Source organism: Vombatus ursinus, unplaced genomic scaffold, assembly GCF_900497805.2.
Source record: "Vombatus ursinus unplaced genomic scaffold, bare-nosed wombat genome assembly UNPS02000580.1, whole genome shotgun sequence".
Taxonomy (NCBI): domain Eukaryota; kingdom Metazoa; phylum Chordata; class Mammalia; order Diprotodontia; family Vombatidae; genus Vombatus; species Vombatus ursinus.
The window spans coordinates 3,528,597-3,600,685 of record NW_020940358.1 but is presented as its reverse complement, the minus strand read 5'-3'; the positions used below and the strand labels follow the sequence as shown (position 1 = coordinate 3,600,685).

General features: G+C 41.9%; 2 protein-coding genes across 3 annotated transcripts in view; both read right to left on the bottom strand.

The window, feature by feature from the left end:
- Positions 1-20,153, bottom strand: part of RGS19 (regulator of G protein signaling 19) — a 25,850-nt gene extending 5,697 nt beyond the window's left edge. The window contains exons 1-2 of one of the 2 annotated variants that reach the window (XM_027851078.1): positions 19,802-20,153; positions 8,650-8,822 (exon numbers count right to left, since the gene is read on the bottom strand). The gene's annotated coding sequence lies outside the window, so the exon portion shown is untranslated. The remainder of the gene's footprint in view (positions 1-8,649; positions 8,823-19,801) is intronic. The other variant, XM_027851088.1, reaches the window with a different exon arrangement.
- A 7,750-nt stretch (positions 20,154-27,903) lies between these two features.
- LKAAEAR1 (LKAAEAR motif containing 1) lies at positions 27,904-55,172 on the bottom strand. The gene is made up of 4 exons (XM_027850325.1): positions 55,109-55,172; positions 29,913-30,499; positions 29,427-29,549; positions 27,904-28,037 (listed from the first exon to the last, which is right to left on the bottom strand). Exons 2-4 carry the CDS (start codon positions 30,486-30,488, stop codon positions 27,981-27,983), a joined length of 756 nt encoding a protein of 251 aa, XP_027706126.1. The 5' UTR covers positions 30,489-30,499; positions 55,109-55,172; the 3' UTR covers positions 27,904-27,980.
- Between the last annotated feature and the right edge of the window lie 16,917 nt (positions 55,173-72,089).

The window sequence follows — 72,089 nt, the reverse complement described above, 5'->3', positions numbered from 1 at the left end:
GTATAATGCAAGAGGAAAGGTCTGGTAATTTGAAAACATCAAATAAAAGCAACGGCAATAAAACCCAGAATTTAGATGGTTATACACAAAAATATGTAAAACAGACATAATGAAGTAAATGATGACAGAGGTATCAGTGAGAGCTGTTCTTTTCCTTAAGGCTAACTTGCTCAGTAGGATTTTAGACATGATGGTTTGTGGCTCAATGATTAGAATATGGCTATGAAAGGTTACATCTTATTCAAGAAGATCAGACTAGGCAAAGGTGAAGGGTCAGCAGCTTGGTACTTCAAAAATGTGGGATCCTATGTGGGAATGCAAGAGTCTGAGGGGAGGAAGCCTGGTGGAGAACATCTGGGTGCTGATCAAAGGAGAAGAAGTCGGTGATACAATGCCTACTATACTACAGGCTACTAGATAATGGACGATGCAGATGATGAGTTCCTGACAGATGACCTGAAGACATGGAGGCAGGATAGAACTATAATGGGGTATTTCAACTAGACAATTCATTCAACAGCGGTTAAGAATTGATTAAGCTCTACTGTGTGCAGAGCACTATGTTAGATACTGGAAGGTATGGTGGTAATAGTAGTGGTGGTGGGAGTAGTGGGTGGTTGAAAAGCTTAGAGAAAGCTTGAAAGCTTAGAGAAGACTTATCCTTGCCCTCATGAAACTTAAATGTAGGAGGGCAACATAGCACAAACATACACAATACATGATAGGTGCATTGGAGAGTTGTAAAACAGTGTTATATGAGATTTGAAGGGAAAGATTATTACTGACCATAGGGCATTAGGGAAAAGCTTCCTGAAGGAGATGGCATTTGAGGCTTTAAAAGAATGAGGAAGGCCAGAGGAGGACAGAGGGCATTCCACGGGCAGGGTAGGTCAGCCCACTAGTGAAGGAGACACAGGAGGAGGGGTTAGAGAAGTAGGAGAAGCAGGAGGATGAGGAATCTTTGAAGCCAAGGCAGTAGTCAACAGTGATGAAGTATGCAAAGGGAGATTTCATCGCTCTCCTTATTTCTCACTTGGCTGCACTATTTTGGTTCTTCTTGACTGACTTCCCTACTATACCCCTCCTCCCAACCCCGTCAGGTCCCTTCTCCTTCCCTCCACTCACTTTTTAGTTTCCATTTATATGTTGTCTTCCCCAGTTAGATTGTAAGCTCTTTGAAAGCAGGGTCTATCTTTCTTTTTTTATATTTGTATTCCCAGCACTTTGTGTAGTGCCTGGCAAATAGTAGGTGCTTAATAAATGTTTGTTGACATTGAGAGGCAAAGGAGTAGTAGACTAAAAGAAGACCAATGGTTTTGGTGATTCAAAGGTCATTGGGAACATCGGAGAAAATATCTTTTGTTGAATATGTGTGTGTGTGTGTGTGTGTGTGTGTGTGTGTGTAAGACAGAAGTTGTAAGGGGTTAAGGAGAGAATGTGTAGTGAGAAAATAGAAGCAACAGGTTTTTTTTTTGTTTTAAAAGACATTTAGCAGTAAAGGGAGGAGAAAGAGGAGCTGGTAGCTGGATCGGGTAGAAAAGTCAATGGAATGCATTTTTTTCCCTTTTTTTTTCTTGGCTAGGCAATGGGGTTAAGTGACTTGCCTAGGGTCACACACCTAGTAAGTATCAAGTGTCTGAGACCAGATTTGAATTCAGGTCCTCCTGACTCCAAGACTGGAGCTCTATCTACTGTGCCACCTAGCTGCCCCAGTGGAATGCATTTTTAAGGACTGGGGATACTGAACATGTTTGGAGGCAAACGAGAAGGGTCATTGGAAAGGGAGAGATTGAAGATATAAGAATGAGGCAATATGATTAAGAAAGCAAGCTAAATGAGAAGAATACTGCTTTCTTAAAGCTATGGGGGACATGGAATGGGTGGTGATGCTGAGAAGTTTTAAGGAATGGAGGAGAATGACTGAGGGAGTTGATGTCAGATGGCCTCAATCTTCTCAGTGATGCAGTAGGCTAGGGTCATCGGTTCTATGTATAGGAAAAAGGATTGAATTTGGGGGAAGGGTAAAAGAGAAGAAAAGGTTTGCATCAGACATTATGGGGAATGAGATAAAGAACTGGTAAAGTTAGAGTAGGATTTTTGAACGGCATCCGGGACTCAGCTGAGTTTATATAACATAAATTTGTGATGGGAGAAGTCAGTTGAATTTGGGGATTTTCTTAAGTAATACTCAGCAGCTGTATTGGAGAAATCACTAAATCTCAGACATGAAAGGGACCTCACAGGCCATCCAGTTCAGCCCATACCAGAGAAGGAATACCCATGACAACATCCTCAACAATTAGTCCTTCTTATGGGTTCAATGATAATTTCTACATAGACTGCCCCCAAATCTATATAGCCACCCCTAATTTCCTATGTGCTGCCTTGTATCACCGACTGTCTGCTGGCTCTCTCTACCTGGATAGCTCATAGGAACCTCAAACTCAACATGTCCGAAATGGGGTTCATCATCCTCTCCTAAATCCACACCTCTTCCAAACTTCCGTCATATTCTAGTCATCCAGGTTTATTCTTTTTCTCACCCCCCTCCCCCCGCTACCCCATCCAATTAGTTGGCACTAGCTCCCCAACATCTTTCACATTTGTCTCCTCTCTATTTCCCATTTGTTACCCTTGTCTGGACTATTTAAAATAGCCTCCTAATTGGTTTTCTTGCTTCCAGTTTCTTCCTCTCTTCAATCCATCCTCCATACAGCTGTCAAATGAACATTTCTAAGCTACTGGTCTGACCATATGTTCCACATGATGGCTATTTATATACTTCAAAATGGCTGTCAAATCTCCACAAGGCTTCTTTTATTCAGGCAAAACACCCCTAATTCCTTCAACCAATCCTTGTGCCTAATGGTTTCCATTTCCTTCACCATTCTGGTCACCTTCCTTTGGATGGGTTCCTGTTTGTAAATGTTCTTTCCCAAGTATGATACCAGGTTCTGAACACTATAGTTCAAATGTGGTCTGACTAGGACAGCACTAATCTAGCCACATGGGATAGGATTTAGAGTTAGAAGGCATGAGTTTGAATCCCACCTTGTTTGTTAGCTGAGACACCCTGGGCAAGTAGCGTGGTGTCTCTGAGCCTCAGTTCTCTCACAAATAAAATTCAGGGTTGGGTCTAGATAATCTTTAAATTCTTTGAACTACAAGTCTCTTCCAATTCCAAGAAACTTAACTCTAGACATTGGCCTCTCACTGTAGCCTGAGATTGCATCTACTTTTTTGGCTGCCTCCTTCTCTTAACTCATATTGAGCTTGAGGTCAACTAAAATTCTCAGATTTTTTCCCACAAAGCTGTTGTCTAGACATGCTTCCCATATCCTGTAATTATGCAGTTGATTTTTTTAACCCCAATGTATGACTTTACATTCATTGCAATTACATTTTTCTGATTAGATTTAGTGTATCATTCTAGTCAATTTTCTTTGAATCTTGACTCAAAGCTCAAGTCTCACATCAACTGCAGATGTTATCTATGCCTTCATGCAAATCAGTGATAAAAATACTGAAGAGCACAGTGAAAAGGATGAGATCCTTGGGGCTCTCTATTGGCAACTGACTTCAAAGCTGACATGGATCAATTAAGAGCTAACTTTTCTTCAGTTAATCACTCAGTTCTAAATTTACCTAACTCTATTATCTAGCCTAAAATTCTCCATCTTGTCCACAAGTCTTTCTCAAATGCCTTGTTGAAATCTTGGTATCTTATATTTCTATGGCATTCCCATGGACTACTAGGATAGTAACCCTGTCAAAAGAAGAAATGAGGTTCATCAACTATGGCTTGTTTTTAATGAAGCTATTTTGACACTTGGTGATCAATGTTCTTTCTCTTAGAATTTTGCTGCAAATTAAAGCCAAGGTTTAAGGCCTATTGAAAGAATTTACCCCCTTTCTTATTTTGTAAATGGTGATATTTGCCTGTTCCTTATCCTAGAGTGGGTTTTTGGGTTTTTCATGAAAAGATCACTGACAAGGATTCAGCAATCACACCTGGAAATGCATTCAGTACCCAAGGATATAGGTCTTTTGATTGTCCTTAACATTCATTATCAGCCTGAACACATTCTGAATTTTAGCAGTCCTGAAACTCTTTTTACAGGGTGATAGCACTCTTTTTGTATTCATTCTTGCTTACTTGCCCTTGCTTTATAACAAGATTAAAAAAATCTTGGTCAGTGAACTTTCTATGTATCCACTTTAGTGTTCCTAGACAGCTTCCCCTTTTCTTCCTTACTGAAATTGTCTGTTTGTATCTTCAGAACTGCATTCTTGAGAGCTTTCTACCACTGAGTACCATGGGAGTCTATTTATTCTTTCCCTAAAATCCTTGAAATTCGTTCTCCCCAAATTTAGGGTTGTTGTTGTTTGTTCAATTATTTTTCAGTTGTGTCTGACTTGTTGTGACCCCAGTTGGGGTCTTCTTGGCAAAGATACTGGAGTGGTCTGCTATTTCCTTCTACAGCTCATATTACAGATAAGGAAACTGAGGCAAACAGGGTAAAGTGACTAATTTAGGTTGCAATCAGACTATTCCTGTTTTCTCTCCTTCTCTATGAAGAATTGCTTTCTCCTAAGGTTCACGTCATTTTTTTTTTTTAACTTTTGCAACCAGTTCTTCCTTATTGGTCAGAATCTGGTCCAGAATAGCAGTTCTATTCCTTTTCTTCCACATTCTGAAGTATGAAATTATCATTAAGGCATGTCAAGAATATTGTTTTTGGCAGAGAGAACAGCATGCTGGAGTGGAAAGATCACTGGATGGGGATTTGGAAGACCTGGGTTGGGATCCTGCCTCTGCTGCTCACTGTGGAACTTTCTATTCAAGTCACTTGACCTCACTCTGGGGTTTGGTTTTCTCATCTATAAAATGAGGGAAGTTGTACTAGATAATTTCTTAGATCCTTTTTTAGCTCTAAATCCTATGATCCTATGAATCTGTGTCTGGGGAGTTGTCTCCCATCCCTACAATCGTGCCTCCATGTAAGGTTTGAGATCTCTTTCCCCAACATCCTTGTCCATTTTCTTCTCCTGGCCTAGTCATCAGCTGTAAAATCCACAATGCCACAAGATACCCCAATAGTGCATCTATTTCTCCCTCCAAGTTCAGCCTAGACCTAAGTCTGAACAATTGGATAGTAAGGATTACTCAGGGTTGAGGACTCACAGATCTGGAACAACAGAAATATTGCTCAGGGGAGCAAGGCATTCTAGAGTAATAAGGGAAGGAAGGGAATATTTATTTATATAGTGCTTAATGAGTGCCTGGCACTGTGTTAATAAGCACCTTATAAATATCTCATTTGATAGTACTAATTCAATAATAAATTTGATAATAGTTGGTAAAACATTGAAATGAAACCATTTTGGGGGAAATGGACTGAGAGAAGAGGATGATAAAGTACTGGAAGTCACAGTGAAGGCAAAGAGCTTGTTTAATATGAGTAGGAGAAGTGGAAGGATTCAGTATGGTACATTTTTGATAGATAGTGAAGTCTAATGTATGATTATGTCAATGTATGTAAGAAGCAGGATGACAAAGTTCATTGCCATTAAGGAGGCTGAGGAATTGAGAAATCAGGTTGTTGTAGGGATGATGACGAAGATGAGGTATGCATAGACTGTGGATCAGGTGTGCCAATACAGGCTTCTGCTCAATGAATGCCTATAGTTATCAGCATGAATATGGAAGTCTGTCTGGATGATGGCAAGAGACATGAAGGAAAGGAAGACCAAACCTTTATATTAGATTAATTGTGAAAGTTGGGAAAGTGATCTGAAGGCCAATAGATGACAGCAAAATAAAGAGAAAGTAGTTTAGATGGATTGTACAGACCTCAAAAAGATGGAAGAAGAATGGTCTGAAAACAACACTAGAAAGCAAGGTGTATGCTTAACTCTCCTCCTGGCCTTGTCAATCAGGTAGGGTGAGTAGGAAAAACACAAGTGATGTGGTATCCTTGGGGAGATGTATGTTACAGTTAAAGCCAGAAGATGCAAAGATGTTAGTTGAATGTTTGAGTATATAAGGGAATTTGTTGAGAATATACCACTGTTGGAGCTCTCTGTTAAAAGCAGAGGAGATAACAAACTCTTAACTTCTCTTACCGATAATTTCATCTTTCAGAAGACAGAGTAAACAATGAGAGAAACTTTTTTTTTTTTAACTAGTTAGTAATGCACAGGAAGGGGCAGGAAGGTGGTGCAATGGATAGAGTACCAGGCCTGGAATCAGGAAGACTCATCTTCCTGAATTCAAATCTGGCCTCAGACACTTACTAGCTGTGTGACCCTGGGCAAGTCACTTAATCCTGTTTGCCTCAGTTTTCTCATCTGTAAAATAAGATGGAGAAAAAAATAGCAAACCACTAGTGTTTTTGCCAGGAAAACCTCAAATGGGATCATGAAGAGTTGAACATAATTGAAAACAACTGATGCACAGGAACTTTGGGGAGACATGGCCATCTTAGAGTTAATAGTCAATTTGATGAACAGCCAAGTTTTTGGGAAAGCAGACTTCAAAAGGTTCAAGGAAAGGATAGGTAAGACTCTGTGGCCGAAAACTCTATAAGGGAAATTGGTCCAAAATGTATTGGATATCTTTAGAACAAAATTCTAAGAATATAAATACATTATTCCAATGAGAAAGTAAAGGACGGGGTAGGTGGGGTGGGAGGGTGGCGGGGAGAGGGGGCATTTATAAAGATAGATGTGTGTCCATAGATTGGGAAATGGATGAAAAAATTGTGGCATGTGAATTAATAGTATTGTGAAGTAAGAAATGCCAAATATGAGGAATTCAGAGAAAATGGGAAGATCCATATTAATCGATACACAGCAAAATAAGCAGAACCTAAAGAACAATTCACACAATGACTACAATGTAAGTGAAAAGGCCAAGAGGAAGTTAAACTCTGAGTTAACAATAACAAAAAAATAACAATAAAGGTCTTGGAGAAGAGGTAGTGAAACATGCCACTATCATGGCAGAGAGGTGGGATTCTACGAGTACAGATATTTTATACTTTGTCAGTCAAGGTTTGGGTATTAGGTCTTTTTTATTGAATTGTTTTTCTTGGTCACAAGGGAGGGTTCAATCTGATCAGTGGTGGGAAATTACTTTGAGGTTAGTGAAAAAGGCATCAATAAAGCATTAAAAAATTAAAAGCTGATGCGAAGGTACAGAGAAATCATTGAACAACTTAGATTTTTAAAAGACATGTTTAAAAGACTGAAGCAAGGGCAAGGAATTGCAGATGAACACAAACAGTGGCATGGTCCCATTAAGAAGAGTGTCATGAATCCAAAATCCAGAACAAGCCAACTGATGCTGGCAATGGATGCCATGCTCAATAAGAAGAACATTTTTTTTAAAAGCTAAGCTATGGGCAAGAAAAGATACAAGAAAACACTTAGGGTGGATGGGTCTATGGTAATGGATGATAGAGAAAAAAAACAGAATTGCTCGACTCTATATTCCAACCTGGGCAGATCACATCTGGAGTTTTGTATTCAGTCTGGTGCCCCCATTTATGCAGGCCACTGGTAAGATGGAGAAAAGCCAGACGATGATAGCCAAGATGGTGAAAGGCATCAAGTCCATGTCACATGAAGATGCTGTTGAGTCATTTCAGTCGTGTTTGACTCTTCATGACCCCTTTCGGGATTTTCTTGGTAAAGATGCTGGAGTAGTTTGCCATTTCCTTCTCCAGCTCATTTTACAGATGAGGAAACTGAGGCAAATAGGGTTAAGTGACTTGCCTAGGGTCATACAGCTAAGAAGTGTCAGAAGAATTCATGAAGATGAGTCTCCCTCATTCCAAGCCCAGCGCTCTATCCATTGTGCCACCTAGCTACCCACATGAAGAGAGACTGAAGGAATTGGGGATGTTTAGTTTGGAGAAAGGTAGAAGTATGAGAAGTGCTAAGGTACTTGAAAGGCTGTCATATAGAAGAGGGATCAGAAATGTTTTGTTTGGCCCCAAAGAGCAGAACCTGCAGTAATGGATAGAAATGGCAAAGAGGCAAATTTAGGTTTGATATCAGGAAAAACCATCCTGAAAGGTGTCAGAAATAGAGACTGGGCCTCCTCAGGAGGTGGTGGATTTTCCCTTCTGTGGAGGTCTTCAAGTAAAGGCTAGAATGTTATAATGGGACTTGTCAGGAATGTTCTAGTGGGGATTCTTTTTGGGTGTGGGCTGGACTAACTGGTAGCCGAGGTACTTTCCAACTCTCAAATTCTGTGATAATTCCATTTTACTTCTGTTTTCTCTGACAATGAGAATGATCTTCAGATTAGGATGAAAAATGATGACTTAGGGAATTGATATGGAAGTGAAGAAATAGGAAGAGAGTACCAATCTGCCCTCCATGAGTTCAACTCATCAGATCAAGATGAACACATCTTAGGGGACCAAAAGGACTTATGGATGAGATTACTGAGCTCTCTAAAAGACTGAAAGGTGTCAGTGATGGGGAAATGGGCATGTTTCTAGTGTCTCACTCTTTCCTTTTCTAAAGATTAAAAAAAATCCTTTAGTCATCTTTTCTAGAATTATGCCAAGAATAAAACTTAAGTCCATAGGCCTATCAATAAAAAATCTTAAGTTTTTTGAAAATTGAGACATTTACCTGTTTCTTGTCCTGCTGCACCACCACCACTCTTCACTATTTTCATCCAGAACACGTTTTACCACACAGATCTTATTTCTCTTTTTGATAGGGTTACTGGGCTGGTAGGTCAGAAGAATGCCATATTATGTCTGGATTTCAGCAAGACATTTGATGAAGTCCTTCATCCTATTCTTGTAGACAAGAGCGAGAGATGAGGATTTGATGATGGTACAATTAGATAAGATACATTAAAACTCCCCCCCCCTTTTCCTTTCCCTCCCCCAAGTGGTGATTTATGGATTGATGTTACAGAATCATGGTGTAAAAAAACCTCAGTAGGTTAGAGCAATGGGTTGAATCTAATAAGACAAGATTTAATACAGACAAATGTAAACTTTTCAATTTGGGTTGAAAAAAATCAACTGCGCCAGCACAGATTAGGAGCAGTGTGGACCAACAATAGATCAAGTGAAAAAGATCTGGGGGCTTTAGTGGACTGCAAGCTCCATATGAATCAAGAGTAACATGCTAGCCAACCAGCGTTCAGAATGAGGGAAATGACAGTCTTACAGTATTTTGCTTTGGTCGGGCCACATTTAGAGCATTCAATTCTGGGTACCACATTTGGGAAAAAGGGGCATTAGCAAGCTGCACTCCATCTGAATTAGATTGATTAGGAAGATAAGAGGACTGCCAGATAAGGAATGACCGAAGGAAATGGGAGTGTTTTGCTTTGAGAGGAGAAAATTTATAGCTGTTTTCTAAGTGGCTGAAGAACACTTATGTGAATGATGTATTAAATTTGTGCTGCTTGGTCAGAACTTAGGTGTATTAAGTAGAAGTTATAGGGAGGCAGGATTTAGATCAATATAATGAAGCACTAGTTGATAATGAGATCTGTCCAAAAGTGGAACTGGCTGCTTTGAGAGGTAGTGAACTCATGGTTACTGAAAGCGTACAAATAACAGTCAAGTGAGTAGTTTGGCTGACTTAGCCTTTTTCTGTATACCTTTGACTTCTGGGTCAGTTTTTTATATGGGAAGAGGTTGCTGAGAGTCCCCAGGCCTCCCTCTCCTTCTCCTCCCTCTTCCACCCTTAGGTTAGCAATATCCCACCCTAGGTCCTTTTTGTCACCTTCCAGATATCGTATCAGCTTGGAGCCCTGGGGAGAGGGGACCCAGCAATCTGGTATCAGGGACCTCCTTCCCCACCCCTTGCCATATCCCATTGCTTTCTGAGTCTCTATGGAATTTTTTGTTTGGTAATGGCCCCCTCATAGCTCCTGGATGTTCACGTGGATATACTTTATTCAAGAGGACCAATTATAACTCTGGGCACTGACAGAACCTGAGAATGGGATTGCTGAGCTGCTGCTGTGAATCTCTTTATGGAGAGGTCATTTCCCTCAAGGAAACTTCCCAGATTCACCCAGATGATTCTCCGACCTGACTGTTGATCTGACATGCCCCCCAATCCACATACGAAGGTTATTATTTGATTAATATAGATTATAAAGTATACTTTATGTTGCCACCCCTCCCCCCATTAGCCTGAGACCTCTCTAGAGCTTCTGGGACTATATCTCCGCCCTCCCCATGGGTTTGCTCAGTCATTTCTCTGCCGGAAACCCGGAAGAGAAGGTTGTTCCTCTTTCCACGCTTCCTGCTCTCTCAGCCCCTCCTTGATCCTATTCTGGGGAGGGGAGGCTGGGGAGGGGGGTGGTGGTCACTCACTGGAGACACTAGGTCATGTTAGCCCTAAGGAAGCCAAAGAAGAGTAGGGTCATGTTGGAAGGGGCCAAGGGAATGCATGGGGTCACAAACGTGTTCCCTCCTGGTCTCATTCTGGCCACTCTGCCTCTAGTTCTTAGAGGCCCAGGAGGTGGAGGGGGGTGTGTGTGGAGAGAAGAAAGGAGGGGGCCCAGCTGTTTTTAGTTCACTGTTTCTCAACAGTCCCAGGAAGTTGCCGACCATCTACTATCCTCAAAGGACTGAACCTAAGAAAGTGAGATGAATTACAATGCAGATTTATGCATGAGGAGAAACCCTGGTCAGGCATTCTTACTATAAGATGGGGGAGGCTGGACCAAGGAGCTTTTTCCTTAGAGGTTTTGAAAAAAGTAGTCAAGGGGATGGATGAAATTACTTTCTTTCTTTCCATCTCTAGGGCTCAAGCCTTCTCCTTCAGGTAAGCCTATGTGGGGCATCCAGACCCTGAGGACCCCATTTCCTTCCCTTGACTGGCCCCTGACCGCTCCCTCCCCCAGTCATCTGTTTGGCCCATCCTTACCAGGATCCCTGCTTCTTCACCAGTCACCCCCTGCTAGTGGAGCTTGATACATCCGCTGCGGGGGCGGGGGCTTGCCAGGTTACGGGAGGGGCGAAGGGAGCTGGGGCATTCACATAAAGCTATGGTTTCTTTTTAAGCCTCCCCCACAGTGATTCCTAGCCTGGCTCAGCCCTAGGATCTCCCCTCCCATGGCTCCTAATCTCAGCCACATGCCTGCTTTGACTTTATCTTCCACCTTTCCTTCTATTATGAGTTCCCCTCATCCCTTAAGAATAGGGGCCAGAGAAGGGGACAGATAGCCTAGACAGAAGGTCTCTTCTTTTTCCAGGTCAACCTTGGGGCTAGGCATAAGCCATCGGCGGGGTCCCTGGGCATCCCAAGTTTTAATTCTGGGTAGAGAAAGGAGGCCAACCTGGGTTAACACCAGCATGGATAAACTACTTGCAGAGTCATTTTTCAGTTGTGTCTGACTCTTTGTGACCCTATTTAGGGTTTTCTTGGCAAAGATACTGGAATGATTTGCCATTTCTTTCTCCAGCTCTTTTTATACATGAGGAAACTAAGGCAAATAGGGTTAAGTGACTTGCCCAGGGTCATATATCTAGTAAGTATCTGAGGCTGGATTTGAACTGAGGAAGATTTCTGCCTCTCGCTCTATCCCTTTTGCCACCTAGTTGGCCTGATGATCCATAATGCAACCAAAAATGGATGAACAAGTGAATTTGGAGGCTCATCAGTAGGGAATCCCCAGATGCTCTGGGGCAGGGAGGAGAGTCTCAGCCAATCAAATCTCAGATGACCCAGGCAACTGGGGCCTTGGTGGGAAATTTTCAAAGGGGTAGACCTGGGTGTGGCCATACCTCCCTTAGTGGCTCTAGCTTCTATTTTATCCAGACACCTGGGTTTTTAGAGCAAGGCTTTGAAGGAGACTCAGAAGGGCTGGGAAGACCTGCAGTCATGCTCCAGTAGTAACTGTCTGGGATTTTGGATCTTGCTAGTGGAATAGAGCCAAAAACAAATGGTTGCCCTGATATTTTGCTCTGAGAGGTAGTTGATATGGTATCCCACATGGGAATAGCAAACCTTGGGCTGCAGCTGAGGAGCTGATGGGCAAAGTAAGGCAGCCCAATGTGAGTTCTTAGAGTTGTCTGAGTTTTAACAATGAAGGAATGTCTCAACGTATGAGACTTAGGTCCTGGTGTCCTGGACCTCAATAGTGAGGTTCAGAGATTGGGGGAAATGTCAGAAATGTTAGCAACATAGAGATATGGGAGTCCCATTATGCCTCCTGCCAGTGCCCTCCTTGCCTTGTTGCTGGGGTACCTGGTTCAGGGAATGAGGTCACTTCCAACTGGGCTCTGCTATCGATGGTCTAGTCCTTGCTGAAAAAGACTGAGATCTCTGAAGGATGGACAGTGTTCTGGGCAACTTTGGTCCACCCCCACCCAGTCCTGATCAGGTACCCAGACTGACCTCCTGCTGACTTCCTTGTTCTTTAGGGTCCCTTCTTCCCACTTGCCCCACAACCACACTAATTCAGGTCTGCATCACCTCTCTCAGACTCTTCCAATAGCTCCCTAACTAGTTTCCCTGACTCCAGTTTTAACTCTTTCCAATCTATCCTCCACAAAGCTGCAATTTTGATATTCTTAAAAATATGTTTGACCATGTCACTACCCTGCTCAGTAAGCTTCAGTGGCTCTCTATTGTTTCCAGGATAAAATGTAAACTTCTCTCTTTGATATTTAATGCTGTTACCTTAATAATGTGGTTCCAGACTGTCATCCCAGTCTGGTTATACATTACTCCCCCTCATACATTTGATGTTCTAGTCAAACTGGCTTCTTCACTGTTTACCATGCAAGACATTCTGTCTCCTGCCTATGTGCCTTTGCATAAGGTGTCTCCCTTGCCTGGAATGCCTTCCCTTCTTACCTCCTACTCTTGGCATTGGTAGCTCCCTTCAAAGTTCAGCTCCTAACCCTCCTATAAGAGGTTTTCCCAATTCCCCCTCTTGTTACTGCCTCCCCAATTTATTTTTATATTTTCTATATGTTACACATATGCTTAATATATTAATGCCCCCCCCCTATTAGAAGCTTCTTGAGGGCAGGGGTTTTTAAATTTTTGTCTTTGTATCCCTGCTCTCTAGCACAAAACCTGGGACATAGTAAAGGTTGCATAAATGCTTGTTGATTTGAAGTGGGGGAAGGGCTGAGACCAAGTGTTTGGCTCCCCACCACAAAGGCATATACGGTTAGCCGTAGGAAGTGATGGGGCCGGATGTGGGAATATCTTGGGCCAGCCATGGTACTATAGCCCAATGTCCATCTCTATCTTTCACTAGCTCTGCTCGCCATTCCTCCACTTTCTACTTGTTTCTATTTGTTATCTTCCTTTCTCTCTCTGATATGTTTTGTTTCCCTCTCCTCATCTTCCCTGGTTTCTTGGCCTGTTCATGATGTTCTCTTTCCTTCCCATACCCACTCTCCATTCCAACTAACCCCTTCATGTATCCCTTTCATTCTCTGGAATATCTCCTTCTCCATCTCTGACTTCGATCTCAAACTCCTTCTTTGGGTTTCTAAATGCTTCTATCTGGGTATCTTGCTGGCATCTCCAATTCATGATTTCTAAAACTGTTTATTATCTATTTTCCAAACTAGTTTCTTCCTCTTCTGTCCCTGTCAATAGCACCATCAACTTTAGTTACTCTGACTCCTCTCCTCTTCTCCTACATCCAATCAGTGACCAAATCCTCTTAATTATTCTATCTAAATCTTGCTTGGACTATTTTTCTACTGTCCATTGCCACTGCATTATCCTAATTCAGGCCTTCTTTACTTTTTGTTCCCCAACAAGTTTTCCTACCACTTTTCCTCCTCAATTAGTCAATAAGCATTTTATAATGCCTACTATGTGCCAGGTACTGTGAGGTGCTGAAGATACAAAGAAAGGCAAAAGATAGTTCTTGCACTCAAAAACCTCACAATTTACTGGGAATAGACAATAAGTAAGCAAATATGTACAAACAAGCTATCTGTAGAAAGGTTTCATGTTGAAGGTTGGATTTTAGTTGGGACTTGAAGCCAAGAGACAGAGATGAGGAATGAGAGCACTCCAGGAATGGGGAATCCCTACCATCCATCACATTACTGCTGAGGGAATCTGAGGGTTTTTGAGCTGGGAGGGACCTTTAGGAATCATCCAATGCCTTCATTTTAGAGTTGACAACAGGGAGGTGGAGGTTCTAAGATATAAAATAAAGTGATTGTCCAAGGTCACACGAGGTAGTAAGTGACAAGGGCAGATGTAAACATAGGTCTCCTGATTCCAAATCACAGCCCTGAATTGTCACTCAGTGCTCGCAGAATAAAATGCAAATTCCTTAACCCACCATTTAAGGCCCTCCTGTCTGGCCCCAACTGACCTTTCTAGTCTTATCTCACCTTATTGTCCTTCCCATACTTTATGATATGGTCTGGACGTGTCCTCAAGCCCATCGTTCACCTTTGTTGATGCTGCTTCCTATGCTCAGACTATGTTTCCACTTACTGAAATCCTACCCATCCTTGAAGACCTAATTCAACAGTGTTGTTGTTGTTCAGTTGTTTCAATGGTATCTGATTCTTCATGGGGTTTTCTTGGCAGATAGTGGAGTGGTTTGCTGTTTCCTTTTCCAGCTCATTTTACAGATGAGGAAACTGAGGCAAACAGGATTAAGTGACTTACCCAGGGTCACACAGCTAGTAAGCCTCCGAGGCCAGATTTGAACACAGGTCATTCTGATTCCAGCTCTGTCCACCGAACCACCTAGCAGCCTAACTCAACAATAATAGCTAGCTAATTTTAAGGTTCACTAAGCCCTTTACCTACATTTTCTCATTTGTACTTTAAGTGAGGATGGTGCTGCAGGTATTATTGCCTCCATTTTACAGATGTGAAGACTATAACTCAGAGTGACTTTTCTATTGTCAAAAACTGGTTTCAGAGGGAGAATCTGAAACCAAGGTCTCTCAACTTTCTGACTTCAAGTCCAGCATGATTTTGGTTTATCACACAACCTTTCCAAATGCCACCTTCTCCACAAAGACTTCACTGGTTGTCACAACTAATCTTTCTACTCTGATTTCACAGAACTGGGATATCATCCATGTTCACCTTCTGCCTTTTATTATAGTTGTATCTATGTGTTACCTCTAGAGGCCCGGGAGGCTGTAAGTTCCCCATGCACGTAGCTTAGTCTTTTCCTCTTGTCTCCTCCCAGGCTGTGGGCTCCTGGAGTTTAGGGCCCAGGTTGGCTGTGTCTGTCTCTCCTAGACTGTGACCTCCCTAAAGGCAGGGATTGGGTCTGTTTCTCATGTGTAACCCTCAGATGATGAGCTCCTGGAGTTTAGGGCTGAGGTTTGTTCCTCCTCAGACTGTGAGTTCCCTAAAGGAAGGACCCAAGCCCTGGTTCCTTCTTTGTTTTCCCCTCAACAAGAGCACCCCAAGATCAGGTCTGCTCCTCCATAATGTGTCAGTTGGTTAAATGCTTCCTGAGGGCAGAGCCTGAGTCTGCTCCTCCAAACTTCCTGAGGAGAAAGTCTAGGTCTGTTTTTCTCTCACCCCCACAGGCTATGAACTCTCTAAAGGCAGAACCTGGGCCTAATTTATTTCTATCTTAAGTGCCCTGTCAGTAAATGTCTGTTGAACTGAACTGAACTGAATTGATATTAAAGGCAAATAGTAAAGGCAAATCAGTTTTCTACACTGAGACACAGATAATTCTAAGCCATTTCTTACCTATCCTTGGGTAGCAAATCTCTCCAGCTTTACACTTAAATCAACTCAGGCCCAGGCTGGGCTGATGGATAAGTTTAGCCCTTCCTGAGCTCACAGGATGGGGGTGGGGCCTGGATTTAAACTTTTGGGCCCAACAATCCTAAAAGTACCTCCAACTGTGAAGGGAAAGGATATTGCCCTAAGATCTTGGTTGCAACTTAAGCCTGGTGGGAAAGTTATTATCCACCAGAGCTGGTGTTATTGATAGGACCCAACCTCTGGAACCCATGGCTCCATTGGGGAGGGGGAGTTTAGCCAACTGACTACCCTCAATCAGGCCACTCCTAGGCTCCTTGGAGCATTCTCTATCAGACACCAATAAGACCCAATTGATTCTTTCCTTGAGAATCAAAGAAATCTAAGAACTGGAAGGGACTCCAGAAACTAACTTGGCCAATATGCAACTGAACAGAAATCCCCTCTATAATATCCTTGACAAGTAACATCCTTGACACCTAGCCTCTTCCTGAAGACCTGAAAAGGAAACCCACAACCTCCTGAAGCAGCCCATTCTACCTCTGAACAGCTCTGCTCAACAAGAAGCTTTTCTTTTTCTTCTGATAGATCTTTAAATACTTGAAGACAGCTATCATTCCCTTCCCACCAACCCACTAGCCTCCCAGTCTTCTCCAAACTAAACATCTACTTCCTTCCAATTACCTTGCATGGCTTGGTCTCTAGTTTTGCCGCCCTGGGTACTCTCTGGAGCCACTCAAATTCGTCTTTGACTTTTCTAAAATGTGGCACTTGTAACTGAACATATAATACTCAAGCAGTAATCTGACTATAGAATAAGCCTGTCACCTCCTTTATCAATGGTGCTTAAGATCACAGCTTTTTGGGTTGACATGTCCCAGGGTTGACTTGATTATATTGAGTATGCAGTCCACAAAAATCCCAAAATCTTTTCCATAGGTATTGGTGTCTGACCATGAGTGTTCCATCTTATAAATGTAAATAATGTGGTTTCTTTTTCAAATGCAAGGAATGACCCGAAATTATGGATGTTGTATTAAGGGTCTGACCTTCCGCAGATGGGCTCTAATAGTGGTGAGGATCCAAGGACAGATTTTTCGTCTGTCACCTCTGAGCCTTTCTCAGTGTTCCTCCCACAAAGTGGAGCAATGGAGGCTCCTGGCTGAAACCCCAAGAAGGGCCCAGCTCTGAAGCTGCAGCAGGGACAGAGGCATCCTCCATCCCAGGTCTGAGGTGGATATGGATGGAGAGAGACAGCCTGCTCTCCACAGGAGGGTTCTCTGAGTGACATCAGCAGCCTGATCGGAATCACAACATAACACTATCAACCTGACCACAAGGGCTGCCTGGGTAAAAATCACTGTTCCACCTGTGTAACAGTACTAATCTAATGATACAGCACAATCAACCTGACCACAAAGGGTCCCTGGGTAAAAACACTGATCAGATCATGCAAGGTCCCTGCGTAACCCTTTTGGCCTGACCAAAAGGTCCTGGCAAATCAGGATGGGAAAATCTCCCCAGGGAATTGCTCTCATACCCAGGGGAGGTTTTGGCTCCAAACAAGGAAAAAGAAAATTCCTAGAGTCAGCGATGTCCAAACAAAATCGTAAAATGTGACAGGCCTGGGAGGACTGTCCCCACTGGACTCTGGAAACTGAGTTCCGGCTGGCCCCCAGACACTCGGGTTGGCGTGACTGCCTGATACTGTCCTCAACTGCCCTGGGCTCCTTCCCTATACATAGCTGCCCCCATCCTGAAGGACCCTGAGATATGTCTACTCTGCAGGTCACAGATCTTATCCTAGCTCTCCCCTCAGAGGGTCTTTTTGTTGATCCCACTTAACCCAACTCTGATCTATGCTTTATTACATCCCCTTGCACCTAAGCTTAAACTTCTATGTTTCTAGATTGAGGGCTCCCAGAGAGGAGGGCTGTGTCGCTTCCCTTAGGCAGCTCTCCCCAACAGCCTTCCACCCTTGATTCAGCCCACACTAGAGTTAAGGGGAAGTTTGTCCCTGTACAGAATTTGTCTCATGGGGACCTGTGGCTCCTTGCAGGATACTTCTATCTCTCTCTTCCAAACTTCCCTGTTTCTACCGAGGGCACCACCACCCTTCAAATCACCCAGGTTTGCAACCTTGCCTCCATTCTTCACTTTCTCTCACCCCATATACTTGATCAGTTGCCAAATCTTGTTGACTCCACCTCTTCAACATCTCTCTCATCCCTTCCTTTTTTTCTTCACTAACATGGCCACCACCCTATTTCAGGCTTTCATTACCTCTCCACTAAACTATGCAACAGCCTCCATGTCTCCAACCTCTTTCTTCTCCAATCCATCCTCCACAGAGCTAACAAAGCGACATTTCTAGACTGTAGGTCTGACTGTATCACTCCCCTGCTCAAGAAGCATGAGTGGTTCCCTATTGCCTCTAAAATAAAATCAAACTCCTATCTGGCATCTAAAGTCCTTCACAACCTGTCTCCCGCCTACCTTACCAGGCTTATTGCTCTTTATGTTCTAGCTGAACTAGACTTCCCGCTCTTTTTCACATAGCATATTCCATCTCCTTTGCACAGGCTGTGTCTCCCATGCCTGGAATGTGTGTGCTTCCTTTGCATCTCTGCCTCTTGGAATCTGGCTTCCTTCAGGCCTCAGCTCAAGGGCTGCCGCCTTGCTAGGTCTTTCTTGATCCTACCCCAGCAGATAGGGCCTCCCTCCCCAATATCCTTGTATTTGCTTTATTTATTTTATATAGACATAAGGGGCACATGTCATATCTCCCAATAGAACAGTAAAGCTTCTCGAGGGAAGGGACAAGACTTGGAACATAACAGGACCTTAATAAATGCTTTCTTGTGGGTTGTAAGCTGTTTAAGCTGCAAGGGACATTAGAAATCATCTAATCCAGCGACTCCATTTTACAGATGAGGAAAATGAGGCCCAATGAGAGCCCAATGTGACTTGCCCAAGATCACTCAGGTAGGAAATAAGCAGAGGCAAATTTGAGCCCACATCCTCTTGATTCCATATTCAACATCCTTTTCATTATACTATGCTGCCTCTTATGTGGATTGAACTGAACAGGCCAGGAACAGCTCAAGAGAATTACTCCTTCCACCCCTTCCCCCCTTCTACCCTTTCCCCAAGCACCCTCAGTTGGGGGATGGGGCAAAGACAGGATCCACATTAAAGCAGAAATACAGTCCAGCATAATTAGGGTGGTTGAGGAGGAGAGAAGCTTAAAGCACACAGCAGTTTTGCAAAGAACCCCTGGGGGCTTCCCTGGAAGTGGGGATCCAGTCTCTCAGCTCAGGCCATAAAGGCACTCTAGCTGTAAGCACTGAGTGCAGGCAGAGGAAAGCCAACACTTCCTGCCGGCGGGGAGGGGCACATGTCTTCACAGTAGGGGAATGGATGGGGTAGACCCTTAACCTCTTTCCCACCCTGGACCCTGTGCTTCTCCCACTATATGAAGCTGCACCTCCTCCCCAAAGAGTGAATTATTGGTGCCCTGGACACCCCCACATCAACTTGGTGGAAACGAAGTAGAGTCCAGTGTCTCTTGGAGGTTCTGAACCCCTACTTTCCGGGGATGGGGAGAAATCCTGCCCTCCTGTCCCACAGGTGGAGGGCTGGAGGTACTGGGGCTGGGACATGGGAAGCCAGGAAACCTGGGGCCTCATTGCACCCCTTTTGTGCAATCACTTCCCGACCCAACCGCAGAAAAGGGGAACCTGTGACCAGTATGTAGCAACGCCTGCCCTTCCCTTCCCCGCCGTCCCCCTTCTACCTTATGCCCTTCCCGTCCCGCTGCAGACCCTCACAGAATCCTCCCCCCTTTCCCTGCAGCAGCCCCCCTGCCCTCCCCCGGATCCCCCCCCCCCCCCCCCTCCTTCTCCCGACACTCCCACAGGCTTCTCTTCCTTCCCTGAAGACCCCCACAGACTCCTCCCCCTCGGCCCTGCAGACCCCCACCGTTACTCCTCTTCTCCCTGCAGACTCCCCCTACCCCCCACCCCCCACTCCCCACAAACATACGCGGGGCATGAGCACGGACTGGCAGATCTGCACTCACCATCGGGGCGTCCACAGCCCGGCCTGCGCTCTCTCCCCGTTTCAGAGGTCTCTCAATCTTTCTTCAGGGTCCCCGTGTCTCGGAGTCTCTTGTGTGTCCCTTAGTATCGCTGACTCGGGGTGCCTGCGTGTCTTTCAGCGTCTGGGGGTCCGTGTGCTCCTCGGGGTGCGTGTCCCCAGATCTCTCAGGGTTACTTAGCGTCTTTCAGTCTCGGAGTCTCAGGATCTCGGGATCTCGGGATCCCGGGTTCCCCGCGCTGCAGATAGAGACTCAGGCTCCGGAGTCGCCCCCGGGGTTGGGGAGGAGGGGGGCTGAGGGGCTCACTGCGCAGGCGCCAGGGCAGCCACCAGTGACTTACCAAAAGCGACGGAGCCGAGACTTCCTTACCGCTGGGGGCCCCGCCCGCCCCCGCCCCCGCCTCCGCCCCCGTCCCGGCCCCCGCCCTAGGACTTCACTTTGCAGCCTCCGGGTTCGGCTGTCCTGGAGTTTCTTCTTCTCCCTCACCCTCCCCCAGGCTTGGCGGGGGCTCGGGATAACGCTCGGGCTCGTCTCCACTGGGCTATAGTGGGTGTGTGGGTGTGTGAAGGTGTGTGGGTGGGGGACCGGATGCTGGAGTGAGGGAGGAGACCCACAGAGACTCGCTGGAGCAGCCGGGGTGGAGTGGGAGGAGAGGCGGGGAAGATCTGTTCTTCTCCCCCCCCCCCCCCAGGTGAATGGTCCCAGAGACGCGTGTCCTCCTCCCCCCTCCACAGCGCTGGTTCTGGACAAGGGATGGGGACAGGGGGTCCTGAGGCCTGGGTGTCTATGTCTCTGTCCTTGACTCTTGCCTCAGTCGAACGAGTTTCATATATCTGTGTCCGTGTCTCTCTGAATCTCTGTCTCCGTCCGTATTTCTGCATCTCTGGCTTCGGGATTATGTCTCTGACTTCATATTCCTCTCCCTACGTGTCTGCCTCCGTATCTCTGTTCCTGTCTCTGTGTCCGTTCATGTCTGGGTCTCCTTATCCTCGTGTCTCTATGTCTCAGTGAGGGGGCAGATCCTACTGGTCTGAGGGGGAAGACGGCAGAAGCTGCCATGTCTGGACTGCCCAGCAGGTGGTGACCAACTCACACTAGGAGAATAGTGGGGCTCTAAAGGGTGGGGGAGAGGGGTGCAAACGGTCAGGATCTAATCTTTTACTGCACAGGGCTGGAAAAGATTCTAAGTGGCTGAGTTTCTCTAAGTATAAAAATTTATCCTGGCCTCAGGTCTCTTGTTTGGCAATAGTCAATAAATATTAAGCTATATGAAATTAACTGTGCTAAATGTTGGGGATGCAAAGAGAGGAGAAAAGCTCTGCTGTCAAGGTGCTCAGAATCTAATGAAATGACTGCTAATAAGGAAATTATATACCTGGTCTCTGGAGGAGGTGCGTGTGTGGGTAATATTGGGTAGGAGCTTATGCCCTCAGGTTTTTGGATTAACAAAGCCACTACTTTCTCCTGTGCCACCTTCTCCCTGCTTCTCTCCCTATAGCCTGTACTGAATCCATCCCTAGGAGTAAATCTCATCAGACTAAGATACCTCAACTAAGGTAGCTTTGGGAGATAGTAGGCGTAACCACAGGACAGTAATTCCTTTCTCCATTTCATCGTGGGGCATATTTTTCCATATCCCCCTCTCCCCTGTCCTGTGGGGCTTAGCATTTGCCACAGACTCACAAACTCAGAAAGTGGGCCCTTAAAGAATGAACCCGACCTCTTCATTTTACACAGAGGGAAATTGAGGCTTGTAGAGGTGAAATTACTTGTCCTAGGTCATAGGAAGAGTAGAAAGTTCTAGGCGCTAAGGGAAGGGGGGGAGTGGAGGGAAGCCTAGTGCAGCAGGAAAGACTATTTTTTTTTTCCCTCTATCTTGCTCTGCCTGAAAGAAAAATAGGCAGGGAAGGTGGGTGGATGAACCCTTCATTTCTTTTTCTCTTCCTTCTGGGAAAACCCCTTTGAATCCAGGTTGTGAATTGCTATGAATTTCTAGACAGAAAAATGGGAAGCCAGTCCTCTCCCAAAAGGGCTGGGAAAGGAATTGGCTAACCTTTCCAATAAAGGCTTTTCAAAAAGACCATTTTGACTTCTTGAGTTTACTTTCTCATTTTCCCAAGTCTGAGTGCCTTTCTCCTCTCCTGTAACCCCTTTCAGTAGAATTCCTACACATATTTTAAAGCATAACTTAAATGCTACCCTTTCTATGTATCCTTACCAAATTCTCTAGTTGGCAATAACCCGTCTGCCTTCACACTCCACAAAGCACTTTTATTGTTTGAGTTCTAGTATGTAACTTCAAGAAATGGGCCAGTTCTCATCTAAACTCCCCAGCTTCTCTGCACATGGCGGGAATAAATGTTTGTTCAGTTGAATTAGTACTCCATTGTGCAGAATATTCAATTACATTTAATATCCAGTTACCAAGAGCCTAATGTGTGCTAGGCAGTATGCTGGGCACTGGAGATATAAAGAGGCAAAAGTACATTATTTTGACTTGGGACCCTGACATTGCAGTCTACCTGTCTGGATTCTACTGTGATCTCCAGATCCTCTCTGGTGGGAAGAGGGCTTTGGTTCATGTAGGTTCAGAGATGCTTTGATGGAGACAGGCTTACATCTAAGATGTCTCTGATACTGAGCGCTGGTTGTAGAGGAAGATGATTTGGGTTCAAATCCTGTCTCTGATGATTACTACCTATGTGACTCTGTGTAATTCACTTATCAGTTTCCTTATCTGTAAAATGAGGAGGGGGTTGGACTGGATGGCCTCTCAAGTCTCTTCTTCAAGCTCTGGAACTATGGCCTTATTATTCTAGTCATTGAAAGTCTCCAGACAGGGAAGGTTTGTTAAAGTATTAACGATAGTAAATGGACCTGTGATTTCATTGGCATAGAGAACTTTCAAGTGAGAAAATTCCCTCCACCAAAGCAGGTGGATAACTCCTCTGTAACATAGTCTCAACAGAGTTTCCTGGGGTGTTGATAAGTTGATTTACTCAATATCACACAGCCAATATATGTCAGAAATGGGACTTGAAATTGGGAGGTAGAGCCAAGATGGCAGAATAGAGAAAGCACTACAGTCCAGCTTTCCCAACATTCCCCTCCAAACAACTTTAAAATAATGCCTTGAAATCCAGGTCTCCCTGGCTTGTGGCCACATCTCTATGCACTATAACCTTAACCATTAAATATGGCCTCATTCCCCAAGTCTCTGGCCTGGGCACCCTTCTATCTGCTGTCTTTTGATGACAGTTTTATTAGTTTCTGTGAAGTTGTATGCTCAGTGAACTACCTCAGCTAGATGTACTCAAATGTATCTCAGGGTTGCCATCAAACTCTGGCAGAAGTGAAGTTCATCCTCAGATTCTCTTCTGCCTCATTTCAATGCTCTGAAAATCACTCGTCCTGGAGTAGAATAGTTTGTGATCTGTATACAGCTGCCTGAACATATTCTGCACTATAATGGGCCTGATGGGGGAGGGTCATTGCAGAGCAAAGGAAAGACAAGGGCTTTAAATCCTAGGATTAAAGTCTTTTGAGAAATCTTCCTCTAGCCCAGTCACTCCCCCTCACCCCCCCCAATGGCACTTGGAAGTTTCTTGGGAACTCTCTCCTTTGTCCTCCACCCAATTTTGTCGCTCGGCTCCTCCCTGCTCTCCCAGTCCATAACCCCTTTCTCTGGCTTCTCTTTTCTCCTTTCACAGTATTGACCCTCTGGTTAACTAACTCAATTTTACACTGAGCCCTCTGTTTGATCCCCTTCCTCCCTTGTCCTTATTGATGCCTTGCTTAAATTCTGACCTGAGTTACCTCATCTGGTTTCTCTGCTTCTACTCCCATCTAGCTCAGGAAGTCACCATCTAACCAACTGGGTCCACTACACTAATCTCAGCCAGCCCCTAATTACTGCAATGATAATTTTTTTTTTGGTTTCTGGTTGACTTTCTATCGAATTATAGCCCAAAGTTCCCAACCTCTTTTTAAACCTCCTCTACTACTTTTTCCTTCTCCCTATCTTTACTGACATTTACTAGTAAAAAGAGGTTATTCATTGAGAACACCCTGTTCTCCCTTAGTCCACAACTCAGAATCCCTCACCACTATTCATCTATTCTTTTCTCTTTTGCTTCAGCCTCTGAAAAAAAGAGGACTCTTCTTACCAAGTCAAACCTCTTTACTTATGCTTTTGATTCCAATCTCCTCACATGTCCTGGGAACTCACCCCCCTCAATCATTCCTAATCTCTCTTATTTTTAGTCTCTTCTGATCTACTGGTTCTTCCTCTCCTCTCAATATGCTCAGGTTTCCCCATCTTAAGGGTAAAAACCCCCCAAATCAAACCCTGCATGTGTTCCAAGTGTTTTCTCAAACCTCAACCACTACTTTCTCCCTCTCTATTTCCCAGTACCCGCCATTTAGTCTACTAGTAAAAGAGGCTATCCATTGTGATCTCTGTTATCCCTTAATCTATACCTCAGAATCCCTCACCACCAACCATCCATCCATTTATCCACCCATCCATCCCTCCATCTCTCCATCCATCCTTTCCTCTTGCTTCAGCCTCTGGAAAAAAAGAGAGCCCTTCTTACCAAGTCAGCCCCTCTATTTGCCCTCTTGAATGCCTACTCTTTTTTCAGTCTCTTATCCACTGGTTCCTCCTCTTCTGTTAATATGCCCAAATCTCTCTATTCTAAAAACCAACCAACCAACCAAAAAACCTCTGTACACAACTGCCATCTCCTTAAGGGGCACCTTGACATCCCCTTAGTCATCTAAAATTGTGGTTAATACAATGTTAATCCAATGGCCATTTCTCAGGGATTATACTTGACTTCTTTGCATCTTTCAAAACCACTTACCACTCCCTCTGCTGGGATTCTTTATCTTCACTTGGCTTTTGAGACATTGCTCTCTCCTGGGATTCTCCCTGTCTGGTTGTTCCTTCTTTACTCCTCCCTGCCCTATCCAATAAGCATGGACAGCATCCCCTAAGCCTTCTGTCTTGGGCATGCTTCTTTCTGCTCTCTTTTGGTGGTGATTTCATTAGTTCCCATGGGTCTTCTCTATTCAGATGACCCCCAAATCTATATATCTAGTCTTAATCTCTTAAGCTTCAATTCTTATTTATTTATTTATTTATTTTTTTAAGCTTCAATTCTCTATCACCAGCTGGCTGCTAGACATTTCTATCTGGATATATTACCAGCACCTCCAATTCTGCCTGTCAAAAATGGAACTCATTTCTTCCCTGACCTATCTCTCTTCCACATTTCCCTATACTTTTTGGGGATACAATCATCCTTTCAGGCATCCAGCTCCCCAACGTTGGATTCCTTCTTGACTCTTCGCTCTTTTTTATGCTCACATACCATCAGTTGCCAAGTACTATCCAATGTACTTCTACAACTTCTTTCATTTTTTTTCTTCACTTTCTCTTTTTCTCTACTCATAGGCTTTACCATGATTCAGGGCTTTGCAACTTTTCACTTAGGCTATTGTATTAGGTTACTAATTGTTCTCCCTGCTTCTATTCTCTCCCATAACCAATCCAGCCTCCCACCAAACTGACATTCCCAAAGCATATATCGGGCTATGTCAGTCACCTACTCAAAACACTTTAGTGGTTTCCTACTGCCTATAGGATAAAATACACAATCCTGAGCCTGACAGTTAAAAAGTTTTCTACTACTTGATATCTTACTTTTTCAGTTTGATTTATGATTTTTCTCCTTCACAGAGTCTCCATTCCAACAAAGCTAGCCCACATTCTATTTCCTGCCTCCAAATCTTTACATCCCCCCCCCTTACCCAAATTGCAGCTCAGGTACCACCTACTGTAGAATCACCTACTATATACTATAGAATGCTTTTCACAATCCTTCCTGTTGTACTCTTTCTTTTGACATTACTTTGTCTATATTTGTTCTTGCTTATCTATGTATATATTATATTCCCTTCCCAAGCCCCCAACCCAGGATTATGAAAAAGCCTTTTGTTCTTTTATCCATAGCCTAGCATAGTGCCCTGTAATAGTTAATGTTTGTTGATCTAGACTTGGGGGGCAGAATGTCTTTGGAGGAAATCTTTGGGGTTGTTTCATAACAAATTCCTGGAATTAGGTAACTTGCTTTCTCCTCTTACTGGAAGCTCCCTGAAGGCAGAATTGTACCTCCCCCTCCTCACCTAGGTTCTCCCGAATCCAGAGACCTATTTTTCTCACCCCCATCCCCTTCCCATTCCTTCTTCCTCTTGTCTTCAGTAGTTATAAAAAAGAATCTTTCTCCTTCCCTCTAAATTGAAGGGGCCTTCCAATATTCTTCTGTTTCTGAGCTTGGAAAACCGTGGATTTGGATGGAAGCCAAAGGCAGCAGAGGCCTCAGAGAGTGAAGGAGTTGAACACAAAGACAACCAAGACACACAGAGAAAGAAGAGAATCATTTGCTGTTGTTGTTGTTGGCAGCTAGGTGGCTCAGTAGTAGATAGAGTGCTACGTTCAGAGTCAAGAAGACCTGAGTTCAAATCCAGCCTCAGTCACACACTAGCTGTGTGACTCTGGGCAAGCCACTCAACCTCTGTTTGTCTTAATTCACTGGAGAAGGAAATGAACCAGTACCTTTGCTAAGAAAACACCATACAGGGTCACAAAGAGCCAGATATAACTAAACAACAACCACAACAAAGACAAGACACAGAGAAAGAAGAGAATCATATAGAATCTTCAAGTTGGAAGGACCTTCTCTATTTGAAGACCTCTAGTTTTGAGAAATGTGCTGTCTCCTTTGGCATCCATTCAGCATTTGGATAGCTCTAATTGTTGGGCTGGGATCTGCCTCTGAAACTTCTACTTGTTGTTCTAAGGTTGGCTAAGCAAGTCAAAGTTGTCTTTGACATGGGCAGATCTTCAAATATTTATGTTCCCCTTAAGTCTTCTCTCTCTCTCTTTTTTTTTTTTGGTTAGGCAAAGGGGTTAAGTGACTTGCCCAGGGTCACACAGCTAGTAAGTGTTATGTGTCTGAGTTCGGATTTGAACTCAGGTCCTCCTGACTCCAGGGCTGGTGCTCTACTCACTGCGCCACCTAGCTGCCCCCAAATCTTCTCTTTTCCTGGGTAAATATCTCCAGGTATTTCCATTGATTCTCATGGAGTATAATCTCATATTCTCCTTTATACACACTCTAACTTATCAGTGCCCTTCCTAAAGTGTGATGCCCAGGACCTAATACCCCAGATGGGCACTGATCACATCAGTACTACATTAGAGTGGAATAGAGTTGTACTATACAACTTCCTTCATTGGAGACACTCTACTTCTATGAAGATCACAGTAGCCATTTTAGCTGCCATGTCATTCTGTTGACTCATATTGAATTGTATCCAGTAGAACCTTTGATTTTTTTTCCCACTTGAACTGTTGTATAGAAAAGTTTCCCCCTGCTTCTGGATTTGTGTATTTGTTTTTTTGGAGCTTGTTTCAGAATTTATATTTATCTCTATTAACCTGCATCTCATTAGTTTTGGCCCAACCATTCTAGCCTGTGGAGCTCTTTTTGGATTCTGGCATCCAACCTGCTACCTGTCTCTCTCAGCTTCAACTCATCTACAAAGCTCTTTTGATCAGGATTCTATGGTATTATTCAAGTCACTGATAATAATATTAAATAGTAAAAGGCCCAGGATTGATTTCTCTTGAGACTTTCCATCAAATGGACTGCCCTTTGGGTCTAGTCATTTGGTTAGTTCCAAATTTAGTTTGGGATAGTCATATAGCCCTTATCTTTCCTCCTTATTCCTAATTTTAATGTTCAACTTTTTCAGATATTCTGATGAAATCCATGGGTTTTTTTTGTTTGTTTTTTGTTTTTTACAGCATTCCAATCTAGATTTCAGCAAAGTGCTATCTGGTGCCTAATATTCACTATATGTGTCTGTGATCTTGCCTAGGCCAAGGAGGCTTGTTTGTGTGGTGCTGAAACCAGACCCAGGTACCCAATTTATGGTTACAAAATTAAGAGTCTTAGGCATGCCATAAGGGAACACTATGATAGAAGATAAAAGTCTCAGGTGGAAAGAATTCTTCTCTCTCATTTTTTTTCTTTTTCTTTTTGGTCCAGAGCTTGAAGTGTAGGGAAAATGATCCCCAGCTGACTCCTCCAAATCATCTGAACAGTGGATGGATGTTGTCTTCTTGCAGGATGGCTTCTACACGATGCCTCTAGGATGGTGGGGAAGGGAAGTTGGAAAGACAGAAGAAACTAAATGGGGATGGGGACTATAGTAACTAAAGAATAGGAATGACTGAAGGGAGACAGCTGTGTCTGAGAAGGGTGGGTAAGTGAAATCAAATATATCAAATATAGACAAAGTAATGCCAAAAGAAAGAGTACAACAGGAAGGATTGTGAAAAGCATTCTATAGTATATAGTAGGTGATTCTACAGTAGGTGGTACCTGAGCTTCAATTTGGGTAAGGGGGGGGGATGTAAAGATTTGGAGGCAGGAAATAGAATGTAGGCTAGTTTTGTTGGAATGGAGACTCAGTGAAGGGGAAAAATCATAAATCAAGAGTAGAAGTGACAGTAATAATTGAAGAGGGGAAAGAGTGAATGAAGGAAATCAGGAATGGTTGAGGTGACATGATTGACTTTGGAAGACAGGTGTGGCTCAGGGCAACAGAAATGGATGAGGAGTTATGGGAGTTATTGAAGGAATAGGAGTGACAAGAGTGATTTGCAGTTTCAGGAGCAATCAGAATAAAAGAGAAGGGACAGGAATGCATAAAGTGAGACTGGAGAGTCTGAGGGTTAAGAAGTAACTAGAAGGGGCTGACCATCAATGACTGGAACAGGTATGACTGAGGGGACAGTAATAACTCAGGAGGAGAGAAGTGACAGGAGTAGAGTCTATTTGAAAGACATGAGTGACTGAGGTGACAGGAATGTCTCAGGGGGAACAAGAGTTAATTAAGGGGACCGGACTAAGGGGGAATTGGGGCAACTGGGAGGAAGCCAGAGAGCCTGAGAGAACAGAGGTGACTGTAGGAATGGTAATGTTTTCCCCACCTTCTTGTCCCCCTGCCCAAATCAATATGTTATGAATTTGTGGAAATCAAGAGAAACCTTGGGGTTTAGGAGGACAATTGAGGATGAGAGTTTGCCCCAGGGAATCCTGGATGACCAAAATCCAATGTACAAAAGGCATATTTTAAAGCAAAATACTGCTCTCTCATAGTCCTCTTGAATTCTAGCTCATCTCTCCTCTCTGCCTGGCTTTACTGGGGTTGGGGTAGGAAGTCCTGGAGGGATATTCCTGGGGGTGGTTAAAGGTTGGTCCTTCTTTAAGTAAAAGGAAAACTAGATTTAAGTCAATGTGATTAGGGACAGGATTGCGGTTGTTGGGTGGAGGGCGGAGAGTTCTTTCTTCCCCTCCTGTACAACAGGATTCAATTTACACTATTCAATTTACACTATTTTTCAGGACTCCACCAATTGCATAAATTGAGTTATATCACATGCTCTCCCTATTCCCCTTCCCCAAGGATCTCCTATTGCCACTGGGGTCCTATCTATGGCATTCCCTCCCAGCTTCCCTGGGGCTTGGGGCACCTCACGTCTGTCCAGACAGTCCGGGATCTTCGTGGGGTTCAGATGAGGGGGCAGGAATAGTTCAAGTCGGATTGCTGCCCGGGCTGTTTTCTGCCTGCTAATCAGGTGCTTTATCTCCTCAGCCTGTGGACCCAACACCCCACCACCCAAGACAGTGTTGCATCTTCTTGTGCCCCATTCTTGTGGGAACACACATCCTGTGGGGGGCATCCCCCCACCATGTTCCCCCGGGACTGGGATCTTGAATCCTGTGCCTGTTTGTTCCAAGCCATCCCCTTCCCTCCCACCCCAACCTCCCAGACTTGAGGCTATCCCAGGGATGGCTGGTGTGAAGAATCTAGGATTCACAACACGTGGGGTGGTGGGTAAGTGGGCCAATCTTATTATATCCCCAACCTCGTCCCCAAAAAGGATCCTTGGTAATGTCTAAGAAGCTTCCCGTGAAGTAAGAGATTTTTTTGTTAGTGTCTAACCTGCATCTCTTACCCTCATCCGCGTATATCGGAGTCGTAGCGCTCGGACTCGACTTCGAGCCTCAGAAGCCTTCAGCACCCCAATAAGGCGGTTCTGCTGTTCCGTTTCTGGCTCCTCAGGAAGCTCCCACCGCCTGCAGCCTTGACTGCTGCTGACGCTATCAACCGAATCACTGCTGAGCACGTCTGTGGAGCCAGCCCTCTTGGGTTCCACAAAAAGCAAGTAGCGCTTTGCCTCGGCTGGAGATAAGAAAGTCAGGTCCTTGCGCATCAGGGCATCTGGGTACTTTTTCAGAAACGTGGCCATCTCCTGCGCGGTAGGCTCCCCCCACTCGCTTTGGTGCTTTGATAGTTGTTCCCTTGTCATGGCGGCGATTGTTTTCGCTGCGGCCTTTGCTGCCATTATCTTCTTCCAGTCATTGGTTGCTTTTGATGATGCTTTCTTCATTAGCTTAGATTCGTTTTCTGCCACCACCTTCTTCTCTGCTGAGGTTTCCTGCCCTGGTTTCCTTATTTCACTCTCCTTCTTTATGGAAGATGACTTCCTTATTTTATTCATTTTACCTGGGTACAGCTGTGCTTCTGGCATCTCCCTGGCTCCTAAATCAAAGAATAAGGTGGGATAACTTCAGGAGATCCATACCACTTAGGCTTAGAGCAGGTAGGTTATGGAGCTCGTAAGGAAAAGACATGGCCCAGCCCTTAGGGAGTCCCTGATGTGAAGGGGGAGACTTTTTACTTCCTAGAGGAACTTGCTGACCTTGTGCGTGGCAAAAACCTGCCCTTCTTCCTCCCCAGGACTCCCAGTTTCTACCCCTAACCTTCCTTCCAATTCCTCCTTTCCCTAGAACTGACTACCCCTCCTTTCCCATCCCTACTCTTGCTAGAGGGAACTTTTCATCTAACTCTTGGAATCACTGTTGTTGTTGTTTAGTTGTTTTCAGTTGTGTCTGACTCTATGTGTCCCCTTTTGGGTTTTTCTTGGCAAAGATACTGGAGTGGTTTGCCATATCCTTCTCCAGCTCATTTTATAGATGAAGAAACTGAGGCAAATGGGGTTAAGTGACTTCACACAGCTAGTGTCTTGAGGCCCACCAGATTTCAGGCCCAGTGCTCTGTTCATTGTACCATCTAGCTACCCCTCTTAGAATCACTCCCCCTTTCCAAAGTGGGCTTAACTTCCCTAGGTACCCTTTCATATGATACCCTGTGTATCCTAAGGATGCCTGGGCCTTTCTCTTCACCCTGCAACAGAACCTTTCTATAACTGTTTCTCACTATTAGAATGTGAGCTCCTCAAGAGCAGGGACTGTCTTCTGTTTGTATTCCCCCTGCTTAACAGCTTAATGTTATTTCATTCATTCAAAACTGTGAATTTTTCATGGATACTTATGAAGAAAGGAGTGTCTATTTTGAGAAACTTTGGGAGTGAAGTGACTATTGGGTGGAACTATCCTTATTTTTTCTTCTGGATGATAGGAACCATAGAAATAAATTTTTTTAGGACCAGGCCAATGATTTCAACCAATGATTTTATTGGTTTTGGGAGCTCCTGGTGAGCAACTCCTACCGATACAAATCAGCACTACTTGGTGATTTACAGTCTTAGAGAGTCACCTGGGACATTGAGAAGAGATTGAGTGAATTGCCTAACATCATACAGTCGGTTTGGCAAAAGTCGGATTTAAACTATGTCTTCTTGAGTCTGAGGCCCTAATGCTTCTAATAATGTAATATTTATTATGAAGTCTTTTCTCTCTTCTTTTTTGCATAAAGGAAGGGGTGAATCTCAAGGATCACCACCAGTCTGCTAGTGATTAGGAAACTTCCTAATTGGTTGAAAGTGGTTTTGGGATTACAGGCCCAAGTGGACAAAACCCCAGTTGGTTGTAGCTGTTTTCATAGAAGCTGCATCTCAATTGGGGTCATATGGGAAGAGGATCTAGGGAGGAATTATGTGGTATCCACAAATGGGCGGAACTTAATATAGCTTAAGGATGGGTTATTGAGGTATCAGTATAGAAGGGAGGCTGAATGCAACAGGACTTTTGGGTTTTTTTTTTGGCCAGTTGCTGGCCCATCGCAGGTACTTAATATGTTTGTTGTCTTGATTTTACTTGGCTGTAAGTATCTCATCAGAGTATTAAGGGGTGTCAGACAAATGGTACAGCTGGTATACTGCTGATCAAACTGGCCCATACCCAGGAGTGAATGATGATTATGTGGTAAGAATATATTCAGAGAGGGAAGATGGAGTGGGAGGAGCTAAGTCTTCAATAGGGTTAAGTGTGGGATGTTCCTAGAAGTGTCAATAGGTCTGAGTTTAGAAGAATTTCAAGCCTTTGGAGGGACTAGGCTGATGGGTTTTGGGTAGAGGTTCTTAACCTTTTTGTGTGTGTGTGTGTGTGTGTGTGCGTGTGTGATGGACCTCTTTGGTAGTCTAATGAACTCTTCTCACAATGATGATTTGAAATGCATAAAGTAAAATACATAGTGAGAGAAATTAATATCATATGATTATATTAATAACTAATAATTAATTGTGATCTACCCTTTTCTTTCTATGTTCAGTAAAGGCACAACTCCTGTTAAGGTCAATCAGTCTCTGAAGCACATGGTTGATTGATGGGACTGCTCCTAGCCCTCAATGTACATGCTCATCAATCTTGGGCAGGACCCCATCTAACCAGGATACCTCGTTTCTCTTTTCAGTATGAACAGAATTCAGTCCAGGCAAGCCCTTACCCTGGGGAAAGGAACCTCCGTCCTTGGTCCCCTCCATTAGAGTTTAGGGTGACTCAAATTGTGAAAGAGAAAACTAGCCAGAGAGATCTGGATGGAAATGGATTCCCCTATTGAGATTTCTGGAGGCTGCTGAGAGTCATGATCAGCCCACATTCTCAGCTGGAGGAGCTGAGTCCACTAATCAAGGTTGATTTTTACCTGTCAGGGGAATTCCCTTTCAGAAGGAATTTAAGACATTTCAGGGTCTCCCTTGGTGTCTTTGATTACTGAGAGAAATCACTAGCTATCAATTTATTGATTGCCAGCTAACCTAATAAATAAACATATTATGAACCGCCCAGATACCCTGTCTCTTGGGAGTTTCATTGTCTCAATAGGGTTATGAAGAAAACTACTTCTTTTTTTTTTTTTAAGGCAATTGGGATTAAGTGACTTGCCTAGGGTCACACAGCTAGTAAGTGTCAAGTGTTTGGTCTGAGGCCGGATTTGAACTCAGGTCCTCTTGACTTCAGGGCCTGTGTTCTATCCACTGTGCCACCTAGCTGCCCAAGAAAACCAATTCTACACAAGTATAATTATCACAATAAAAAAAAGCAGGGGGGAGTCAAGATGGTGGAATAAAGGCAGGGGCTTGCCTGAGCTCTCCCAAATTCCCCTCCAAACAACACCTTAGAACAAATTCTGGAGTGGCAGAATGGACAGGCTGAGGCGAAACAATTTTCCAGCCCAAGACAACTTAGAAGGTTGGTAGGAAAGGTCTGTCTCACTGGGGTTTTGAGAGTGGAGTGAAGTTCAGCATGGGCCATCCCCAAGCAAGCCAGCAGCAGGCATTTGGGGTGACTGAATAGGCATCATCAGTGGTTTCCAGAGTTCTCAGCCCACAGACAGTAAGGGGGTTGGATCAATGCTCAGAAGGAGATTATAGGTCACACTTTGCTGGCAATGGGCACAGAACTCTGTTGCATTGCCTATGTGAGGTTTCAAGTTGTAGTCCCAGGGTGAGGAAGAGCTCTTGCACACTAGAGCATTTGGAAACAGGGAAGTGGGGACCCTGGTCACAGTTCCAGGGCAGAAAAGAGTACCAAAGAGTCCAAAGCACAGGCCAGAAGAGCTGTGACCACACCTCTCCTTAGATCATACCACCTTTGAAGAACTAAAAACTTACAGACCTCCAGAACTAGCCCAGAAAATAACAGCATGAAAAAATTGAAGCTTGGGACACTGCCCACTCCATCCTGGGAGTGGAGCCCAACTTTAGCATAAAGTTTAAAGTCAAGAAATAGGCAGGAAAATGAGCAAACAACAAAAAAGAACCTGATCATACAAAGTTATTGTGGTAACAAGGGAAGATCAAAACACAAACCCAGAAGACAACAAAGTCAAAACAGCTATATGCAAAGTCTCAAAGGAAAAATGTGAATTGGTCCTAGCCCCAAAAAGAATTCTTGGAAAGGCTCCAAAAGAATTTTAAAAATCAAAGAAGAGAGATAGAGGAAAAACTGGGAAAAGAAATAAGAGCAATGCAAGAAAATAATGAAAAAAGAGTCAATAGCTTGGTAAAGAAGGCAAAAAAAACCTGAAGAAAATAATACTTTAAAAAGCAGAATATGCCAAATAGTAAAAGATATACAAAAAAATCACTGAATAAAAGAACTCCTTAAAAAGTATAATTGACCAAATGGAAAAGGAGATACAAAAGCTCACTGAAGAAAATAATTTCTTAAAAATTAGAATTGGGCAAGTGGAAGGTAATGACTCCATGAGACATCAAGAAACAATAAAACAAAATCAAAAGAAGAAGAAAATGTAAAATATCTCATTGGAAAAACAACTGACCTAGAAAATAGATCCAGGAGAGACAATTTAAGAATTATTGGACTACCTGAAGGCCATGATTTTAAAAAAAAGCCTATACATCATCTTTCAAGAAATTATGAAGGAAAACCATCTCAATATTCCGGAACCAGAGGGTAAAATAGAAATTGAAAGAATACACTGATTACCTCCTGAAAGACATCCCAAAATGAAAACTCCCAGAAATATTATAGTCAAATTCCAGAGTTCCCAGGTCAAGGAGAAAATATTGCAAACAGCCAGAAAGAAACAATTCAAATATTACAGAGCTACAGTTAAGATAACACATGATCTAGCAGCTTCTACATTAAGGGATCAGAGGGCTTGGGATATGATATTCTAGAAGATAAAGGAGCTTGGATTACAGCCAAGAATTCCCCTACCCAACAAAACAGTATAATCCTTGAGGGGAAAAATAAATATTTAATGAAAGAGAGGACTTTCAAGCATTCCTGATGAAAAGAAGAACAGAATAGAAAATTTGATTTTCAAATACAAGACTCAAGAGAAGCATAAAAAAATTAAACAGGAAAAAGAAATAATAAGGAATTCAATAAGGTTAAACTGTTTACATTCCTACATGGGAAGATGATACTTTTAACTCCTAAGAACTTTGTCTTTATTAGGACAGTTAGAAGGAATATACATAGACAGAGGGCACATATGCTGGGATGATATCTAAAAAAATAAAATTACTGAGTGTGAAATAAGAATGATACACTGGGAGGAGGGGGAAGGGAGAGGTAGAATGAGGTAAATTATCTCACATAAAAGAGGCAATAAAAAACTTTTACAGTGGAAAGGGTGATGAGGAAGGTGGGGGGAGCCCTTAAACCTTACTCTCATCAGAATTGGCTTGAATAGAGGATAATATACATACTCAGTTGGGTCTAGAAATCTATCTTAACTTACAGGGAAGTAGGAAGGGAAGGGGATAAGAGAAGGGAGAAGGTTGATAGAAGGGAGAGCAGATTGGGGGAGGTGGTAGTCATAAGCAAAACACTTTTGAGGAGGAACAGGAGAAGTGAGAGTGAGAGTGAGAAAGGAGAGTGAGAGTAGGATAAATGGGGGGGATAGGATGGAGGGAAATACATAGTAATTGTAACTGTGAAAAAAATTTTATAGCAGGTTTCTCTGACAAAGAGCACATTTCTTAAATATATAGAGAATGGAGTAAAATGTATAAGAATACAAGTCATTCCGCAATTGATAAATGTTCAAAGGATATGAACAGACAGTTTTCAAAATCAAAGCTATCTATAGTCATGTGAACAAATACTCTAAATCACTATTGATTAGAGAAATGCAAATTAAAACAACTCTGAGGTACCACATCACACCTTATCAGATTGGCTAAGGTGAGGACTGTTGGTGGAGTTGTGAACTGATCCAACCATTCTGGAGAGCAATTTGGAACTATTACCAAATATCTATAAAACCTTGCATACCCTTTAACCCAGCAATATCACCCTAGGTCTGTATCCCAAAAAGATCAAGAAAAAAGGATAAGGACCTATATGTACAAAAATATTTATAGCAGCTCTTTTTGTGGTGGCAAAGGATTGGAAATTGAGGGGATGCCCCTCAATTGGGTAATGGCTGACCAAGTTTTATTATATGATCATAATGGAATACTATTGTGCTATAAGAAATGATGAGCACGATGCTTTCAGAAAAACCTAGAAAGACTTACATGAACTGATGCAAAATGAAGTGAGCATAACCAGGAGAAAATTGTACACAGTACCAGCAATATTTTATGATGATCCACTGTGAATGACTTAGCTATTTTCAGCAATACAATGATTCAAAACAATTCCAAAGGACTTAGGATGAAAACTGGCTATCCACCTCCAGAGATAGAATCTAAATGCAGATTGAAGAATACTTTTAAAAAAATTTTCCTTATTTTTCTTGTTGGGATTTTTTTGGTCTGTTTTCTTTCACATGACCAATATGCAAATGTTTTACATTTCTGCCCATGTATAAACCTATATCAAATTGCTTGCCTTCTCAATGAAGGGGGAGGAGAGGGAGAGAGGGAAAGAATTGGGAACTCAAAATTTAAAAAAATGGATGTTAAAATTGTTTTTACATGTAATTGGAAAAATATTAAACCTAGTTTGAAAAATTAAAAAAAAATCAAGTTCATAGAACCCCAGGTTAGGGGGAGTTGGGGACTTGTTTGCTACAGCCAGCCATAATTGACCTAACAGAGTCAATGTTTTCAATGTGGCAGCTCAGTGCATCTGGCCTAATGGTGTATATAGGTAGCACTGTCCAGCAGTTGATGGGACATTAGGACCATGCACCTCCCCTGAACTAGATTTGCAGAGATAATTCTATGGGCCCACCTATAATTCCACTGTAGCAAAAGGTACCATATTGCAGGGTCGCCTGGAAGGAGGAGATACAAAATTTGAGTCTAGGGGTGGAATAGAATTGGTCAGTGTCTTTCTCGTCCTGAGGAGTGTGGTCTAAAGCATGAGGGAAAACAAACAAAACAAAACACCTCATAAGCAACATTTTGAAAATCCAGAAATCTACCCCAAAGAAAGTGTCAGATTTCAGAAAGAGAACGCACAACAGTCGTTGACTTGCACTCCTTGGTAGAACTTTGGAAATAATAATAAAAGCTGACATTTGTATACCAGTTACTATGTGCCAGGCACTGTGCTAAGTCTTTACAATTACAAAAAGTTGGGCCAGATGATTTCTATGGTGCCTTCTTGCTTCATATCCTACAGTCCTTTGATTCTCTGGAAGAAAAGTTATAGAGAATTGTACAAGTATGCCCTTGGGCAGGCCCCAGAAGCCTTTCCATATGCAAAGCTATCTGCTCAGTAGGAGTCAACAGCACAAAATGACAAGAAAAGAGAGCTCTTTGCAGGCTCTATCCCGCCTTCATCATGCAGAGAAGCAGATTTGACCCTGTCTTTTCCCTGCTCCTCCAAAGTAAAAGTTGAAGATGATCTTTAAAGAGGTGATAGCTTCTATGTAGTAGGGATGGTGGGGTGCTGTGGGTACAGGGAATAAGTGTCTTTTCTTATTGGAAATAGGAGATAGCTCTGCGATGCTCCATGCAGGAACTTTGAAGAGCAGCTGGAAGGTGATCATGCTGGCATTTCTGACAGGGGTATTTAGGGGATGGATACTTAGTAAATGGGGGTGCTGCATCAGTGTTCAGATTGACCCATAAGTGGTGCAAGGGCAGAAAGCCTGAGGCCAGGCAGTTTGGTTTAGTGGAAAAAGTATAGGACAGGCATACACTGGAGTCAGAGGACTTAGGTTTGATTCCTGGCTTTGCCACTGAATAGAGTCAATAGGAATTTATTAAGTTATTATTTTATTATCATCTACTATTGAGCAAGTCATTTAAAATCTCTGAGTCTCAGCTTTCTTATATGGAAAATAAGGAGGTTTGACTATCAGGGGTTCTTAACATGGATTTTTAACATTGTTTTTAAAAAATATTTTGACAACTGTATTTCAGTATAATTAGTTTCCTTTGCAATCTGATGCATTTTATTTTCTGCATGTAGAAAACATTATTCTGAGGAGAGATCTGGAGGCTTCAGTAGGCTGCCACAGGGGTCCATGATACAAACAAAGGATAAGAGCCTCTGAGCTAGATTACCCCCTTAAGATTCCTCTTCACCTTTAAATTCTGTGTTCCTTTTGGTGGGCTGGGCAGAGCAAGTAGTAGAAGGTTTATGATATTGGTCCCAGGCTTTGGTTTTTTCACTCACAGTGTCTTCATTGTAGACTATGAGTGGGGTGGGGGTTGGGAAGGGATTATGGTTTGTGCTGCTTTGGACCCCAGGCAATTTACTGCCAGAATAAGGTGGCATCAAGAGCTTTGTTCCAAACCTAGTACTCTGCTCATCTGATTGTACTAGATGAATTCATTCCTCTTTCCCACCATCCTAATAAAGAGGTATCTGATGGTAGTTTCTTTTAGATACACTTCAGATTTTCTTGTCCTTAAACATAAATTTAGAGTTCGTATTTGTTTTTCCTTTAGGAATCAACCTTATAGGACACACTTTTGTTGTCAGGGGAAAGAAAGGAAAGAGGAAAGGGTGAATGCTTGTGGCATCGCATTTTTGGTATGGTGGCAGGAGAAGGGAAAATGTTAATGACAGATTGAATGCGGCAGATCTCTGAGCCAAGAGAGCAAAGCAGGGTAAAGGACCAGGGTTGTGGGTTTTGGGTCTTAGAGATTGGAGCTTCAGATCAGGCCAGGGAATTAAAGGTATTTTGAATCCTATAAGAAGCAGCCTCGGCTAAGAGCGAAGCTTCCCTCCATCTGTTCTGAAGAGTTGAGTCCCTGAAATGCCAAGGTGCTCACTGGGGTCCTTGGTCCAAGATAGTTCCTCAGATGTAGGGGCAGCAGTGGGATAATAACAGCAATGATGACAATCTCACATTACTTGATAATTTTATAAGAAACTCACATTTCACAGGATCACAGAATGCAAGTTGGAATGGATGGCTGCAGCCTTTCAGTCCAAAGCCAACCAAGTAAAGAACTTCCAATTTGTTACACAAGACAAGCGGTCATCGTGCTTTTGCTTGAAGATTTCTATTGAGGAAGTACCCACTACCTTCTAAGGCAGCCCATTCCAATTTTAGATAGCCTTCATGGCCTAACTGGTCTTCCTGCCTACAGCTGATCCCTTTTCCAGAACATTCTTCAGACAGCTGCCTGGGTAATCTTCCTAATGCGCTGTTCTGATTATGCCTCTTTTACTCGTACCAGTTTCCTGGGCTTGAAACCTAAGTGTCATCCTTGATTCCTCATTTTCTTTCACTGAGGCCCCTGATGCCTCCTCCTCCCATTTGGCTGTTCCCAAATCCTGTAGATTTTAATCTTTGTAACATCTCTGGCGTGTGCTCCCTTCTCTCTTTTGACATTGCCACAACCCTGGTGCAATCCTTCCTCACCTCATGCCTCTACTATTGCTATAACCTGATGGCTGGTCTCCCTGCCTCAAGTCTCTCCCCACTCCAATCCATCCTTTTCTCAGATGTCAGGGTGATATTCCTAAAGTGCAGATCTGACCATGTCAGACCCCAAATACCTACTCAATAAACTTTAGTGACTACCTATCATCTCTAGGATCAAATATAAAACCTTGTTTGGCTTTTAAAGCTCTTTAAAATTTGCTCATACCTCCCCCCGCTTCCAGTCTTCTTATACCCTACACCCCTAACATAACTTTGATCTAGTGACACTGCTCTCCTTGCTATCTTCCTACTTCAGGCATTTTCACTGGCTGTCCCCTGTTCTTGGAATGCTCTCTCTCCTCATCTCTCACTCCTGGCTTTCCTGGCTTCCTTCAAGTTCAAGCTAAAATTCCTTCTTCTACAAGAAGCATTTCCTGATCCTTAACTGTAGTCCCTTCCCTTTTTTGATTATTTCCAATTTATCCTGAATTTAGCTTATTTGTATGTAATTATTTGCATGTAGTCTCCCTTATTAGTCTGTGAGCTGAGACAGTATTTTGCTTTTTTTTTTTTAATATCCCCAGTTCTTAGAACAGTGTATGGTAGATAGTCAATAAATTTTTATTGATCAGTTGACTGACTTTAATGACTCTCCATTTCAGGATGAGTAGATTATAAACTTTTGATTCTGATATTTTAGGCCCTTTGTACTCTGCATATAACCTATAATTGTATTCCAGTTTTATCTAATAATATTTTCTTTTACTCATTCTACCTTACAGGAAATCTGGTATTTTCCCACCTTGCCCTCTACTATCTTAGTGCCTTTTCTCATGCCTAAAGTGTACTACTCTTGGATCTATATTTATCTTTCTGTTAGATTTATCTAACTCTGAGACAGGGACATTAAAATCTTCTGTTTTATAAGGTTACTATCTATGTATTTTTGTTATTCAGTTCATTTTTCACTTTTTAATTTAGATGCTATGCCATTTAGAGAACACAAGTTTACTACTGATACTTTCATGATGTTTATGATTCCTTTAAGTATAATGTTATTTTCTTGTTTTTCTTTGTTCATAATGTGAATTATTCTTTTTGTTTTGTTTGATAGCATGATTGCAACTCCTTTTTTTAAGTCACCTGATACATAGGAAATTTTGTTTCAGTTTCTATGTATGACTTTGGTTTTTAGATGTATTATAAGCTTTTTAGCTGTATTTCTCACTCCACTCTGCATCTGCCAGGTTTCAACTCCATAGAACCTTTGCTAAATGAAACTCATCACCTCTAATCTCATCATCAAGCTGTTAACTCAAGCCTTGACTGATACCACCTCCCTCAGCCTCTTCTTTCTTCTGTTCAGAGGACTAGACAGTGAATACCAAACTCCTCCCAATAGTTGCTTTATGCAGAACAAAAAGTGGATTTTTGGGCTCACTTGCACTCTGAATTTGCTGTTCTACCTGGTATTAATTTGACAGAACAAGATGCCCCTGACCCTGAATACCAATAATGTCTCCTCCAATTTTTCCTGCTTTCTTTTGTATATTCTCCCCCGCCCCCTCATTGGATAGTAAATTCCTTAAGGGCAGGGACCATCTTTCTTTTTTTTAAATTATATCCCTAATACCCAATAGCACAGTGCCTGGCACATGTTGTTATTCAGTCATGTCTGACTCTTTGTGACCCTATGGATCATATTATGTGTGGGGTTTTCTTGACAAAAAATATGGGAGTGATTTGCCATTTCCTTCTCCAGTTGATTAAGGCAAACAGAGGTTAAGTAACTTATCCAAGGTCACACAACTAGTAAGTGTCTGAAGCTGGATATGAACTCAAGTCTTCCTGACTCCAGGCCCAGCATTCATTTTATCCACTGAGCCATCTAGCTGCCTCTGGCACATAGAAGGCAATTAGTGTTTATTGGATTGAATAAGCAATAGATTGTGGGATTTTGTTTTCATATGCAACTATTTTATTCAACTGTTTAATCCATTCACACTTAAAGTTATGAGAGTTAGGCTTATGTTTTCATCCATTTGTGTATCCAATTTTTTAAAATTTGGATTTTTGGTTCCCCTTTCTTTTTTTAATTCAGTAATTTGTCCCTATGATTAAGTTTGCTTAGTATACTTTGATGTAACACTATTCCCACAGGCTCTATTCTCCTCTTTATCCCCTCCTTCCCATTGTCAGCCTTTTCCCTAGTTCTGGAATTTTACTTAATTTATTGATTTCTTTTTCTTTCTTTCATTTATTTATCTGTTTCTAACATCTATATCTATAGATGTCTCTTTCTTTTCCTTCAAGGGCCATCTCTATTGCTACCTCCTCCTTGAAGCCTTTCCTAATCTGTAACTGAAAGTGATCTCTCCCTCATCACAATTCTCATGTTACATTGCCTGGACTTTCCTGCCTTGCATTATGTATGTGTGTGTATATGTATGTTTATATATACATACCCATATATACATATATTACATATTATTATTGCTATTTCTTGTTAGAAATTGTAAACTCATTGACGTCAGTGTCCAATCCAATAGATTACACTAAGCATTTATTTTCTGTGTTGTATCTGTCTTTCATTTCCAGCTTCTAGTTAGTACATTGCTTTGAGTATAAACAGTACTTTTAAATATTTGTTGAGTTGAATGAATGATCCTCACACTGTGAAGTTGACTGAGGTCATTGAAACCTATGATAAATGGGGAGATGGTAAGAGAGCACCCAGTTTCCTTCTATGAGTTCATGCCATCAGACCTGAATGAACTTGTTATCTCATTTTCAGTGCATGGCACTGAAAAATTTGATAATGTGTTTGCTAAGCTGCTCTGAAAAACTGTGGAGTGAGTATAGGAGAGATGTCATAGGGCTGCAGATGAACAAATGCTACCCTTTATACCTTGACTTTGCTTCCTGGCAAAATGTTATTACTAAAGTGGTGGTTTAGGAGGAGTGAGAAAGGGAATAGATAATCACTAAAAACTGGCACTGGTTCTCGAGAAAAAAAATCAAGCCCAACTTTTTTGATAAGGTTATTAGACTAGCAGATAAGGGGAATGCCCTAGACATAATATACAAAGTATATTAAATATATATTATATATACATTACAAATAAGCATATTAGTATATGTTAAAAAGTATATGGAGTTTATATAAATAATGTAAGTAAATATATTATATGTAAATATGTATATAGACTACCATACATAAAAATACTAGTATATTCCTATTAAAACTATCAGCTTTGATAGGTTAAAATTGCACCATGACTTTTGATACACCCATTTTTGGATTTTATCAAGGGATATAAAATATTTCTCAACTTCTTACCAATAAGATAAAAGATATATAGATTGACAAGATTATTCAGAACTGGTCTGGTTTTGTTGCTCTCCTTTTCAAGAACCTTTAAAACTCTTCAAAACATGTCTCTAGTCTGCTTTTTGAGGCTTATTTTCACATTATTATCCTTTTGCACACTCTTGTTTCAGCCAAACTGGTCTACTTCCTGTTTTCATCTCCCACCTCCCACCTCCAAGCCTGTGAAAAACTTACCCCCAAAACTAGAATCTATTCCTTCCTCATCATTGTCTTTTAAGTTTCAAGGGTCAGAGGCTCAGGCGGCAACTTCTTATGTTGTCTTTTCTGATCTCCTTAGTTGTTGGAGTATTCTTCCTTCTCTGATAATCACTTACATATTGGTCTATTTACATGCTGTTTCTCCCTAGTGCAATATAAGCCTCTTGAGGTGGGTGGATAGAGCATTGGGCCTGGAGTCAAGAAGACCTGAGTTCAAATCTAGCCTCAGACATTTACTAGCTAGGTGACTTAACCCTATTTGCCCAAGTTCCTCATCTCTAAAATAAGCTGGAGAAGGAAATGATAAACCACTACAGTATCTTTGCCAAGAAAACCCCAAATGGGGTCATGAAGCATCGAACACAATTGAAACAACTGAACAACAAATAACAACAATGTCTCTAGTGGCAAGCAGTGTCTCATACATAATAAAGTGTTTAATCAATGCTTGCTAGATTGGATTGGAATCAGTCCCAGACAATGGTGATTAATATAGAGATAGACTAGAGGGAGGTCTTAGTGGAGTGCCCCTGGGTTTTGTCCTTAACCTTACTTTACGCAAGATATTTACCAATGACTGAGATGAAGGCATAAATGGCATACCAATCAAATCTGTAGAGGAATAACTAATGTCTTGGATGATGCAGTCTAACTTAAAAATGTCTCAATAATCTATACTGATGAACTGAATCTAGTAAGATGAAATATAATAATGATAAAGTCTTAAACTTTTTTTTGGTAACAAATCAGTTGTATGAGGGTAGGAAGGGGGAGGAATGGTTAGACAGAATTTCATGTAAGAAAGCTGGGGGTTCTAGTGGATTTCATCTTGAATATAAGTTAATGTTGGGATGTGGTAGCCAAAAAAGCTGTTGTAATTTTAGGCTGTATTAGAAGTGAAGGAAGTGGCAGTTCCACTGTGTTTAGTCATGGCAACAACAACAGAAACACCACCGCTACCACCACCACCACCACAGCTAGCATTTGCATAGTCCTCTAAGGTTTGCAATGTGATTTACATATGTTTTCTCATTTGATCCTCACAAAAGCCCAGTGAGGTAGGTGCTATTATTATCTTCATTTTACAGGTGAGGAAACTGATGCCTAGGGGGGTTATATGACTTGTCATGCTGTGAGTAGGTGTTTGAGACAGGATTTGAACTCAGAGTCTTCCTAACCTCAAGGCCAGCACTCTATTCACTGCACCACATTGTAGCCGTTAGACCATGTCTGTTTGGAATACTGTGTTTCATTGTGGGTGTCATATTTTAGGAAGAATGTTGACGAACTGGAGGACATTTTATTTTTTTAAAAATTCTTTAATAATCTATTTACTTTTAGTTTTCAACATTCACTTCCATAAGATTTTGAGTTTTAAATTTTCTCTCTCTCCTTCTCCTCCCCCTCCCCAAGAGGGTCTGATATGGGCTCTACTTATACATTCATATTCAACATATTTTCACATTAGTCATGATGAATAGAAGAATTAGAACTAATGGGAGGAACCACAAGAAAGAAGAAATAAAACAAAACAACAAAAGAAAAGAAGAGCAAATAGTATGCTTCCATCTGCATTCAGACTCCATGTTTCTTTTTCTGGATGTGGATAGCATTTTCCATCATGAGTCTTTTGGAGTTGACTTAGATCCTTGCATTGCTGAGAAGAGCTAAGTCTATCAAAGTCAGTCATCTCACAATGTGGCTGTTACTGTGTACAATGTCCTCCTGGTTCTGCTCATTTCACTCAGTATCAGTTCATGTAAGTTTTCTAGGTTTTTCTGAAGTTCTCCTGTTCATCATTTCTTAAAGCACAATAGTATTCCATTACATTCATATACCACAACTTCTTCAGCCATTCCCCAATTGATGGGTATCTCCTTAATATCCAATTCTTTGTCACCACAAAAAAGCTGCTATAAATATTTTTGTACATGTAGATCCTTTTCCCATTTTTGTGATACACTTTTAGTTTTCAATATTCTCTTCCATAAGATTTTGAGTTTTAAATTTTCACTCCCTCCTTCTCCTCCCCCCTCCCCAAGAGGGTCTGATATGGACTCTACTTATACATTCATATTCAACATATTTTCACATTAATCATGATGAATAGAAGAATTAGAACTAATGGGAGGAACCACAAGAAAGAAGAAATAAAACAAAACAACAAAAGAAAAGAAGAACAAATAGTATGTTTCCATCTGCATTCAGACTCCATGGTTCTTTTGGGATACAGCCCTAGAAGTGGTATTGCTGGGTCGAAGGATAAGCACAATTTTATAGCCCTTTGGGCATAGTTCCAAATTGCTCTCCAGAATGGCTGGATCAGTTCACAACTTGGAGGACATTTTAGAGCATGGAGATTGAGGTAGTGAGAGACATAGAACAGATGCTAAAGAGGAATCACATGGGGTCTAGGACTCATGTGGGAGCTTTCTGAAGATCACTTGCAAGTACCAAGTATGTTTAACATGGAGAAAAGAAGATGTAGGGAGCTATGAAATTTGTCTTCAAGTACTTGAAAGAGGTATTAGACTTTGTTTTTGCTTGGCCCAGGAGGGCAAACCTAGGAGCAATTTGTGGAAATTATAGAGGTTGGATTAGGCTTCATATACAGAAAAACTTCCCAATAATCAGAGCGGCTCCAAAATGGAATGAGGTACTCCTAGGAGGTGATTCTTTCCCTCTCAGGTTTTCAAGCAAAGACTGGATGGGCATACTTATTAGTTATAGTGTAGAGAGAGTCTTCAAGTTCAGATTAGACTCTGAGGTACCTTCCAGCTCTGAGAATCTGTGATTCTAATTCCTTGTTTAAATTCCACTTACAATGCTATGTTGTTTGTGAGGAATATAGGCTCCTTCAGCAAACAGCAGAGGAACTTCAGAACTGAAGCAATGTGGGAGTAGAGGAGACCTTGTTGCTCTGTGTAAATGTCAGGTTACTATGAGTCAGATGCTTCCTTGGGAAAAGCGGATGGGTAGGGGCTGTTTCTTTAAGAGTAAGTGGGAGATTATTTCCCCTGATTACAGAGAGCTCAGGCTCAGGATTCCTATCTCTGTGCAGTCTTCCCGGTCTTTTCCTGTGTTAACACAGGAAATGGAGGAAAGGTCTGAGAGAGAAGAGCAGAAAACCTTGGGGAATTAACTGGGGCAGAAAGCCATCAGGCAATTTAACTCTTTTAATTAAAAAAAAAGATATATTTTGTGTTACACAGCTCTAAGACTGTCCATAGCAATAATGATTGGTGCTGTATTTTCACTTGTATATGCAACTCAGCACCTTCTTTGAAACTTATAATCTTGAGGGTTTCATAGAATACTGAGAAATTAAGCAACAACCAGGATCATACAAGCAGCATTGTGTCAGAGGCAGGATTTAAATGCTAGTCTTCAGGGCTCCAAAACTGCTTCTTTGTCCAGCCCACCATGGTGGCGCCCTAGAGACAGATTTTCTATAAACATTTGACCGTTCATATTTTTAATCTTTGGGCCAACTCTGGCCATCTTTGACCAACTACCAATGAGTCGATACATTCTTGGAAGAAATGAACCACATTGTTACAGATATTCTAGCTAGAAATGAAACTAGAAGGTAAGAAGAAGTTGAAGTTAAATAGAGACAAAGGAGTGGGTTCCATCCTGTACCGAAAGGCAACAACAAACATCATTTCATGGGATGTCTGGTCATCTCCCTGCAGTGTTCACAGTGAGTGTAGGCAAACAGATCACCCTGAAATCAGCTTAATTTTTACATATCCCAATACCAATTGTAGAGGATGAAGATGCAGACATTTTGCATGAAGAATTTGACAAATGCTGCTAAAGAAAATCAACATTGACACTGATACTTAGTGTCTTCAATATGAAGGTAGGTACAGGTGAGGCCAGTGAAAAATATACTAGAAAATATATTTTAGTACTAAAAAACAAAAGATACTAAAACATTGTACATAGTTTAGAGGTCTGTACATTATAAATATTTTCTTCAAAAAGAGTTTGAAAGAGGTGCATGTAGTGAAGACTGAAACAACCTGACAAAAAGTGAAATTGGACTATGTGTTCACAGCAGCGAATGATTTGGGAGTAATTTTAGAGTCAGTTTTCTGGGCAGTCAGCTTGTTGGAACAAAGGTAAAAAATCAATATCAAATTGGAAGAAAGGAAAAAATGAGAAGATACTTCAGTCAATCATAGCAACTCTAATTGGACTTGTTAAACTAGCTATTGATTCTGCAAAATGGGAAATTAATGAAAAAGACAATGGATTTATCATATACTTAGAAAAATTTTTTTTATACTTAGAAAAATTAAACCAATGCAAAACAGTGGCCAAAATGAGGAGGTAGAATGAGCTCAGAAATCACCTCAGCTAGCAAACACTTGATCACTTTGTATGTGGAGAGACTGTCAGCATGAGTTTAGAGTACTAGTTCATTTTCAAAGTATTGTAGGGGAGGATGGGAAAAGATTTATGAGCCCTATTATCCTATGAAACTAGTGAAAAACAGTGGAGGGTAAATGAGTCCACAAAAAGAACTTGGTTGGTGGCTCCAGAGAGAACCCTCCTTTACTATTGGGCTCCCAGCTCCCAACACTGGCGTACTTGTTGTTCCTCATATGTGACATCTCGTCTTCCATCTCTATGCCTTCACACTGGCTGTCCTGCATACCTAGAATGCTTTCCTTCGTCACTTCTGTATCTTAGTTTCTTTGGCCTTCAACAATCACCTCAAGTCCTGCCTTCTGGAGGAAGCCTTTCCCTGTCCTGCTGCTAGTGCCTTCCTCTCTGAGATTACAATCCACCAACTTTGTACATATCTTGTATGCACCTAATTATTTACAGGTTGTCTCACTCATTAGAATGAGAACTTTTTGAGGTCAGGGACTGTCTTTGTCATTGTATCTTAAGCACTTAGCATATTACACGGCACATGGTAAACATTTGATAAATGCTTGTTGACTGACATTTGTTTCAGTATAGCCATAAGTCAGTGAAACTAGAAAGAGGGCAACAAATATATGTGAAATAAAATAACTCTGCTAGCACTTATATAACAATCTATCCTCATTAGCAATGACAAGGGAACTATCAGATTTGGACTCTATATTTTCCAGTATCTGATATGAGGAAGCTACAATTACACAGGAAAAACCAAAAAACTGCATGCTAGAGATGATGAAAAACAATTTTTTTTAATGCTCAGGTTGTTTATTAAGGAGACAACCACATACACAAGTTAATCTATGGAAATGTCTGCAAATCAAACTTCATGTGATCTAAAAGGACCATGCATAATGTAAAAAAATGGATACCTGTACAGTTAATTCGATAAAAAGTTAATTTAAACATATATAGTCTAGGATCATACTACACACACACATATCCAGGGGCCACATACATATCCAATCAGACTTTTTGAAAATGTTTGTTATAAAAGGAGATGATGAAAAGACATTCAGAGTTCTTTGGATCATAGATTTAGGGCTGGAAGGAACCTTAGAGATTATCTAGTCCAATGCCTTCATTTTATTAATTTGGAAATTGAGACTCAAATGGGTTAAGTGACTTGTTTAGGGTTACACAGGTTCTAAGCAGTAGAGCTGGTATTGACTTTCAAGATCTGTCAAAGAGGGAGAAGATTCTATGAGATGGAAAAGATCACAAATGATACTCTGACCAAAAAACGTTGAGTAAGATGTCAGCACTATAGATCTTCACTCCTACTTTGTGATCTCCATAAAATCCTTATGAGAATGTTCTATGCATATGTTAAAGATATGCTTGATGAAAACATAAATTGGGCAGGCTTCTTCAATTTTCTATGGGAAGTCTCATTTTAAATTATAGAAATGAGTAACTATTTTAGACAATATAAGGTCCAACTGTGTCTATTTGTTAATTATGAAAAAAAATACTTGACTCAGTAGAACAAGATATAGTCTCAAATTCATCCTTAAACAAGATGCCTTATGTTCCCATGCTAAAGTTACATATATGTTATATATATATATGCATATATATAAACCAGCTCTAATATATATATGTATATATATATATATTCTCTGCAACTTATAGACTCACACACATACACACACATGCACACTCACACATAATTCAATGACATTTGCTTCTGTGGAGATCAACTTTGTTCAGTGATCCTTTGATTACCAATATCAAACAAAGCAAAAAAAAAAAAAGAAAAAAAGAAAAGGAGGTATGCTGACTGAAGATGTAACACTTAGGAGAGAAGTCCTGTGTCAAGTCCAAATAGAAGAGGAATTGTCTATGGGGATATCTAGATACATGCTTGCTGACCACACTGTACTAAGTGAGTCAAGTAACTTGCCCTCTCTTGAAATCCACAGACTCTCAAAAGAGATCAGCCTAGCCATCCATTGAGGAAACATAAAGTGGGTGAAGAACATGTTTTATCCAGGTTATCACATAAAGTTGGAGGAGGGGCCCTTTCATTTAGTTTATCAGTGAAAATACCTTGTATAAGCACTGCAGATGGCAGTCAGAATTAACTAGGGGGAGAAAAGCAGGCTGGATCAAATTTGGCATGGTGTTTTTAATGATCCTGTGCTACTCCTTGCCAGAAAAGGCTATCATCTTAACATCAATATTCTTTTTCCCAGTATTACTATGTGCTTGTGAACTATGGAACCATAGCAGATCACAAGACTTGAAAAGACCCAGACACTTCCTAGTTGTGTGACCCTGGGTAAGACTCTTACCCTTTGCCTCAATTTCCTATGGGGATAATAATGACACTTATTGCTGTGATGATCAAATGAGACAATGTGTGTAAGGCACTTACCACAGTGCCTGGCACATAGTAATCTCTCTACAAATGCTAATTATTATGATGATGACTATTAATTGTAGATGACTCAAAAGGACGATGAAAACGTGTATGGATCAGAGCATCTGGGTTTGAATTCCACTTACAGCCTGGCACCTAACCTTTCTGGGGCTCAGTTTCTTAATCTGTAAAACTAGGGAATTGAACCAGCTGACCTTTTCTAGATTTAAGTAGAATACAATGTATTACCAATGAAGACTTATGTGGGATATTTGGAGCAAACCTGTGATTTTACCGGTTTAGGGATCTTCCAGGTGAGGAAACTCCCTCTACTGATTAGAGAACTGTATTTTCTCTGCAACTTGTAGACTCACAGAGTTGTTTACATGACTTGTCCATGGTCACACAGCCAGTATATGTAAGAGGCAGGACCTGAACCTATGTCTTCCTGACTCTGATGCTGGCTCTATACACATTTCACTATGTTGGCTCTCTCCTTATATGTGACCACTGGCATAGAATTAATCATCCAGGACTAGTGTGATCAGAAAAAGGAGGAGGGCTGGTCATTTAACAAGACTGAGGAATAACAGTGGACAACCAGAATATCCTCCAAATATTAAAAGAATCAGAGGAAGGCTAACAGAGTAATTCCTCCTCCCTATCATCTCATCCCATCCAGCCCCATCACTGTAAGCACCCAAATAATAAAGGGGAGAGGGTGTAAAGGGGGGCTAGTAGCATCAGGAAGGAACAAGAATGCTCAGGGTTTAAGAATGGAAGAGAAGGAAATGTTTAAAAGAAGGGTTGGTTATTACTCCCTTCCCCGTAAGCTTGGATGGGTTGGTACCTATTTTGGGGGTCGGCCTTGCGAGATCTAAGCCTCATAGTTAAGCTTTTTTTTTTTTTAAGGCTAAGACTGTGTTTTTTTATAATTCTACTTATTACATTCCCCCCCCCCCCATTTTCATTAAGCTCTTGATGCAACAGAATTGCTCTAAATCTTTTGGTGGTAATTGCCACAGAAGCCAGTAATTAGAGACCTGCCTAGTTTTCCCTGGGAGCAGAGAATACTCTGGCTTTTCTGAGAGCAGTGCCATCTAGTGTCCATAATACAGTCCTACACTTTTTTTGGCTGGGCAGCAGAGGGCGGGGTTCTCCCTTGGCAGGCTGAAAGGTGCTGCGTGGTGACTTGGGGGAAAGATAATCCGTTGCTGGGAAGTTGCCACCTCTTTGAGACAGATTTCTGGGTGATGTTTAGCTCACTCATTTGGACGTGGATTGCTGTAGTTGCAATGCTAACTTTTAGGGAGTATGAGACATCCTTGCTGGACCGCATGGCAGACTCATTTTAAGAGCCATTTTTTGGGGTAAAGGGGATAGAGGAAGTCTTGTTGGAGATTTTTAAGAAGGACTTAAATGAAGAGCTCTAAGTGTGCTTTCAGGGTGCCCTTTTCTGGACAACCTGACAGACCTGATGAACATGGGCTTGGGCCTGACCTTCCAAACAAAAGACTGAATCAGAAGACAGGGCAGTCAGAAGTCTCAGAGGATGGAGGGAAAGGTAGTCCTGAACCTATGCAGCCGAGCTCTCCCTGGCCCAGGTAAACTTCCCAGACTTGGCAGTCCAAGGCAAGCCATGGTGTAGATTCCCAGGGCATGTGGCCTAAGTTCAGGATACAAAGAGTTTGTGGATTAATAGGATAGATTGGACAAACAGCTCCAGCAGCACCCAAAATTCCCCAAAGTAGGGCTCTGATAGGCCTGCCCAGGCCTGTTTCTGATATACGGCCAGGTCGTCCCTTCTGGGGTCACAGAGCTGGATGATACCCCTCCTCATGGGCTCGGAGGGTTGGGCCTGAGACCCTTTGTGTGATTCTATTACCATATAGGTTGCATGAAGTCAAGATCAACAAGAGGGGGCTGCAATTACCCAGGCTAAGGGCCTGGGTTTGGGAAACAGCAGATCCACAGATATATCAGAGTAAGGCAGACCCTGATGGAAAAGGCCCTTAAATTCAGGCCTCCACCTTGGCTCAGGGTGAGGGGATGGGTATAGGCCTTAGCAAGAAGGGAGGCCTGAAAGAAGTGTTGGGCTTACTTTCATCTTTACTCTCTCATCTAAGTAAGACCTGAAAGGGACCTCAGGTCATTGTTTCTAGCTCTCTTCTTTTTACAAATGAGGAAACTAAAGCTGAGAAAGTTTAAGTGACTCGCTCAGATTACACACCTAGAGTGTATAATGAATCATTATTTGATGATGATGAATGAATCAGGATTTTAACTCAGGTCTTTCTGACTTCAGGTCTGAGCTCTATCCATCTGCAGAAAGAAAGCACTCACAAGAAATCAGGGCCTTTCATCAAGCAGACCTATCAGCCCAGTGGGAACCTCACTGTCTGTTTCCTCTCTGCGGCAGGCAAAGAGGTAAGGTTGGAATCCTCTCTTCCCAGAGGAGGGGGAGGACAAGATCTGGAGAGAGAAACTTTACAGGTGCCTGCTGTGTCATGGAAGATTCCCTTCTCATCTCCAACCAAGTGGGGGCAGATGCAAAGGGAAGGAAGTGCCTGCAATTCGTGTAGGGGGTTACGGGTGGTATTGTGGAGGATGAGGAAGCAGTGGGGCCTCTGAGTCAGGAAGACCTAGGTTTCAATCCGACTCCTGCCAGGTAATGACTGTGTTGCCCTGGGCAATTCACTCAGCCTGTCTCAGTACCTCGCCACCCCCAAACTCCCAAGCAGCTCTCTGAGACTATAAATTGCAGAGCTTAATGGAGGAAGTTCCTTACCAGAAACTCCCTGCACTGATGAAATCTTAGATCTTTTTTTTTTTTTTAAAAAGGAAGTAGCCTTGGGGTTGGTAGATGTTTATTGGTGGTTTGAGAGGCTGGCTTGGGAGCCGCATGGGAGTGTGGCATCTTGGAGGGAGTCAGTGATTGCGGTGTGGGAGCAGAGATTTTGTAAGTCTGTTGGAGAGTGATTGCAGAATTGGGAAAGGCTAGAGATTTAATGGAGTGTGAATTTGGCACTTGGGAACCACAGCGGGGCCCTGGGTCCTTGGTTTGAATATAATTATGGGAGAGGTAGAGGAAGGGAACAAGAATTTATTAAGCACCTACTATGTGCCAGATACTTTGCTAAGTGCTTTATAGATATCTAATTTGATCCTCACAGAAGCACTGTGAAGTAGGTACTATTATTATCATATTAGATTGTGAGCTCCCTTCCCAGGGTCACACAGCTTGTGGGTGTCTGAGGCCCTATTTGATCTTAGGTCTTCCCAATTCTAGACCCAGTGCTCTATCTGCTGCACCACCTAGTTATAATGAGTGTGGAACAGGGATGGTACATGGGGATAGGGCTATCCCCTGATCGTTAGAGCTCTTCCTGCTCCTCCCTACTGCCTCTCCTTCCTGTGAAGTCAATATGGAGTTAGCGATGATGAAAAGCTCTGAGATTAGATTCCGTCCAGTACTGTGCATCTGAATCATGCATGGGCTTCTGGGATCTTCTTGGTATCTGTTGAAAAAATGGTGTTCTGGGATGAGGTCATAGACATAGGGGGAGGGGGTGTCAAGGTCACTGGCCAGATATAGACACACTTGCTTCCAAACAAGGTGTTGGAATCTCAGATAACCCTGTCACTGTGGAAGGGAACTAGCAGTTTAGGGTGGATTGTTTTGTATCCATGGCAGCAGCATCGGCTACTGAAAAGACCAAACGAGATTTTTGCATAGTCAGTCAACTAGATTTATTAATAATTATGTGATAGGAATTATACTAAGTGCTGGGGCTGCAAAGACAGGCCAAATATACCTCTTGAGAAGGGCATAGTCTAAGCGGAAGACAACATGCCAACAGCTATGTATAAACAGTATTATATATACATACATATCATATCTATGGTATATTTGCTACACACACACACACACACACATATACACGTATTCATTGTTGTTGTTCAGTTGTTTCAGTCATGTCTGACTCTTTGTGACCCCATTTGGGATTTTCTTGGCAAAGATACTGGACTCATTTGTCATTTCCTTCTCCAGCTCATTTTACAGATGAGGAAGCTGAGACAAACAGGATTAAGTGACTTGCCCAGGGTCACACAGCTAGTAAATATCTGAGGTCACATTTGAACTTAGGTCTTCCTGACTTCAGAGCCTGTGCTCTATCTACTGTGCCAACTAGCTGCCCTGACATATATTCATATATGTGGTAAATCGGAGATAATCTCATAGGGTAGTCACTAAGATTAAGGAGGACTGGGAAAGGCCTCTGTAGAAGGTAGGACTTTAGCTGAGATTTAAGAAAGCCAGGGGACAGAGATGAAGAGGGAAAGAGTTCCGTACATGGAGGACAGCCAGAAAAAATGTCCTGTGCAAGAAATAGCAAAAAGGCCATTATTACTAGATTATTTGGAGTGTTTGGAGGGGAGAAAGGAGTTTAAAAAAAACTAGCATACGCCATCTCACATGAGAGGGGCTGGCAGGAAGTGAAGTCCCAAGGATGTCATTTTTGGGAGGATATGCGATAGGAAAGCTGGAGTAATAGGAAGGAGGATGTTCTGGGAAGCACAGAGGCATAGAGAAGATGGCATTAAAATGAGGACCCCTACGTTAAGAAGGATGGAGTGGCAATAAGGACTGACCTTCCTAAACACTTTTAAGCTTACAAAACATCTCACAACAGCTCTGTGAGGTAGGTGCTATAACTATTATTATTCCCATTTTACAGATTAGGAAAATGAGGCTTAGGAGATTAGATGGCTTGTCCAGCACCACAGAGCTAGTAAGTGTTAGAGGCAAATTGAAAACCTAGACCTTCCTGAATCAAAAGCCATCACTCTGTGACTCTTTGCTGCCTCTTGTTAGAGGGGGCAGAGAATAGAAAAGAATGCAGGATTGCTAGAAGGACAGAGTTTAGATGGGGCTCAAAGGAACAGGAATGTCCCAAGTGTCCCTGAGGTTGAGGGGCAGGGAGAGTCCCTGAGGCCTGTGGGCCTGTGGCTGTGGGAATAGATGATTTGAGAAGGAATCTGGAGGTCTTGGGGTGAGTGGTGGCTATCCCTGTGGACTCTGGGTAAGGGAGGAGAAACCTCATGCTGAGTCTGGGTTGACATAGCCTGACTTGTCTTGGGCTTGGGCAGTGTGGGGGTGGCAGTATCAAGAGGAGACCAAGACTCTTCCCTAACCCCTCTTCCGCAAAATCTATGGGGCATAAGTTCCTTTCCTGCTGACCCCCAGACCGGTCCTTTTGTCCCTTACCTGCCGTTTTGTCTTTCGGTCTGTTCTGTGGGAAGCCTCGTCCCTCCTTGGTCAGAGGCTCAGGCTTTTGATACTGTTGACTTGGTTGCCTGGCAACCCCAGCCTTGGCAACCATCCTCTCCCTTCCTTTTTCCCCTCCCCTCTAAGTCCCTCTCTATTCCAGCCTGCCACTGGCTTCAGTTTGAGGAGGTGGTGGTGATGGGGATGGCGAGAGCAACATGAAGGGGGCATTTGTTTGGGGGGAGGATCTGAAAATCACGTTCCTTCAAGTACCTGGCCTGATTGCAAGAGATCATTGGATCCTAGATTTAGTTAGAAACAAGCCTAGGAGGAAACTTCAGAGAGATCAAATGAATTGTGGTAGCTTACACTGGCAATGAGTGGCAGAGATGGGATTTGAACCTCGGTCGCTTGGCTCTAAACCCAACAGTCTTTTCACTGTGTTAGAGTGGGCTTGGATCCTTGGGCCTCAGATGTCTCTGATACGCGGGTCCTCAGACATTCAGACAGGCATCCTGCGAGTCCCCCTTTCTGCCTCCCAAACTTTGTCCCCAGTAGTCTGTGGCTAGTTAAGAGGGGCCTGGATGGTCAGCACCAAGATGTACAGGTAGGGTCAGGCAGGGCTGTCTGGACAGTGTCTCCAGGGGTGTCGCCTCATCCCCAGTCAATCAAAACAACCCAATCCAACAAATATTTATTAAATGGCTCTTATGTTCAAGGGACTATTAGCTGCTGGAGATACAAAGATAAAATAACATATAGTCCTTGCCCTCAAGGAGCTTACATTCTGTTCGGGGAACCAACAGGTACGTGTACACATGATATTTTGAGAAAGAAGGAAACAAATAACTCAGGACAACAAGAAAGTTTTCCCAGAGAATGGATTATGCACTGGACCTTGATGATAATAATAGCATTTTTATATCACCCTAAGTTTTGCAAAGCAAACATATATTAGGTGGCATGGTAGATAGAGTGCTAGGGCTGGAATCAGAAAGAATTGAATTAAAATCTGGCCTCAGACACTTCCCAGTTGTGAAGGCCTAGGCAAGTCATTTCACCTCTCTCTGCCTCAGTTTCCTCAACTGTAAAAGGAAAATAACAGGAGTTGTTGTGAGGATCAAATGAGAAAATATTTATGAAGTGCCTAGCACAGTACCTGGCACATGGTAGATACTTGATAAATACTTGTTTCCTCCCCTCCCCTTATTTGCTCCTCACAATAATCCTTTGAGGTAAAAGCTGTCAATATCTCCATTTTACAGATGAAGAAACTGAGGCTCCAAGAGGTCAATTGACTTGTCCAGGGTCACCCAACCAATGTCTGTTGCAGGATTTGAACTCAGGTTTTCTTGTCTCCAAGTACAGCATTTAATTTACTGCACCGCTTTAGCAACCTTGATGGAAGCTAGGAATTAGAAGACATTGTAGGCTTTGGAGGCAGCCTGTGTGAACTGCATGCAATACCAAATTTGAGGAAATTAGGCCAGTATGGCTGGAAAGTAGAATTCATGAATATGACATGAAATAGTTTGGCTCCAGACAGTGGAGGGCTTTAAATGTCAAGCTCAGGAGATTGTATTTTATCCTAGAGGAAATGGGGACTCCCAAAAGATGGAACAGGGGAGTAACATGGCCAGACCCATGTCTTAGGAAGATTTTTTTGGGCAGCACCATGTGGGGAATTTGGGAGAAAGATGGGTTTGAAAACAGAGAGACCAACTAGGAGGCTATTGCAATAGTCTAGGTAAGGGATGATGCAGGTCTGAACTAGTAGAGTGATCATGTGAGTGAAGAAAAGGGACATATACAAGAATAACATGGAGGTAGGATAGACAAAACATCACAACTAATTGGCTATGGGGATGAAGGAGAGGTGAGAGTCAAGCATGACATTATAGTTGTAAATGTGGGTGATGAAAGAATAGTGGTTGCCCTCCATATGAATAGGGAAGTTTAAGGAGGGCTGGGTTTAGAGAGGAAGACAACGAGTTCTATTTTGGACATTGTAAGTTGGGATACACACATACACATATACATATACACATATATGTATGTATGCGTATATATACACATACCCACACACACTCTCACACACATATATGTATATATGTGTATGTATGTGTATGTATATATATATATATACATACACACACACACACACACACACACACACACACACACACACATATATATGTATATATGATGTCCAGCCAACAAGCTGGTGATGTGAGATTGGAGCTCGGAGAGAGATTAGAGTTGGACAGTACTGAGGAATTTTCTGTGTAGAGATGGTAAGTGAATCTCCATACCTGGTTCTTGACCAACTCAGGGTCAATTGGTGCCATGTTTCACTAGTCACAAGCCAGATCTGCCATTCCTACTCGACTAATCTTCATTCTGGAGTAATAGCCACCATTTGACTGATACATTCCTACTCGAGCTGCTGGAGAAATTTTTGGGTGCTTAACCTCAACTGGGTCCCTTACTGTTGTCTGGCAATTTTTATACTTTATTCTTTTTGATTCCTTATCCCTATACTCAGGGATCTGATCCATATTTCTTCTCTTCCTTCCTGGTCCCAGCCCTACCCTTCACACTGCCTCGAACTGACAAGTTCATTTCCCCTCCTTGACTCTTCAACACTTTTCAGTGTCTTCACAGGCTGACCTTCTTTTCCTCTTGTCTCATAAGGTGAGCCATCCTTATCCATTGCCAAGATTGGATCACATCACTCTCACTTCCCTCATGGACACTGATCCTGTCAGCCCTAGTTCTATCTCATGCATGATGAGTCACAGCCCAAAACAAACTCAAAGAGAGTGTGAAAGGACCAGCATTTTCCTGATACAGTTTCCCTGATGGCCTCAGATTGCCTGATGCAGCTTCCTGGTCTGGGGCCATTAAAAGTCCTATCCACATGTAGTCAGGGTCTCTCAGACTTGGTAGGTGGCTGAGACCACAGGAGTTTACATACTCTACCCTTTCTGTTGAGTTGTTGACCAGTTGTATTTCCAGATGGAGACAACAGGCACTACATCCAGAGAAACTAAGTGTCATGGTGTGTAAGGCCAAAGTAAACCATCCTCTTTGTTCAATGTTCAATAACTTGTGAGTACCTCTTTTTGTTCCAACATCAAACCTGAACTAAGTGGGGCTGGCATTAGAGCCATGCCTATAGCATATGGTTGTTGTTATTGTTTAGTCATTTCAATTGTGACCCCATTTGGGGTTTTCTTGGCAAAGATACTGGAGTGGTTTGCCATTTCCTTCTCCAGTTCATTTTAAAGATGAGGAAACTGAGGTAAACAGGGTTAAGTGACTTGTCCAGGGTCACACAGATAGGAAGTATCTGAGGCTAGATTTGAATTCATGAAGATGAGTCTTCCTGGTTCCAAGGCCAGTGCGCCACCTAGATGCCCTCATGGAGTTAGGATAGGCTTTGGTTCAAGGCTTGCTTCTGACACTTACTAGTTGTGTGACCAATGACAATTCAATAACCTTGTAGGACTTCAGTTCCATTATTTGTAGAATGGGGAAAATTATATCTATAGCACATACCTCACAATGTTATTGGGAGGATCAAGTGAGGTAATGTTTGTTAAACATTTTATAGAACTTATAGTACTATATAAATATTAGCTGTTATTATTAACAGCTTCTAGCACTGTCTATTTTTTCATTTTGCACCTGCAATCCTCCTGGTCTTCTTCTGACCTTGTTGCCAATTTACTCACTGGGTCACTCAGATGGCTCTATCCCAGTCACTGACAAAAGGGAGTCTCTTAAATACCTGATGAAGTGCCAGAATGATCAGCCACAGTGCATCTCTCTCCAGGCCGACATAGCACAAGGTGCTAACTATGGTCTTTTCTACCTCTGCAGCCCAAAGCACTCCGTTACACCTGTGATACAAATAGTTATTAACACAATTGAAGAGTATATTATTATTATTATTATTATTATTTTGTTGCCATTTCATACAGTTGATTCAATAAACCACTGAAGTTTCTTTCATAAGAACTACCAGCAAGCCACAACTTCCCCATCTCCTATTTGTGCAGCTTTTTTTAATTGCTGTGAAGATTTTATATTTATTACTAATAAATTTCAGCCTATTAGATTTTGTCTGTTGTTCTAGAGAGTCAAGGTATTTTTGTATTCTGTCTTCCAATGTGTCATCTGAAATGCTCAGCTTTCTGTAACCTGCTAATTTGAAAAGCATGCCATTTCTTCTATCATCTAAGTTATTGATGATGATGTTTAACAGACTAGACAAATCCCTTATGAACTCTACCATATCGGTTGACGTTGAACCATTAATCATTACTTTTTGAGACCAATTATTTAGCCTGGTCTGAATCTACTCAACAATACAACTCAAATTAGGAAAATTCTAATTATCTATTATGCACTGGGACTGTGGATTTCAAATTAGCAGCAGACAAAAGCACTGAAAGAAAAAATTTGGTTTGAGTCTGTGCTCATTCTGCCGGTGCTTTGCTAGCATCTGTAGTTGGGTTCAGTGACTCAAAACTTTGTTCACACACTAAAAAGAGCAGTTAGCCTGCCCACATCAAGGAGAAGATTTCTAGCTACTTCTCAGTGGATGGTAGCAGAGAACAATCTGTCAACCATGAGAACCAGGAGGAACATCTAGAAGAGGCAATATGATACCCAGAAAAGTGAGATGTGACATGCAACTGAAATGCCCAGCAGAGAGCAGTACAATGTCATCACCAGAAGCACCATTAGCAGCTCTGCACTTGAGGATGTGTGAGCTGCCCTAGACACATGCCCACCCTGGCCATGTTTGTTCTCTTTGTATGTACCCTACATGTTTGTGCCCTGGCCACATACATTTCTCTTGTGTGTTCCTTCATGTATAAGCCTTGGTGACGTGTGTTTCCTAGAAGTTTGTCTTCTATATGTAATAACTCTCCGGTTGAGTGAGTTCTCTCTAAATATATATATCCTTCTCTATTGGTGGCATTGTAATCTGTTGGAAAGTGACCTCCTTATGTGTATGGAATGTTCTTTTCTCAACACTTTATTTGCTTTGCAGTTTGATTGAATATCTCTTGCTTTGAATTGATGTGTCCCCTGGCTGGCTGGTAAGAACAAACAAATTGGTGGAAACTCATAAGTTATGCTTTAAGTGGGTGCTGACCCATAGAGTGTCTCAAACCTAAGGTAGTTTTTCATGGGGACACGTGTTCCCTTGGTACTACAGGAAGGATCTATTTGTACCAAAAATGTCCATAGCTGCTTTCTTGGTAATAGCAAATAATAAAATAAAATAAAATCTAGATGCAACCTGCATTTTCAACAGTTGTGGAATTGCTGAATTAGTTGGCATATATTAATGCAGTGGAATGCTGTAATACTGTAAAAATGGCAACTATAAAATTGGCAGGTGGCAATGATGTAGCAGGATGCTAAACTTGTAGTCAGGTATATCTGGGTTCTAATCCTGCTTCTGTGCTTACCATCTATGTGATCATGGGGTAGGGGCTGGTTAGTTACTTGGAAAAACTTCACTAAGGCTTTTCTTCTTTGACGGAAAGAGTTCCCATACACAAAGAATCACTGATTCTTAAAGTGTTCACTTGATGCATGAAAGAGACAAAGAATATGGAAAGATATGAGGTGATGCAAAGTAAGGAATAAGAAGAGTACATTAGAAAAAATGGCAACTATTCCAAAACTTTGTAAATATGCATATGGAAAAGATGTTGGAATGAGACATAAATAAATTGCTATTGCTATTAGTTTTCATGGTCTATACTGCGTAATTATTTTTCCTTATTAACCACTAGGTGGTATTGTTGCTCCTAATCCGATCTTGTGCCATGTACTAGGAAGTTTCATACTCACCTTATGTACTTGACTCAATCCTAGAGAAAGTTCTGGGGAAGTGCCAAGTTGTCTGTGGTTCTCAGAGAACTAACCACTTTTCTCCCTGATCCCCTCTTCTCCCTCATCGTTTCTACAACAGGGTGGTTGTATTCACATCATTAATATAAGAAGTTTGGTCAGTGTTGCTATGTCCAGGCAAAAATAACTCTTAAGCTCCTACCTGTGGAAAAACCTTGATTCTTCCATATGTCCTATTGTATTTACCTGAGCCCTGATCATATAATCAGGACACAATACCTACTTCAACCACACAGAAAAGCAAAGCATGTCACTATGCACGGTTTTTCCTCTTGGTATTGGATTTGATTCTAATATTTTGACTCCCAGATTTTGACATATTGATGCATTGGATTTTGACTTCTCAAATTCTGACTTTTTTACTCATGAATTTTGACTCCCAGATTTTGATTCCCAGATTTCAACTCCTTGATTTTGACTCTCAAATTTAGACTTTTTGATTCCTAGATTTTGACTCCCAAATTTTATTACAGAATTTTGACTCCCAAGTTCCACGGCTTGACTCCCCCATTTTGACTCCCTGATTCTGACATTGTGACTCGCAAATTTTGACTCCCTGGATTGTGAGTCCCACATTTTGATGTTTTGACTCATGAATTTTAACTCCCAGATTTTGATCCCCAAATTTTGACTCCTTGATGTTGATTCAAATTTAGACTTTTTGACTCGTGGACTTTTTACTCCCTTAATTTTGACTCTTAAATTAAGACTTTTTGACTCCTTAATTTGGGCTCTTTGGTTCTGACATTTTTTTTTTTTGGCTAGGCAATGGGGTTAAGTGACTTGCCCAGGGTCACACAGCTAGTAAGTGTTATGTGTCTGAGGCTGGAGTTGAACTTAGCTCCTCCTGAATCCAGGACCCATGCTCTATCCACTGCACCACCTAGCTGCCCCCGATTCTGCCAATTTGATTCCTGAATTTTGACTTCCTGGAATGTGACTCCCAGATTTTGACTTTTTGAGTCATGAATTTTGACTCCCAGATTTTGATTCCCAAATTTTAACATCTTGATTTTGACTCTCAAATTCATACTTTTTGGGTTATCCTTCTTGGCCTTTCTGCAGTGTCTGATATTATTGACTAGTATCTCCAAAATACTCCATCCTTTGTTGGCTTCCAAGCCACTATGTTCTTCTTGTTCTCTTCTGTTTCTCTAATCACTTTCTTTTCTATGTTTTCCTCCCTGGCAATGCCATTCATTCCCATAGCTTAAACTATCACCTTTATGGGGATAACTCTCAAATCTATTATCTGACCTCTTTTCTGAAGCACCAGACTTTCATTTCTTCTTTTTTTTTTTTGGCTAGGCAATGGTGTTAAGTGACTTGCCCAGGGTCACACAGCTAGTAAATATTAGTGTCTGAGGCTGGATTTGAACTCAGGTCCTCCTGAATCCAGGGCCGATGCTCTATCCACTGCGCCACCTAGCTGCCCCCAGACTTTCATTTCTAACTGTCTATGGTACAGCTTCATTGGTATGTCTTGCTGGTACCTCATACTCCATAGGTAAAAAAGTAATACCGTATTTACGATTTACCTCTTCAACCTGTTCTTCCTTTTGATATCCCTATTCCTCTCAGAGGCACCACCATTCACCTAGTCCTTCATGTTTAAAATCTTGGTTTTATTTTTTACTTTTCTCCCTCTCTGTTATTGTAACATTCCTCTCTTTTATCTTCCCAGTGCTACCATCTTCATTACCCAGAATATTGTAATAATGTCCTAACCATTCTTCTAGCCTCTATTCTCATTGCTACAATTCCGTTTTTCATATTGCTACAGGCCAATCTTCCTTTGGCATAGATTTTGTTATGTAATTCTTGTGAGGGACTGTCTGATGTTGGCAACTGCCAGGTGGGCGCTGTGGCAAGATTAGGGTAAGATCTGGGTATTTGGAAGTCGAGGCAGGGGCTGTGGTAGGCGGAGTCGTGGTGAACTGGGATGGGCTGGGTACGGAGAAGCCCTGAGGCAGTGGGCAGTGCTATGTGAGATAAGCTGGGTGCAAGGAAGTAGCCGGAGCTTATGCTCCTGAGGCAAGGGGCGGTGCCACGTGGGAGTGGGACGGCAGAGGATGAGTTCCCTTTGCTTAGTCCCCTCCCTATATGCAACGTCAACCCCAGACGCCTCCTTCCTGTGACTTTCCTGACTTCCTGGGTCCCTTTGTGTAGCACTGACCCCAGACGCCTCCTTCCTGTGTCCTTGCTGTCTATGCACTAATCCCAGATGCTTCCTTCCTGTATCCGGTCCTAGCCTCCTGTGTCACTCCCTCTCCCTTGGTGTGCTAAACTCAGACAGCCCCTTCTGGTATCTGACCCTACAATCACTGGCTAGTAAGCGGGCTGGGGAGGAGGGGCTAAGTAGGTACTTAAGGAATGAGCGTGGTCAGATCACGCGCTCTCTTTGCTCCTGCTCTGTTGCTCTGGCCTTCCTGCTTGGCCTTGCTGTGATGGCTTGCTGTGATGGCCTCTGAATAAAGCTCTGGTGTTGGCGCCTCCTGATGGCTCGTCTCTGTGTGTTTATCTGGTTGAGGACCAAAGACTGGTGAGTGAGTATGACTCTGGCAGCCTGCTCCTTATAGGAGGAGTGTTCGGCGCGGCCGGCATAAGGTCGGCGCGGCCAGTACAAATTCTCCTGCTGAAAATCCTTCAATGTTTTCCTTGTTGTTCAATCATTTTTCAGTCATGTCCAACTCTTTGTGACCCCATTTGAGGTTTTCTTGGCAAAAATACTAGATTGGTTTGCTACATCCTTCTCTAGCTCATTTTACAGATGAGGAGACTGAGGCAAACAGGGTTAAGTGACTTGCCCAGCTTCATACAGCTAGTAAGTGTCTGAGGCCAAATTTGGACTCAGGAAGATGAGTCTTCCTGACTCAGATCTGGTGCTCTATCCACTGCTCCACTTAGCTGGAGCTTTTCCCTATTTCTTACTCAATAATATTTGAACACATTAATCTGACCTTAAAGCTCTCCACAGTTAGGTATCCACCTAACCTTTCCAGGCAATCTCATACTATTTGAGATTAGGCATAGAGAAGGCAAAAAGTCAGGGTTCAGTCAGGGTTGGAGATTATCAGGGAAACAGTGGAAACACTAGGAGATGAAAGATTCAAGAATGAGATACAGTACATTTTTGAAAAGGTTGACCATAGAGGCAAGACTATGAAGAAAAGAAAATGAAGCTAGAGGTAGGCTGATGAAATGGAGCATAGGGAGGGATTGGAGACTCGAAGCTCTCAATGATGGTGGAGCCAGAATGGAACAAGAAAAACAAGCATGTGGGAAACATGAAAGGAAAGGAGATTGTGATCAGAGAGGGGAATCCCAGAGTCCAGCAGGTTGCATAGTTGAGACTGATGGTAAAGTCCAGATGGTGTGTCCATTTGGAGATGGCGTTCACAAAAGCTGAGAAGACTGAGGAACTCCAGCATTAGGAGTATAGTTTCCAGGGAATCAAAAGAAACCAACAGAAGCTCATCATTATGTAAGTTCACCAAGTTGTTTGGACACTCCGTTGATCAACTTTCTACATTTGCAACAATTTTAAATATGCCTTTCTGAAACTTTTACCTTCTTGGTTCTGCCTCCTGGGACTAAGCAGAAATTTTTTTTATACCTCTTCCACATTACAGCAGCACTTCAAGTACTACCATGTTGCTATCATATTCCTCTTATTTGCCTTCTCTTTTCCAGGTTAAACATGCCCAGTTTCTTCAATATGATCTTCATATGACATGATCTCTAGTTCTTTTACTGTTGTGGCTGCCTTCTTCCAGATAACATCAAGCTTGTCTTTGTCCTTCCTAAAATGTGGTGCCCAAGAGTTGAACACAGGACTCTACCATAGTCTGACCAAGGCAGATGATGGTGGAACCATTAGCTCCCTTGTGATGGATATTATGCCTTTTAATGGAGCTGAGGCTAGCATTAACTTTTGTGGCTGCCATATCACATTGACATTCATTAATCTTGTAAAATTCTCAGACTTTTTCTTTTCACACAAACTGTTGTCCACACCTACTATCCTTGAGTATTTGATCACAAATATAAAACTTCACGTTTATCTCTCATTAAATTCAGTTTTCTTTGATTTAGCTCATCATACTAGCCTGGTGAAATCCTTTTGGAGTCTTTGTCATTAAATCTGTTACCAATTCCTCCTAACTTCTTATAATCTACAAATTTGACAAGCACAGTTTCTATGACTCTATATAAAATTTTGATAAAGCAAAGAGAATAAGCATTTATATTGTGCCTCCTTTGTGCCGGACACTGTGCTTAGTGCTTTTAGAAATATTATTTCATTCAATCCTCACAACAACTCTGTGAAGTAGATTCTATTATAACCCCCATTTTACATTTGGGGGCACTGAGGCAAAAAGAAGTTAAGTAACTTGCTCAGGGTCTCACAGCTAGTAAGTGTTTGAGGCCAGATTTGAACTCAAGTTTTCTTGACTCCAGGTCCAAAGTTCTATCCACTGCATCACCAGCTGCCTCCAGCTGATGAAAGTGTAAAACCCCACAGAGAAAAAGACAGATCCTTGTACAATCCACTACAGACTTCTCCAAGTTATCAACCCAGTTATTCAATTGAATAAATATTTATTTGGCACTGATTATGTGCTACCCTTTGGATTCAGTTGTGCAATCAGTTCTAAATCTCTCCAACTCTAATATTATCTAGCATGTCCTTCCACCTTGTACATGAAGGTAGCATGGGATACCGTGAGAAACTTTGCTGACTATATCATGGCCACAGCAATTTGCTGACCTACCATCTTGTAACCCTATCAAAAAAAGTAAATAATCTGACATGACCTGTTCTTGATGAAGCCATGTTGGCTTTTAGTGATTACCGATTCCCTTTTTAAATGCTCAAAAAACCACGTGTTCTAGATTTTGTCAGTCATAGAAAAAGTCAAACTGGCTGATTTCCAATATGCTGCCTCCATTCTTTGCTCTTTTTTGAAAATTGGAACTTCTACCCCCTGCAGTCTAACATCACCTTTCCTGTTCTCCTAAGTCTTTCAAAGATCATAGACAGAAACTGACCAATCACAGCTTCCAGCTCTTTCAGCAGCCTAGTCTAGGGTTTTTAAGAGTCCAGTGGCTTGAACTCATCAATGACATTTAGTGGCTTTCTCATTGGTCCCTTGACTTACCTTTAGTTGTCATTCTCAGGTAATCATTGTTCTCTTCTTAATCCAAAGATAATTCTTCCTGACAGAAAAAAAGGAAACAGCAGCAAAATAACGACTCAGTACTTCAACTTTCTCATCGTTGTCCCTTATTATTAGGTCATCCACCTCAAGCCAAGGTCCTATTCTTTGATCTTTCTCTTGTTCCCCTAAATCACTAAAGAACCCATTTTCATTGTTCTTAGCATTCATTACCAATCTTGGTTCATCTTGGGTCTTAGCACGCTTCATATTTGCTACTATTTTGTACATGTCCTTCGTTTCCTGTTCTTGCATTCATTTTCAAATATGTTTTTTAAAAATCAGAGTTTTAAAGTCGTTTCTGGTCAGTAAGAGGAAATAGATAAGGAATTTGGGAAACAGATCACAGACCTGGCAGGGGGACATGATATTTGTACTGGTTGACAGAAGGTTTCAATTATCCAGACATCTGCTGGTGCTCTTTCTCTCTGCCAAAAACAGAGCAGGTAATAAATTCTTGACTTGCTTTAATGATAATTTCATACTACAAAGAGTAGAGGAACCAACAAAGGGAAGTTCAATTCTGGGTCTTATTCTCACTAACAGGGAGGAACTTATTGCTGGGGTGGAAATGTAGGAAACCCTAAGGGTAAGTGACTACTCCCTCTTCGAGGTTGTGATAAAAAAAGAGAGGATATCTAGGCCCAGTCTGAGATGTACACTACACTTTGGGAAAGCAGATTTCAAAGTATTCAGAGAAAAGATGGGATCCCACGAACTACAATTCTACAGGGGATGCCATGCCAGGAGATGAAGGAAATGCTGAAGAATGAAATTTGGAAGACACGAAGGGAAACAATTCCAATGAGGAGGAAAAATAGGATTTGATTGGAGAGATCTATGTGGAAGCAATGGGAACTCACCAAACTACCTTAGATTCTAGAAGAAAATGTAAAGAAGATGGAGGCAAGGACAGAACATGATGTGGTCCTATAAAAATAAAGTCAGGTGTGCTAAAGCTTAGAATGAGCTGAGGCTGGTGAGGGGACAGCAAAAAAGGGTTATTTTTTAAAAAGCTATATTAAGAGATAAAGGAGATCAGAGAAGGAATAGAATACTTGCTGGAGATAGAAAGGATGGTGACAACTGAGAATAGAGATAAAGCAGAACTCCACAATTTTTCTCTTTTTTTTCTGTTAAGAAGAATAATTCCAGGGCAAAGATCACTTCAGGTCAATGGTTTCTGCCCTGAAAATAATGGTGCAAAAATGACTAGTGGGGAGTTGAAACCCAAGATAAATAATGAGATAATAAGAGAGTACCTAGTTGCCTTTTATGAATACAAGTGTTGGCCCAGGTGACCATCTTCTGTACTGAAAGAATTGATAAATGTGACTCATAAGCCCTGAAAATGATTTGAAGATCATGGAAAATAAGAGAGGGATGAAAAGATTGGAGAACATTGAATGTTACATTAATTTTCAACAAAGAGAAGACAATAGAACCCATAAACTACAGGCCAGTGAACTTGACATTGATTCCTGAGAAAATTCTAAAAGGAATCATTAAAGAGGTAGTCTATAAACATCTAGAAATGGAAACAGTGATTATAAGGACCCAGTCTGGCTTCCTTAGGAATAATGTTGTTGTTCAGTTGTTTCAGTCATGCCTGACTCTCTGTGACCTTATTTGGGGTTTTCTTGGCAAAGATACTGGAGTAGTTTGTCATTTCCTTCTCCACCTCATTTTACAGATGAGGGAACTGAGGCAAAGAGGGTGAAGTGACTTGTCCAGGGTCACACAGTGAGTGTCTGAGGACAGATTTGAACTCAGGTCTTTTTGACTCCAGGCCTGGTGCTCTATCCCAGTGCAACCTAGCTGCTCTCCTTAGGAATAGGTCATGCCAGAATAACATAATTTATTTTCTTTGACAAAGTTACCAAACTAATACATGAGGGGGAAACTGTGGATATAATTTATTTAGATTTTAGTAAATCAAAATAGAGGCAACATGGTGTGATGGATAGAGGTCTGGCCTGGGAGCCAGGAAGACTTTAGTTCAAGACTGATGCCTGACACTTGTTTACTGTGTGACCCTGGATAAGTCATTTAACTTCTAGGTGTTCTAGGCCAGAGGTGTCAAACATACTGACCATGTCAGCAGGAACCTGATAAAAAATGTAGTTGGGGAATATTTAACAAAATAAATAAAAACACAATAAAACATCAATAATGTTAATTTGTGGTTTTCTAAGTCAATATGCTTCTTGCAGGAATCCTCATGTATGGTTTAGTGAATTCTATTTAAGTTTGATACCATTGTTCTAGACAACTCTCTAAGACTCTAAATTGAAGAGATTTGTGCTAACCTACATTGATATTGGTATTGAAAATCACAGGCCAGTCCTCACCTTTTTGAAAAAGCACCCATGCTATATTTGTGGAGAAGGTGGAGAGACAGAGACTAGATGGTGCTATAGTTAGATGAACTCAGAATTGGTTGGATGGCCAGCCTCAAAGAATGGTTGTTAATAGTTCAATGCCAATATGGCAGGAGTTTTCCAGTAGAATTCCTCAGGTGTCTGTGCTGTAAAACATTTTTTTTAATCAATAATTTAAGTAAAAGTATAGATGGTATTATGCTTATGAAATTTTTAGATGACACAAAGCTGGGAGAGCTAACTGTATTAACTGTGTTAAGTGATACAGTCAGAATCCAAAAAAATATTGACACCCTAGAGCACTGGGTTGAATCAAATAAGTGAGAATTCAATAAAAATAAATTTCAAATCTTATACTTGAATTAAAAAGTCAACCTCACAAGCATAGGTTAGGGGAAGCAAGGTTAGTCAGCAGTCTGTCTGAAAAAGATTTTGGAGTTTTGTGGCCTGTGAGTTCAGTAAGGGTTAGTGATGTGAAGCAGTTACCAAAAAAAAAAAAAAAGTTAATGGGATTTTTGGGCTGTATTAAGAGATGTCTGGCTCCCAGAATTCCCCAGGAAGTTGGTAGTTTCCACTGTATTCTGCCCTGGGCAGAACTCTTCTGGAGGATTAAGTTAGGTTCTGAGTGCAAAACTAGAGAGCAGACAGAGAAGAACAACCAGGACAGTGAAGGCATCTTGGGGCCTTAGCATCATAAAATCATAGATTTAGAGTTGGCCTCTAAGGTCCATCAAGTTCAATCTCCTCGTTTTACAGATGAGAAAACTGAGTCCTAGAGAGCTTGAATTCATGTTATGTAATTATTGATTGTAGGAACTGAGAATATTTAGTCTGGAGAAGAGAATCTTGAAGATGAAGCGGGGGTGGGAGGAGGGTGGCATTATAGCTATGTTACAGTATCTGAAGAGCTGTCCTAGGGCAGAGGGATTAGACTTGTTCTATTTGATCCCAGGAGACAGAACCAGGGACAAGGAATGAATGTTGCAAAGAAGCAAATTTAGGCTTGATGTCAGGAGACATTTCCTCATAATTAGAACTGTCAAATGGACTCCTTTGAGAGGCAGTGAGATTTGAGCTTTGGGATCTTTGAGTACAGTAATTATCTGAAGGGGATGGGATGATGAAAATGGAATGTTCCCTGATTTACTCAAGGTTGGTTATGAGGAAGGTATACAAAACCTTACCAATGATACTCTGGGTATGGTGGGGCTGTCTGGGTTCAGACCGACACTTTATGGAGTTATTATTGGGAAAAGAGGTCTTAGAGATAAAAGCTAAAAAAAGTAACCACAACTGATACTTTTAAGACATGGAATAAAACTGTTGAAGGAGTTCTTTTTCCAAAATTGTCTGGAAAATTCCAGAAGAATATCCTCAACTACTTCTGTCAAGTGAGTGATCAAAGGCCCTACAGTAGCGCTCATGGTTTTTTGTCTTGGAATTCTACATGTGAAATACTAACTCAGATTCCACAGGGGAGGGCAATAAACTTGCATCATAGAAAGATCATAACAATGTAACAAAGTCTTTGCTTATTAATATAGCTATGTATAAATGTATGTATGTAAATATGTATTCTGTAGTAAGGAGGATTCTCCTGTAATATTGATTCATTTATATCTCTCAGAGAAAAGTAGGCTAGCACTCGTAGTTACAAAATTACAAAAAGCAAAACTCTACCTGTAAAGACATAAGAAAGGGTTATGGAGACCTCAAGTTCAGACTTATTTTAAAAAATATATTGACTGTAGCCAATTTTCTAAAAGGCAAAAAAATAATAAAAAGTAGACATGAATAGTGAACTTAATCTATTGCATTATGTAAAGAAATCATTATGTATGAACAATCCACTTGTCCATGACAGCTCAGAAATAAGGCATTACATGTAGTTTAAATAATGACTGACACAAACTTTGGAATCCTTTGAGAAAGTATTAGCTTTTAAATGATGGTGGATGATTTTCAGTTAGGTCATGAATTGAATCGTGATAGTCACAGTGCAATAGGCTCCATAACACCTTTTGAAGAAGTCCATAATTTGTCTGCTTTTGGCAGCAAATGTACTGATAATTGAAGTCTACCGTCACTACATTGTCATGGCTCTGTTCCAGGTTTGTGTTTTGTTTTGCTAAGTTTTGGTCTATTTCCTCATTCTCATTCTCTCCTGCTTATCTTTAATATATTCCTTTTTTTCTTTTGGTGAGGCAATCGGGGTTAAGTGACTTGCCCAGGGTCACACAGCTAGTAAGTATCAAGTCAAGTGTCTGAGACCACATTTGAACTCAGGTCCTCTTGACTGCAAGGTTGGAGCTCTATCTGCGGTGCCACCCAGCTGTCTTTAATATATTCTTACAACTGTAATGAGGACTTTGCTATATATGTCCAGATTATCTAAGATGGAGATATCCTACCTCTGGGAGAAGACATCCTGCGTTCTCCTACCATGTAGATGGCAATGACCTCTACCATTAGCTATGTTGCTGGAACAAGTCATGTCTTTAAAAGCTTTGAGACTGGGATCCTCACTTTATTTTTAGTTTGGTGTCCAGAGAGCATGAAGGTTAACCCTTATATGGCCATGAACTGAACTGGTGAAGGAGAAGGGCTTCCTACTTCCCCCTCTCTTCTTTTAGGCTCTATGGCCCCAAGAAACATACCTGGAATATTCATCTTTTTCCATTTCATTTGTCCTTCTTAGTTTCAGGTACAGGAGGTAGAATCCCCATTGGACCCAGAATTGAGCCATGGTGACCTTGGAGCCAAGATTCCAGGTGAGATGTTATAATTTGCCAGTTCTTCAGGGAAGCTCAGAAAAGCTAGGGTGCCTGGGATCCAAGGAAAGCTTTGGAATTAGAGCTAGGGACTATCCTATATAGGAACTGAGCTAAGCTGTGAACAGAATCCCTTTCTCCTTCCTAGAGTATTGAGGTAGCTGAGGGGTGAGGAGTAGTGGGATTATGCTCAGCAAGTTAGAAAGTATGTTTATATGTTTGTTATATTACCTTGGAAGCAAATATTCATTTGCAAAAGCTATGGGGGCAGCTAGGTGGCACAGTGGATAGAGTGCCAGGCCTGAAGTCAGGAAGACCTGAGTTCAAATCCAGCCTCAGACACTTACTAGCTGGATGACCCTGGGCAAGTCATTTTACCTTGTTTACCTCAGTTTCTTCACCTGTAAAATGAACTGGAGAAGGAAATGGCAAATCACTCCAGTATCTTTGCCAAGAAAACCCTAAAAGGGTCACAAAGAGTCAGACATGACTGAAATGACTGGAATGACTGAACAAATAACAAAAACTAATTCAACTCTTAGTGGTTAAATGGAACTGGGGTTCAGGGAACCCACCCCAAAAATTGGGAAAACACTTTCAACAGGGGGCTAAAGTTAATGGTGGAGTCTAGACATCCTGAATCCTCTAAGGGTACTGGAGAACCATGGAGGGG

Bases quoted from the DNA above. Each gene is read 5' to 3' on its own strand.
- LKAAEAR1 (XM_027850325.1), bottom strand. From the start codon at position 30,488: ATGCCAGAAGCACAGCTGTACCCAGGTAAAATGAATAAAATAAGGAAG. The intron at 29,550-29,912 runs GTAAGAGATGCA...TTGGGTCCACAG, and splicing joins TCCGATATACGCGGATGAGG to GCTGAGGAGATAAAGCACCT. The intron at 28,038-29,426 runs GTGCCCCAAGCC...CCACCATCCTAG, and splicing joins ACTGTCTGGACAGACGTGAG to AGGCATCGTGTAGAAGCCAT.